The sequence below is a fragment of the Strix uralensis genome, chromosome Z (genome assembly GCF_047716275.1).
Source record: "Strix uralensis isolate ZFMK-TIS-50842 chromosome Z, bStrUra1, whole genome shotgun sequence".
In the NCBI taxonomy this organism is placed as follows: domain Eukaryota; kingdom Metazoa; phylum Chordata; class Aves; order Strigiformes; family Strigidae; genus Strix; species Strix uralensis.
Window position 1 is genome coordinate 23,981,572 of NC_134012.1, and position 72,089 is coordinate 24,053,660.

Below are 72,089 nucleotides of genomic sequence, written 5' to 3' on the forward strand. Positions count from 1 at the left end.
CAGAGGGCAACTGAGCACCATGCAGCCGCTTGCTCACACCTCCCCTCAGTGGGATGGGGAGGAGAAAATACAACAAAAGGCTCAGGGACTGAGACAAGGACGGGAAGTGCTCACTCACCAATTGTAGTCACAGGCAAAAGACAGACTCGACAGGAAGAAAGAACATCAATTTAATTTCACTACCACCACCACTAATTTACCAATCAAAACAGAGGAGGACAGTGAGAAATACAACCACATCTTTAAAACACCTTCCCCCACCCCTCCCTTCTTCCTGGACTCAGCTTTGCTCCTGATTTCTCTACATCCTCCCCCCCAGCAGTACAAGGGGGCAGGGAATGGGGGGTACAGTCAGTCCATCGCCCGTTGTCTCTGTCGCTCCTTGCTCCTCAGGGGGAGGACTCCTCACACTCTTCCCCTGCTCCAGCATGATTCCCCTCTCACAAGAGACATTCCTCCATGAACTTCTGAGACATGAGTCCTTCCCATGGGCTGCAGCTCTTCCCAAACTGCTCCAGCGTGGGTCCCTGCCATGGGCTGCAATCCTCTCAGCAACAGAGTGCCCCAGCACAGGCTTCCCCCAGAGTCCCGGCCTTCTTCAGGCACTGCCATCTGCTCCAGCATGGGCTCCTCCATGGGCTGCAGGTCCGCATCTGCTCCACCAGTGACCTCCATGGGCTGCAGGGCACAGCCTGCCCTCTCACCATGGGATACAGAGGAGTCTCCTCTCTAGCGCACCTTCCCCTCCTCTTCCTTTTCTTCAACTGACCTCGGTGTTTGCAGAGGTATTTCCCTCACTACTCCTCCTCCTTTTCTTAGGTTCCGCTTCTTAAATGGGTTATTGCAGAGGTGCAGCCACTGTCACTAATTGGCTCAGCCTCTGCCAGAGGTGGGTCCAACTTGGAGCCAGGGGAGCTTCAAGAAGTTCCTCACAGGAGCCACCTCTGTAGCTCCTCCCCTGCTACCAACGCCCCACCACACACAAACCCAACACAACAACTCATCCTGATATGTGAAAAAAACATATTTACAGTTCTTGTTACATTAGTCTTTGCACTGGCTCCGTATGATATATCTGTGGAGAAACTGTTGAAACAGATTTTCCACACAAATCCAAATAATCCATCAGTTTCTTAATATTGTTCTCATCTCTTTTCCAAAGAAGCATGATATTCTCTGGCAGCAAAAGCTTGAGAGATATGGCTCATGCTCTTCCAACAGACACACAAGATAATGATAGGGCTTAAATAAAAACAAACAAAAGGTATGTATTTTGATCCTCTCTTGAGCAAAAATATCAAGCATTCAATACATTTTTCTTCCCACTATTTAAAAAACCCAAAGAAATTCAAAGCAAAGGAGAGATGAGAACTGAAAAATTCAGGACAGCTGTGACAACGTTGTCAACTCGACATGATTGACTCTAATGAATCACATAGCAATAGTAGGTATTTGGGTTATATTGTCATATAATGACTCTTTGTCATGCAAAGCCGTGTCAGCTAGCAGTGCCATTACACTCACCACATTGGACAATTAGTACAAGCTCAGAAATACCAACTATCACAATTTCTGAGAGACTGGCATTGAAATGCTGTGAAGGTCTAGGCAGCCTTTAAAATTTAAATGAGGGAGATTTTGACACCTAATCTGCAACACAGTTTGGAGGACTCGGGCTGCCAGGTCTCCTCAGTTTTAAAATCACCACCTTCATGCCCCTGTTGCCCAGGAACAGTCCTTTCAGATGTACTGGTTTTCTCACACTTGTACTGTGCCAACCATAAAAGTGTCTAGGATTACTATTGCTCCAAACTATCAAAGATCTGCAGATACTGATATTGCTATTTGTCTTATGGAAGGGAAGATAGAACACTAACTTCCAAGGTTAGCAAATCTGACATGAAATATTAGTTACACTTATAATTTCAGAAGAAAGAAAGGAATGACTTTTCCTTATTCTCAAAAAAAATCTTCAGTTAGAGCTGCCTGTGACAGTTCTGCCCGCAAAGCGTGGGAGTATCTGTCAGAAAATCAGCTTCCAAGATTCAAGTGATATGTCCTCATCAATGGTAACCCTTTATGTTTATTTCTCCACTGTACCCATTAGTGTTTGTCACCTTTTGTGCTACTGGCAGCTAGGGAAGTTTAAGGCACCCCAATGGGTTCATTTGGCAACACAGATCTTGTACTTGTACTGGGCATCTGCAAGTGCTCAGACTGCCTGATGCAATGTGAAAGAACAGGCTAAAAAAAGTCTGCTGATAGAAATACTGGCAAAGGCAACGTGCAACTTCACTAGTTCAGTCTTAAAATAGGTCCTCAGAGCAGAAAGCAATTATCAACAGGAGTTGATAAACTTTTGAAAGTAAAACTCTGCATGAAAAATTTAATGCAGTTTTGTTTCATGACATATATCAATCAGCCACAAAGCTGTCCAGACATTCTTTACAATGAAAGATTTGAGATCTCTTAGTTGGTGATATCATGCACTAGACTCCATGCATGTTCATAGCAAGACAATTTCAGGATGCTAGAAGCTATTTTGCTCTTGAAGTTATTGAGCTTCTTCCTCAATGGGAAGAAGAGTTTTGAGTGAGAGAACATTAAAAATGTTCTTTGAACAGAGTCGAAACCAAAACAGATGTGTGGAAATAGCTCAGGTTTGGGTATACAGGAATTGTCACGGTGTCCAGAAGTGGAAGTGCTGCCTTTCAGCAGCCAGAGGCAGCAACAGGAGAGGAGCCTGAGCTGTGTCTGAGCTTTATAGTGGGTAACCACAAAAAAAGTTTCTGTTGGAAAAATTATTCCTAACCCCATCCACCAGAGATCTGCTTAACTTGCAACAGAAAAGGGGGGTGGCTTTTTGTTTTCCATTCAAATATTTGGGGGGTTCTTGTTAGAAGGGTTCTTTGCTTCTTTCTTTTTTTGGGATTTTTTTTGTTCACTTTAATACTCCCTATGCAATGATGTTCTCTCCTGCCATGAAATTCAGCCCATTATACTGCTTGCCATATATGTCAAGCTGCTTTTCTGTTTTTCATTGAGTCACCCTCACAAATGAGTTACATGGCATAGCACATTCACCTAAGATCTACTGTTGCCACAATGAACAAGATCTGAATTTTCCATCAAGAAATATAAGGTTTTTCACAGTAGATTTATTATTTTCAAATGGCCAAATACAAGACCAAATGAGTTTTTCTTCCAGCTAAGTGTCCTCAGAAAACTGTCAGTTTACAATAATTAATCTGGAAGACAATTCATAGGTCACAAACAAATCTTCAAAATAACCACCAGGATTATATGCTTAAATTAGCCCTGTCTTAGACACTCTATAAAGAAACTAAATTAAAAACCAGTCAAGTCGTGATTACTCATTTAGAGGCAATAATAAACTATTCTTTTGTCAGGCCAGCAAAGAGATTCCTTGGATTAAGTGGGTGAATTAGTAAATAGATAGAAACAAATTAAAGACCAAAAAGTCAGCATGGTTCTCTTCTTGGAAAGGAAAATTAAAAGAGTTTATTCACTGAGAGAGGAGGAAGTAAGTGACCAATATTCTTCCTCTTAGAGACCCATGTCATCCTCTGGCATCAAAGTCTGAAGCCCACCTGGAGCAGGAAGCTAACACTAAGCAACTGCTTTCCTACACCTGCTGTTGATAACTGTCACGCAGGTATCTAGCCACAAAAGGAAAAAAAAATGTTAATCTTCTTCACTGAAGTGCCTCCTGCCGGTGTAACAGGAGAGAAACTGCCCCCTCTGATTCAGGAAGAAGGTCAGTAGGTTATGCACTCTGAGGTGTTTTTTGGGGACTCCAGATATGCCCTCCAGCAAAAACAGACTAAAGTGTTGGAGAGTCACTCCCAACTAAGCTACTTCTGACTGGGAAGGTAAAAAAGGAGACATCCTTCCTCTGGGAGAAATCAAGTGGTCAAACAGTTTCCTTCAACATCTCTTGAGAGAGCTGTAGGCTTTTTGTGTCTCATGCCTGGGTTACACAAGGATAGGTATAAACGCTCACACCCATATGCCTACATGGAGCCCAGGCTAGAGAAGCTCTCTGAAGGTCAGGATTCAGGCACAAAACCAAATCATAGCGTCTGATAAAGAAGAGAGACAAGATATGTCCTTCGATGTCTGAACCCCTGGAGTGCAATTGAGTCATGCTCACAAGCTCTGTGTTGATCCAGCTACCCAAGGGTGGGCCTGTTTCCCTGTTGCCCTGTATTACCCCAAATCTCCATCTCCAGTTGGCAGGCACAAGATCCACATCATTTTGGAGCAGCAGCTGGAGGCCAGCGGTCCCTGGTTGAGTTGTCTCAGTGGCATGGCACACCTAAGTCAAGCCCCCAGCAGTGCCATTTTTCCCCTGCTACTGAAAGTTGAGATTCATTTCAAATTCCAGTGCTCCATGATCCTCAACAAAGCAACTCTGTCTTGCTGAGAGACAGACAAGAGCATGTCAGAGCTGACTGCAGTGAGGAAAAGATGAATATGTCACTGTGTGACAGACAGTCTTAAGTCAGCTGAGATCTGGGAAAGCAGGAATGATGGCTGAATAGGGGAGGAATCTGGAGAGAGTGATTGATTTTGAGGAAGGTTATAATCAATATTCAGTTATATACTTGTGAACTCAATGGCTTTGGTGGAAGGGCAGGGTGAAGTAGTGGTGGGAATCCTGTGCTTTACATGAGGGTCACCACAGACTACTCCAGCACAAAGAAAAGGTGCTATTAAGGCAATGCCACATCACAGGGGAAGGAATAATTCAGGAGAGCAAGGGACAACAACTACTAAATTTGGAGTGAGTTAGTTGCCTGATAACTTGATGGACCACGCATGTGGCATGTTTGTTCTGTGCTGTCATACAGAGACATACTGAACTATTAGAAACATGAAAATATTTCATGCATCTTGAAGTGTCGTATCACATCAAGCTATGCATAGCACGGTAATTCAGCTGGCAAAGGCACAATAAATGTGTCCTCATTCTAAGTCACATAAAAGAAGCAGAACAGCATGCTAGTTAAAAGAGCTGGTCAGTGAGTTAGTAGACTGTATCTGCCACTAAGGTTGGGAATTAAATATTTGACAAAAGAGATTCCCTTCCAATTTACATCGATATAACAGACCTGAGACAAAACCAAGAACATTTTGACCTGTCATTTTTATGCCTCCAGATTTACATTCTTTATTTACACATCTGTAAAAGAAAACCAACCAATATTTTTCCAAAAGAAAAGTGTCTCCTCTTGAGAGTAGAGCAAACTGGAAGGGCAGAGGAGCTGCTTTGTCTGAAAGCCATGTAGGACTTCAGTCACGCAGAGATCCTAAGCACAGAGTTCATTTGCTATTCCCAGTGGAAATGGATAAAATACAAGGTTTTTCAGATTTCAAAGCACAGGGAAGGGAGCTTTGCAGTTTGGTTGATAGGACAGGATCAAGTAACTGAGGAGAGAGGCAAAGGTGGTCACCTTTGGGCAATGGACATTTTCTCACTGACGCATTTTGGAAGACTGAGAAATTTCCAGTTGGGTACTAACAAAAAATGCTGTGGCTTCACACTGGAAGGGCAGCTTTAACGCAAAGGCTGCACAACATCAGGAGAGAATCAGAGTTTTGATTAAACAATTTTAAAGTGAAATCCCCCCTAGAGAAGTGACATAGAGAAGAAAGCAAGACAAATCTGAGAACAATTTAAACCATCTAGTGGGATGGTTGTCACCAGTGACAGCATTATTAGAGAGCAGCAGAGTGCAAGTAAGGACACAGCTGAAGGTTACATTTCTTGGAAGGGTTTTCCTCCTCTCCCTCTTCCACTTTGCCCTATACTTCTCTGTGGAATGAAAATACAACATTTTCAATCTCTTTTCAGGCAGTACCTGTTCCAGCTATTACAGAATGTTGCTCCCACCATAAACAAGCAAACAGACAACTAATTCTACTTCTTCTGAGCAAACACCTAAGCTATATGTATAATTTATTCCATACAACATGCCTCAAAATGTGTAATAATTTTTGTTCTGACATGACACAAAGCTAATAAGAATTTGGGAGCAGGAAAAAACAGAAATCAATGAGAAGAATAATCTGGATACAAACCCAACTTTTTAATGAAGGTTGAAAGCATTTAAAAATAAAGTCCTTCTGAAGAAAGAAAAGTCATTTATCAGGGCACAGAAAAGGTAAAAAGAAAATCAGTAAGACAGAAAAGTCACAAGAAAGATAAAACCTGAAAATAAAAGCTATCAACATGTGTGGAAACATTAGCAATAACTCCTTTTTGACTGTCTGTGGAGCTATAACACACTGCAAATTTTGAACTATGTGTCCAGAAGGTATGATTTTTCCTCTAAATGATCTGTTATTCACGTGCTAAAAATGCTAGTCTATTTGTTTCAAACACAGAAAAATATTATCTGGACAAAATCCTTTTCTTGCTCTTGACCAGAATAAATTCAGTAGCTATCACTGGAAAAGTGAAGAAGGGCAATTCAGCAGAGATTGAGCAGATGCTCATCAAAGTAAGTGGGACCACACATGGTAATTTGATGGGCACTGAACCAGGCTGTAGTGGCTGAGGCCAGAAGCATTTGTCTGCACAGAAGTTACAGTCAGACTCTGTCAGCAGACTCATTTTTGTAGTGCACATGGGAGTAAAACTATTTCTGCAGTATCAAGAGTGAAAACTGTGTGTATTTTACCAACGCAATTATTGCCTGGGGAGGGAGACAAAGGGGAAAGAGAATGGGAAGAACTCACCCAGACCAAAAGCTCAAGTGTCTGCCCTCAAGTACATCATGCAAGTGCCTAAAATCACTGTGTCATAGAGCTTGTGGGGAGAAAAAGGTCTGCACCTCCATGGAGTACTCCCATGTGGGTGAAGATACAACTCTCTGGTCCCCAGCATGTTCCTGAAAGGAAGCAGAGGAGAATCACATCCCAACCTAGCCCACAGGACAGCTTCAAATTCAGACTGAATATCCTACTGCTGAACACAGGACCATTTTGCAGCAAGCTAACCAAGCTGGCAGCAAATTTGTTGTGGGAACCACACCATACCTCATGTGCTTCACATGGCAGTCACATCCTGAGGTGGATATCAACTAGCTTGTGCTTTGGGCTGAGGCTGACTCACCTGCAGAAGCTGTAGCAGGCTACAAGCTTGGGTTTGAAGCAAAATACCCTGCTTTTCTGTGTGCAGAAGCTGTGTGGCCTCAACTCTACCATGGCCTGCTGGACACATGGTTGGATGTTAAGGACAACCTGATAGAAAGGAAGAACAGCAAGAGTCAGAGAAAGCCCTGCTTTGCTGGCGAGGAGGACTCAGACACTGACTTGCCTCCGAAAGCAGTGGCTTCTTTTCAGCAGCAGCAAGCAGAGAAATGCTCTGTCCTGTATGTCATGACCACTTTGGAGAGGGCTCACGCACCTCACTGCACTGTAACCCGTGTTACTGGCTGCTCAGTGACACGCCTCCCTCATCAGGCAGACACCATCATTAGAAAAATGCTACCGTGTTCAGTAGCAGAAACTGAGAGGAAACTTGTGAGAATAAGCACATCCAGAGCTGGCATTCAGAAAAAAAATGCCTTGATAGGAAAAGGAAAAACAAGCCTGTGGTTACCCAGAGTTGACTACTCTCCTTGGCCTGAAAATTTCACACCCTCTAGAGTAAGGGCATACTCAGGCTCAAAAAAAAAGAATTTTAAAATGGTTCTGCACTATATCAGGGGGCACTTCTGAGGGGGCACAAATCAAGAAGGCAATGTCAGCAATCAGAAGGGGAGGATGCACGCCACACTCTTATCTGTTCCAGGTTTCTCTGAAACATAGCACACTGGCTGGGAGATGAAAATAGTGAGAAAGGAAGGAGTCACCCACCCACTGTGTTTGCTTTCTTCCTCAACCCCTTTGTTTGGTCTTCTCTAAGGTACAGTCTGAGCATTTATCATTGCAGTCATGGCAGTCTTTGCTCCGGCTAACCACCCACATTTCTGTGTTTGGGGTGTTTTTTATTCAAAGAGCAGCAAATGAATCTTGTGAAACCTTTGATATTCCCTCACTGTACTTTAAATAGCTATCATTTAATCTGTTATACATACACATTGCAGGATGGATGCTTTCATATGCGTACTGAATTAATTGTGCACTCTGCATCTCAGTGGGGAGCCAATGCCGAGCAGTGGCTGCTAGAAAACAAGTCCCATCTGAAAATTACAAGATTTTTCTCTACAAAACACACCAACACAGTTCTAGCCTTTTCTCAGTTATCATGTTACTTTCCTGACTTCACAAAAATCTTGATTTAAGTCCTTTAAAATATAAATGCTTGAGAATATTTGATTACAATAAGAAAATATAATTTTCAGGTAAGTTTGTCAGCTTAGCACACTACCTGTTTTATTTTCCATGGCACACTAGTGAACTTGTTCACTGGCAAAAGTTTTCAAATAAGCAGGATCCTTTTAAAAAAATCACAAAACAAATTCTGAATGTGCAAATGCAGGACTTTATACAATCAAAGGACAGAAGCATAAAGCAGGACATAGGCCACAGGCATTCAATTAAACTGATCCAATGAATATGAATATTAAAGACTGAGAATGAGCTGTCCATAAACCCTGTACAGAAATAATTCATTCTATAGTTTTGAATAATTAAATATTGGATAACCAGGACCTTCTTGAAGCAATTTGCAAATAACAGCACTCAGAATTTCTAAATGCATTATTTTTAAAAACCCATCAAGCAAATTAACTGAGCACAAATGCAAGCATTTTTAAAATATCTCAGTATTCCAGCCTTTTCTCTGGTAAAGAACACGCTCATCTAGAGAGCAGGAATTCTTCCCAAGTCAAAACTTAGCTGAATGTATTTCTATTTACCTAGATATTTACCACTGCAAACTTGTGGCAGCCTGTAACCCTTTCCCAGGAGCCAGCGCCCTGGCCCGTCTCTGGAGGTGGCCAGTCCCTGAGGTGCCTGGCATAGGCAGGGTGTGGGAGGGAGGCACATCCTCCGCACAAGCCCAAGTGGCTCTTCCAGCACACTCCAGGCCTGTGGGTCTCATGGTATCTGCAGCTGCACTGCAAACCGTGTAGCAGCTGAAGACCCAGAAAATTCTGTGCCATGGGGTCCTGAATGTCACCTAATTTAACTGTTTAAGCCAGTGGTTCTCAATCTGTGGTCCGTGGACCCCTGGGGGGCCATGATGTCATCAGAGGGGGTCCACAAAGGCTTAAAGCAGGGGTGGGGAATGTCCAGCCTGGGAACATTTGGTCTGGCCCACAGCAAGCACTGCACCTCCTTTTCCCATTAACAGATAACTTATTTCCCCTTCTCTCCAAATTTGAAGACTCTTTATGAGAAAATGGAAACAAATATTTGATGCAGTCTAGTGTTTTAAATCTTGAATTAAGTCTTGGTGGTCTGCAGCCACAAAAGGTATTTAAAGGGGGTCCATGGTGAAGGAAAGGTTGAGAACCCCTGGTTTAAACAATGACTTTAAGACGTGGTGGTTACTGGTTGTACTCAGTCGTCCTGTCTCATGGCACTCAAACAACCCCAGAAATTTTCTCGTTTCTTTTGCTTTCATCCCAGTATAGGTTGCTGTCAATATGCTGCGCTGAAACACTTGAACTGCTAGTCACTGTCCACAAAGTGATGAGTGGCTCACTATTATTTATTCAGAATCACCAGGGGTGACCAGCTTTATCAGACTAACACATGAGCTGGGAAGGAGTTAGCCAGCACACAACCACATAACCAAGAGTTTACTGGGAGTGGGAAAGACATTGGGTTTTCTGGAGGATGACTGTGTATCAGACAGAAGTACTCAGTCCTGATCTCTTAGTTTCCCATGATGAACAAGGCTGAGGGGAAGGTAGATGTTTCCAGTCTTTTGTTAAGTCCAGATTTCCCTCTCTCCATCCAACAAAGGAAAAAAATCATGACTAACTAATGAAGAATGAGCTAACATGATAGAAATGTGCATCAGACAGGCACAGAAATGGAAATAGGCTTTGCAGATACTTAACACTGAAGATAAGACTTTGCAAAATACATCACAATTAAACTGGACAGAGCTGTTATGCAATTGCCCTCCAGTTTTACTGACCAGGTTATAAAACAACTGGGAAGATGGGGACAGATCTTCTGGTGGTATTTTACTACATTATTCCAGGGAAGTCAATAAAAAATCCCAATTTGCACTGACCAGAAGCCCAGCCTGCAGACAATAAGCTAGAGAATGATGGCTTCTCCAGGGCAATCACTGCTCACTGGCACTTCCCACGACAGAAAGAAGGTGCCTGCAAATGACAACCACACGATACCTTTAACTTCACATCTCCAGTCATCTTCAGCAGAATGGACCCTTTCCTGAAAATTTGTGGGCCTGTTCTGCCCCAAGAAAGACCACTGCTGAACTCAGAAAATGCAAATAAAAACAGGGCTCTATCCATTGCTTCCCTTTCCTTCAGATTAAGATTCCCCTGACTGAATGGGAGAGGGCTGAATGGGAGCTTTCCCAGGCAAAAGTCAGGTGGTGTTGCTCTTGGCTGCCAGTGGTGCTGCGGGTGCCATGCTCCCTCAGTGCTCATGGCGACCAGGCAGCAAATCTGAGCTAGGTATTGGGATATTGATCATGCCAGTCCTCCGTGCATGGAACACCTGCACAGTTCACAGAGGAAAGTCTGCTCTTTGAGGGAGAGGTGTCCACCTACACCTGCACAAGTAGACAGGCATCTCTCCACTGACTGGCCATGGTACTGGCTTTTTGCATGCCAGTTATACTTCCTCCAGAGTATAACATTTATACCTTGGTGCAGTAGTTGACTACTCCACTCTTTGAGGATGGTAAGCAAAGTCCACAGCTGCAGAAAACCCACAGACCTGTGCTGCTCTTGGCAAACCAGCCCTCACCAGCAGAAGACTTTGCTTCCAATGAACAAGGTTTGGAGTAGCTGAGGATCCATTAAAAAACTCTTAGCAAATTCTGCAAGAGTTTGGGCCTTAGTCCTGGTGCCCACAGCTCTGACACCCTAGAATTCTGTATTTTCTTATTCTGTTCCTGTCCTGTATGTTACTCATAGTCTCTGCTAAACTGGACATAGTAGTACAAATGTTAGTTTTGTGCCATCCTACCAACACAGGATTCCTGGTGCTTCTGGAGGGTGTAATGTATTTCAAAATTCAAGATTGCAGCCAAATCTTCAGTTGCCATGTATTACACAGAACCTCTGGCACCAAAAGAAAAAACATACCCCGAATATGACAGTTTATATTTATTACATGTGGTTTTTAAACTTTTGTTTATAACCGCATGGTTGGTGTACTGTTTTCATGAAGTTATTCATTTTATTCTGGTCCCTATTTTAGGACATGCTTTGACTTCCCATGTGAAGAGTTTTAAAAGCAGAAGTTTAATATTTAAAAAAAAGCAATACAGAGGGGATTTGATTCTATTTTCCTTTTCACTTGACTTTGTTGAACATAGATGAATTTAAGGATCTGAAAAATGGAAGTGTGATATATAAACCCTTAACTAGTTCTAAATCTAGAATTCAGCAGGATGACCAGTATTCTTTACCACAATGATGTGCTCTTATGCAAATTAAACTTAAGTGCAAATTACGACATTATTTGCCAAACATGAAACCAACTCCTTAAAAAATACTAGAAGAAGTTTTCAAGAAGCTACACAAATACTGGACAATAAACTTTTTCTTGCCCAGTCCCAGTTACTGTTCAACTTAGACACAGAGCATGATTTTTACACTCTATTGGCATTCTATATTCATGCTCAGAGCCTTAATGCCTCTGTAAATACAACACACTTTTATGTACGTTAATATTACTGCCTTCAAATGATAACAAAATTCACAGCTCATTAAGAATTTCATAGAAAAAACAGTATGTGCTTTTATATATATCCTTGCACTTTTCACTGGATGTAGGTATCCATGTCCAATTAATGTTACAGGACATGGGTCCATTTTCCACCAGCCGGTCTTAGTCAGAGACGTGATTTTGCATGGGCTGTGATGCTTGCACAATGTTCAGCCAGTAGGAAGAGACAAGAGCTAAGCTCAACACACACACATCCCTCCCCGGAAAAAAAAAAAAAAAAAAAGAATCAAACAAGCTGGATCAACTTTCTGAACCAGCTCACTGCATGACTCTTAAGGAAGCAAAAGACTCAGTGCAGTTAAGAGTTGGGGGGGCCAGTAGAGGCATTGGAGAAGGGAGGCCCCTTGGCAAATCCTTGGTGAGGAGACCCATCACCTGGCCATCATGTCATGACTGCTGCTGACCAAGGGGAGTGGGAGCCACCTATGTGCCACCTCCCTCTTTCATACAGTCACAAATGCTTGTGAGATGGGTGATGGATCAGCTCAGGAGAATGGTCTAGCTGACAACTAACACTATTTGGAGGGGGTGTGAGGGGTGAAGACAACTTCACACAGTGAAGCCAGGGTGAGAAGAAGACAGCACAGGTTAAATGGGCCACACAAAAGGTCCAGAGTCACCTCTGTCCCTGGGGATTGCTCCTAGTTGGTAGTAATGTATCCCATCCTTAAAATCTCTGCTGATTTTTGGGATAGGATACAGTGTTGTCCTACAGATCCTACAGATAGAATACAGTAGTGTCTTAAAAAACATATGCACACCAAGCAACATAACATAAAGTCAACAGCTTTGAACTGGAACAGATATGAATACTGTAATAAAAATAAATCCCAAGCTTCCAGGGGCTGTATGCAGGCAATGGCCTGCCATCCACAGGAATACAACAGCAGAAGCAGGTGGAAATCATTGTCAGAGTTGTCATTGACCCATAACTAATGCTGATCAAAACATTTTATCTGCTTTCCTACATATACCCAGGTGAAATTAGATCACCGCCTGAAATATTCATGAGTACACTGCTCATGCCCAAAGTGAACTATGTGGTTTCCTAACCAGTCACAGTGGTCCTTCATTTCTGAAAGTACCATCATGTTTGTTGTGCTAAAGATAAGCACATATTACTAGAAGGGAATGAAAAGGAAAATGTCTTTTCACTGGATTATAAAGGGTAACATCTTTGTGACTGGGATATCAGTCTGGCATAAATAACAAAGAGAAAGTGATGCTATTGTGAACAAGTAGAAACAAAGTGTAGTTAAATTTACCTACGATAAATCAACTACCCATGAGAAACCCTATGTAAACATGCTGTAGTTAAAAAATCCAGAGCTTTGTCTCTATGAAGAATGCTCAAGAGGATCATGAATTTACAGGAGTTACCTCTCATTTTTTTGGGCAATAGAAATGACCTGAAAAATATGCCCAAAGCCATAGAGGACATTTGCAGCTGAATAATCACATGTTTTCCATGTGCCCATAAAGCACTCTAAACTTGAGTTGTTATTTCTGTGATGAAAGTAGTAGTAAAAAAATCCATTTTAGCCATATCTAGTTATTAAGTGCATTTGACTGCTTCCACACCACCTTTCAGTGGAAATCCTTACTTCAAATTTAGTAAACTTCAAAGTTTATTTGGGTACGAAAAATAGGATTTAGTCATATTTTACTGAAATATTTTTATCCTTTTATTAGTTTTAACACTTTGACAAAATACTTCGCAAATTCCATTCTTTATAGGAGCTTTTAGTAGAGTAGTGTGCAATTTAATTTGATAATTATATCCTGTTTTTTAACTACCGTATAGGGTAGAAAACTCACTGCCATGCTCATGATGATTTAGTTAGTGTTAAATTAGTTTACTACAATAATATCTAAATGTGGCAATGTACAATAACTTTTACAATTGGGCCAGGCCATTTGAATGAAATGAAAGGATATGCATGTGCATACAGTACAGCAAACATTTGCAAACTGCTTGTTTGAAGTCACCAATGCACTTGCGCTCTCTATCGATTTAGTAAGCATTCTTGGTGTTGCTGTTGTCCACAGAACCGTGAGTACATCCTACTCTCAGTGCTTTGCTTATAAATGGGTATATGCAGCTGAAATGTAGGGATGAAACAGGGTTGTCCTTAATAAGATCGTACCTCTTTATTTCACTGTGTCCTGCGTCTTTGCATTTTTGCGTTCTTCATGTAACTTACTAATGTGTTTTCTTTCACCTGCAACAGTAATTCCAGAGACACAAATTTCAGAGGTGTTCACTTTTAAATGCACCTTCTGTCCTGCAAAAATTGAGAACTGTCTCTAGTTTGTTTTTCTTTCTTCAAAATGGTATTAAAAGTAATGCCATTTGTTGGCCGCCTGGGCCCTAACCAGATGATTCACAATTCGTAGTTGGCATGCTTTGAGGATGTATTTTACTCAACAGCACTATGTTCTGCCGCTTCCAGGGGTTCAGTGTATGAATATTGCCACAATCTGGTATCCATGTGAATCTTTCACATAAATTTAGGAGAACTATATTGTAAATTAAGAGTGAATGAACATCAATTTCTGGTAACTGCTAAGGTAAGTTCAGCAGACTGGCTATGAGATGTTGAAGAGGACAAAAAAAAATACCAGTATACATTGTTTGGAAATAAGCAAATCTCACAACCTTGTGTTGTGCTATGCCACATGCGACGCTGGCCAGAGACTCATCTGTACCATGAAAAACAGATCTCCCTTTGTTCAATGAGAGCATTTAACTAAGCAGCAGAAGAGCCTGGAGACAATCCCTGGAAAAACAGAATCTGGAGTCATAACTTTAGTACCATTTCATGCAACGTAATTTGAAATCATACAGAAGACTCAGCTGTTTCAGCTAACCTTCCTGTGAGAATAATATTCACTCCTTTCCCACAGAACAGGAGACCTTTATATTCCATCCTGACAGCTGGACAATCTCGTTAGCACACTGTATGCACCACAGGTACTGACTCCCAGCAGTTCTTTTTCCACCGTCACTAATAAAACTCTACAATAACATCTTGAGCTGCTTATCCCACAGTGGTTTATCCCCAATACAACCAACTCAATCCCTGGTTAGATGTCATACTCCAAGATCCTTGCTGCAGCTGAGCCTGCCTTTGTACAGCCAGTGGTTCAAAATTCCCCCTTATCTCCCTCAGAAACACTCAATTCCAATATGGAGAGAACGAAACATTTAAGAACAGTTGCATAGATTGCTTTCTTCTCAGCCACAATTCCAGTCATTCTGTCCACAGAGGGAGTGATGAAATTTTCTGACATCAGTGATAACTGAAATGAGTTTGTCAGGAGAATTTCTGGCCTTGATGCATTGAGTGTTAAAACTTCCACGAAAATAAGGACACAGTTATACCCTGGGTTTTTCAGAACACATTTATTTTCTGCTTGTGCCAAGCCTGTATAATTCCTGTAAGAGGAAGTTTAGTCTACATGGAGACTGACTTCCATAGGCTACAGCTGTTCGTGACTTTTTCTCCAGAATTTCAGTCCCCTCCCTGTGTTCTGCCAACACTGTGGTTTAGTGCACTGAAGATGAACAGAGAATGGGCATAAATAACCAAAAGCAAGTGAGGCTCATTCACAATTTACCTTTTCTTCTCAGACATCCTACTCCATGCTTCAGCTAAACAGAACTGGAAAACACCTGGTGGCTTAGAAACTCATTCCCTGTCTGATTGAAAATCCCTCCTTTTTATCTGCTGGCAAAAGGAAGAAATGTCTCTGGTACTCTCAAACTGTCAATAGCACACTCACAATCATGACATTTGATGATGTGAATGAGTCTTCACTGAGCTATTTGATTTATAAATCTGATTTATGCCATAGAATCATGGAATGGTTTGGGTTGGAAGGGAGCTTAAAGATCATCTAGTTCCAAGCCCCCTGCCATGGGCAGGGACACCTTCCACTAGACCAGCTTGCTCAAAGCCCCGGCCAAGCTGGCCGTGATCCTGATGCCCAAGCCACCAGGTATATGTTCATTAATATTCCAATGAACAAAAACACATACACAGCTGCAAACGATGAGTGTTTTCAGTAATGCTTCTTGGATTTACTGCATTTACCAAACATTACAAAAAGGATAAAATCAGGAAAAAAGTGATAGGCAGTACACAACAGACTTTATGAAAAATCATGAACATTTTGTACATTTCATTAAAACTCTGCCTGAGGCATTTCCCACCAGTATTTACACAAAAATTAAATGAAGAAAAAGATTCTGTCAAATGAGGGAGGCAGCTCTCACGACATGTGCTTTTGCAAAATAGTTTGTAATATCGAAGAAGCATATTTCAGCACAGCTTTAGTTCATCAAGCTTCAGATGTGTTTGTTGCCTGAAACGACCTATGAACCTCAAGCTTCAGTATGTTAATGTGTATAATACATGTATTTGTCAGGTGTTTACAACCAGGGGAGGAAATCAGCACAGCAGCTATCACCAGGCTCAAATCTGCTTCCACTCCTTTGGTATAACTTAGGAAAAACTCCAGGAAAAAGACTCATGTGCTTTTACCTTATAAAATTGATCTGAGTGGAGACCTGAAGACTGAGGTACAATACTGCCTGCCAGAAAGCATAAAGTTATTGCCCGTGCCAAACACGCTGGGCATGAGGAGGGAATTCCCTTGCCCTAAGGTACGTTGGCCCCTTCTGTCTGTTCAATAGTGTAAATTTCAAACAAACGTCAGAATGCATCATCTGAAGGTATCTCAACAATAACTATTTCTAAGGAGTTTGGCAACATATTCTGCAAACAAAAGGCATTTTTAAAAAATGCTGGAAACTTCTGCTGATAATTTCTCTTTATTCCCTTCCTAAATAGCAAGTGTTTTATTCCCATCTTCTGCTCTTATTTTCTCTTTCTGCTCTTGGGTGAAAAATATGAAGTATGTTTAGGATTTAGATTATCAGAGAGTACTACTGTCTTCTTGTTCTCTCTTCCTTTTCCTTTTTTTTTTTCCTATTCCTTTATGTGGGGGGAGGGGGAACTCTGTTATTTCTAGGGCAGAAGCAAAAATTTTGAAACAACACGTTTTCTGAAAAGCGTTTCACTGGGAAAGAAGAGGAGGACAGAAAGTTGTATCTTCAAAAAAGAAGTTCCCATTTTTGAATTTTTGAAAATGCAAATGAAAAATATTTCAGGTAGCAATGAAACTAGATGTGAAGGTTGGGTTGAGAAGAAGTGGTGAGAAATGTTCACTTACAAAATTCACTCAAATAAACAAGTCTCTGTGGTGGGTTATTGTACATCCCTTACAAGATGAACTTGAGGGTTTTCATGAATCTTTCTTTTTGCAGGTGACAGGAGAGAAGATATTTAGCTCCACACTAGAAAACAGGAATGTTTTGTCATGAGATTCCCAGCCTAATCTTCAGTTCTTTGATGGGGACCTGTAAACAAATCTTCAGAATTCCCCTGAAAAGCTTCTTTGTCAGATCAGGAGCTGAACACTTGAGACAAAGAAGGAGCATGTTGTTTGTGCAAGTTAGAGGGAAATCTGATACTCATCACAAAATTGCCAAGTAAATCCCACCTAAACTGAGATTAAAGGGTTTTTGCCTTTTGTCTTCTGATCTAGGATTCTTGTTTCTTCCTGGGTGATTTTCATTAAAAATTGTAGCCAGGCAGTGGAGAACTCAGAGTCACTGATGTTAGAAATGAACCTTGATCTACAGTAGAGGCAGAACAGAGACTTCAGCTCTGATCTAAAACATGCAAATACCAAGGAAGCCTGGAGAGAAAGTATCTGCCATTTGGCTTCCTAGACAGATGCAAACATCTTCAGGATGTATATCAGCTCTGAGGACTTTGACATCTTGTGAAGCCCCCTAGCTATTTGGAAGGTTTGCAGAACTTGCAAGAGGCCCTTCTGCCTTTCCCAAAATCCACTGCAACACCTCTAAAAACCTCCTAGTGTGTGATCTCCTCCTGCTTCTGCTTCCTCCAGTTGTGCCACACCTCCCAGAGGAGGGAGGGTCCAGCTGAGGACATGCATTCTCCCTGATCAAACTCATTTGTCTATACAGCTTGTCAACCTCGTCAAGTGCTGGACCCTCTGCAGTCACCCTGGTGGGCACTGTGCTTCGCAGTACACAGCTATTTGCAGGGACCCTCCTTCAACTCTTCAGCAGTAACAATAGTGGACAGACTTTTCCTCCCAAGTGGGCTGGTCCTTCAGGGTTTCTGCTATCTAGAGCTATGACCTTGGCCATGAGATTGTGATGTTCTCGTATGTTTTCAGTGAACATCTTTAATGTGTATACTTGCAATTTCTCCTCAGCCACCCTGTGCTGCATAGCACAGCTACAGATCTCTTGAACAAACACAGCCTGCCCTCCGTTTTAAAGATGTCAGGATGGCTGTGCTCTGAGACCAGTCCATGCTGTGATTTAATCTACCACAAATCTCTGCAGCCACTGACTCTAGTCCTTTTCCACCAGCTCTCATGTGCTAGCAGTGGGATTCCTACAGACCATATCAGGGAACTAATCTTGTTGCAAGCTATTCTTGTCTACACTTTTGGGGTTAGTTTGAAAATGGATCATTTCCCTGCTATAAATTTAGATGTAGCTTCTCAAAAGTCTGTGCTAGCTCCATAGAGTCAACGGCAATGTGGTGGTTTAGCCCCTGCCGGGGTCTGAGACCACGCGGCCGCTGCCCCTCCCCCACAAAGGGAGTGAAATACAAAGCCCCAAGACTGAAATAAGGAAAGGTTTAATACAACAGTGCAACAGCAACACAACCAACAACAACAATAACAATAACAGTAATAGTGATAGCAATGAACAGAGCAAAATAGCTACCAAATCCAGCAGTTTGAAGCACGATGTACAAAACCACGAGTGCACCGCGCTCTGCGCCAGGAAAATGTGACCTGCCAGGATGTGACGTCCGCATGGTATCTGAATAACCCGGCTAGAGCTCCCCCCACTGCTGGGGAAACTTAACCCTATCCTGGTTAAACCAGGACAGGCAACTGGAGAGTAGCAGGCAAGACAACTTTCTGCAGCAGCCCAGATTTACCTAATTGCAATGACTGTGCAGGCAACATCTTAATTACCCTAGTTTAATACGGCAGAATCAGGACTAAAGCTAGCAAGTGGACTGCACGTTGCACTTGTGTATTCTCCAAGAGTGCTTTGCACCTGTCTGTCTTGTAAGCTCCAGCCCTGATCCTGTTTCTCCATATGTTTATGCATGGATTTTTTAAAATGTGCACAGTTCTACAGAGTAACTCAAGTCTGAGAAAGATTACCCACAAAGAAGGGAGACGTCTGAGCAAAGCATCCAGTGGAAACCAGCCACATAGTCTCATCACGGCAGAGAAGGGTACTGACATGCACTGGGTTGTGGTGGGGGGAAAGGGAACAGTGGAAGGAATATGAAGTTAGTAATTTGGGGCCAGAAGGGAAAAAAAAAAATCAACAACTCCACTGCTCCAAGGAGAAAAGTTTGAGAATGTGATCAAGGACCTCAAACTCGGGTGAGACAACATCAGTCCTCAGCCAAGAAAAACTTAATATCCCCATTGCAGGAATGTGATGCACAAAGCTGCCGATGAGATGTTGGAACTTGGGTTCCGGAGAAGGACTCTTGTGCCTTTAGAGGAACATCAGTAACCTCCAGGGGTGTCTGGTTGACCCAGCTTCAGCCAAAGATTCAACATGAATGTAGTGTCACATATTCTTATTTACCTATCTGCCTCAGTTTGATGGTATTGACAATTGTGTGAGATCACAGGATGATTCAGTTGTGCCTAGTTCATTTGTGCATCCTGTTCTCTCAGCACTGAACTTTCATTCATCGAGCCTTCTGGGAAACAGTACTTTTAGGTCAAAAGCCTGATTCTTTGACAAAAATACTATTAGAACCATAATTGGGTCAGACTCATAAGAAATGGTATTTTTTGCAAGTGTTTCCTTCCCCAGGAGTGTTGATTTCAACCAAGATTTTTCAGAACTCACTCATGGTTTGGTTCCTAGACAATGTACGTTTTCAGGAGGTATGCTAAGTCACTTCCTCCAGCAGTCCTGAACCCTGCATGAGAGCAGCCATACATGTATTCATCATCGTATTTATTTCATCCTATACATTTATCTGAAATTAAATGCAGTTGAGTTGAACATCTGAGCATGATGGTGAGGCAGCAGTTTTACAATTCATTTACTGATGTCTTCAGTGGCAATGTTGGACTAAGAAGTTCCTGCATGCACCAGCATCTGCTCACGGGTAGTTGGTGTTTCACACTAGGCTTTGCCCTGTACCACCAGTTGTGTCAAGAGAACTGACTATCAGGCCATACTCTAACCAAGGTCACTCAAATGGTTTGGCCTGAAAAGAGCACCAACTCTTTTTTCGCAGAGTCACAGAATGGTTGAGGTTGGAAGGGACCTCTGGAGATCACCTAGTCCAATCCCCCTGCTCAAGCAAGGACACCTAGACCCAGCTGCCCAGGACTATGTCTGGATGGCTTTTCAATATCTCCAAGGATGGAGACTCCAGAACTTCTCTGGGCAACTTCTTCCAGCACTAACTTTTCAAAGTTAGTAGCCAGTCTGATAGCATTAGAATAATTCTATCAGTTTATCTTTTGGGGAAGAAAATGGCAGTATGGAGGCAAAATGCGTCACTACAAACACTTGAGATTGGCTTTGCCTCCAAGCTGTCATGTTGTGGAGCCATACTAGGTTTAACCAGCACTCTTTTTTTCAGAGTTCTTATGTTTGGATGGAGAAGGAGGAAAAACAGATAGCAAGAAACATCCACTTAAATCTAACGTCTGACCAGCTACATTTCATGGCCCTTCAAAGTAATTTGCTTATCCACCTCAGTTCAGATAGACTCTGCAAGGAATTAATCACAAAGGCCTCATATTTTCAGTAGGTGTACTTTACCCATTCATTTTCAAAAGAGAAATAATTCACAGTCTGGCTTCCTACTGTGTGCAATTTGAGTTTTCTTTGCACTGAGGGGAAAAAAAAAAATGAAGACAATGCTATTAACTATTCAGTAATATAGAAAACCATGCTGCAAAATGGTGAAGAAGTCATTTATATGCAGAGAAACAGCCAATATATGAAATGATGCTTCTATCTCTGTATAAGTGAAGGGCATCACTCACAGCAGAGCTTCATTTCTATGTAGGCAGTGAAATAAGAGACCAGCTTTTGAAAAAAAATCAAGATATTGACTTCCCATGAGTGGGAGCTTCTCTGGCAGAGGGATACCTATTCAGGTTTTGAAGCAGATGAGAAATACTTTGATATCTCTGAGGACCTGGGCTAGTCTGGCCATAAGTTCTTCTGCCTAGGGTATGTGAACTTCAAAATATCCTGCTCTTTTTAGGTTCTGAAGAGGAACTAATCTTCTGGGAAAACGTGGCTTGCATCTGAGTCAATTAGAAAATAATTTCAGATTCCAATTAGAACATAAAAACTGTAAGATGAACTTCTAGCATGTTCTATTTAATGCACAGCTTGTCAAATACAGAGGAATTTATTTACAATATACCATCTTGCCCTTTTCTTTTTCTTCCCAAAACGGGAGAAGATGTCACAGAAGATGCAAATGCATAAAGTCCCTTACAGTCTAACAAGCAGGCACATATGCATTATATAAATCTACTTACATATGCATACAGGATTCTTAGATAAGAACCACAGCCACCTGAACATATGGCAAAGCCGTGGGCAAGTTTGCATTCAAAAGAAATGGAGGTCAGTAGAAAATAGAGTAATGCTCAGGGGAATTTTACAGCCTAGACAGCTTGTCAACACCAAAGACAGCCTGCGCCCACAGGAGAATCAAAGGTATCTACTACCAGTCATGACAATGAAGTTCTAGATAACTGGCTAACCTGGGAGTCAGTAGCTTGTGCAGGGGCACAGTGCGGCTCCGCACTTAAGCATGTGTTGGTTGTAGTAAATCTTGAAGGCAGTAAGGCCACTCATTAACATTGAGTCAGATGCGTTTATGCTCCTGGCTCACCCAAAGCCTGGAGAGTATCAGCTGGTGTGAAATGCTACTGTGCTCTTTCAAACCAGATGGGCAGATCACCAACACAGTTATTGGATCAAAGATACAAAGAAAGCCGAGTGCCTTACGATTTACCCTCCACCTTCCTATCAGATAAGGACGCACCAGAGGACCCAGCTACCAACGCTGCCCCTTCTCACTCCACCAGTGACAGAAGCATATGGCAGAGTACAGCCAAATGAAGCGAGAAGTTATGACAGGAAAGTTTTCAGTGTTAAAATTCTTGGAGAAGTAAGAAACGCCTGGGAAATGGCAATCCCACTGCTCAGGTTTTTCCTGCAGAGCTGAATTTTTTTATTTCAGCATCTTAAAATAAAAATGTTTATTCTCTTTCAGGAGTTTGTCAGCCGCCCCAGCAGCAGTAGTAGAAAGCTGCTTTAGAGCCTGGATACCTACTAAGGAATCTGTATAAACCCATCAGAGGCTAAGCTTTGCTCAGAAATGACAGTTCAGTGGAGTGGATGTGATAGGAGTCACAGAAGTATGAGCTCAGTCCTCCCCCCAGAGAGCCGTGCCTGAGATTATAGACCCCGGGGAAAAAAACCTTTGTCATTGCCTTGCGTATTTTCTTGGAAGGTGTGTGTCCAATAAATAGAAAACAGATGCTGCTGAATATTTGATTACTTTACTCACCCCTCAGCATCCACAAATGTTTTACATTTAATGGGCCCAGAAAAAAAAATCATTCTATCCCTGTGCTTTTGAAACAGCAAGAGATGGGTCTGTTTAACACCCTGTGACAGAGGACTTTTATATGTACAGTTCCTTTTCTTGAAACGGAAAAAAAAATAATTATCTGACTGAGAGTTCACTGAAGAAAAGGCTAGATAGGGAAAAATTCGAGCTTGACGTTAATCATAACATGATTTTACAGGCTTGGAACTTAAAAAACAGGAGTAAAATGACTAAATGAATAGAATGAAAAGTAGTTAGAAAAACCTCTACAAGAAAATGCTAATAAGTTTTCAAATAAAATTTGAATTTTTTTTTTTTTTTAAGAAATTATTTGTTTCTTTCAGTCTCTTTCTTCATGAAGTCCTTCTGAGCCTCTTTCTGACATTGTCATGGATCAAGTACACTGTCTTTCACAAACAGCACTCAATGCTACACTCTCCAAGCCCAGAAGAAAAAAAGACTTCCTAGTTTTGTTGAGAACATACAGAGCTAGACTGTCATGAGCTTGCACTGCGCAGCAGAAACGTTCCTGAGAGTCCAGCCCTCACTGCCTGTGGACAGGCTGATCTCTCTCAAAAGTAAATTATTAAGGAAATACTTTCCAAAAGCTTCTTCTGAACCTCATCCTCTCTGTACTGCTGAATGGAACACAACATAAACAAAGACAATACAATTAAGCATTTTGCGATGAAGATACAAAGTTTCTTTGAACTGTTCTTACCAACACAGTTAAATGGGCAGAATTCACTGCCCAGACTATTAGAAAGCCTTGGGTCTAGGCAATTAGTCTTCTGCAAACATCACTCACAACTGTAGTTTATCCGTTCATTGATCCAGAGGGATGTACTTTGAACTGAGTTTTAGCTTATCCGTTCAGCTGCACTGCCAGGAGTATGGCACCGTACCACCGAATAAGGCTGTGCAAATAGAAAACTTTACACTTTGCATAGTCATTGGATGCTAAACTGATGAATGCCACAGAAATATAGAACATGAAAACAAAAAATTATATTTTCTTTTTCCTCCTGTAATGTTGTTGATATGGACTCTGCTGATGACCATCTCAAACTTGGTTCTTCTCTCAGGATTAGGGTAAAATCACAGAATGGATGTGGGTGGAGTGGACGTTGGGGCAGTTTATGGTCCGGCCTCCTGACCAAAGCAGGGTCAACCCTGGGGTCGGACCAGATGCTCAGGGTTTGTCCAGTTGGGGATTGAAACCCCCAAGCACAGAGATGGCAAGTGTCTTTCTGGGAAACCTGCCCCACTGCCAGACTGTCCTCATGGAGGAAAGGTGGCCATCGGTCATGGGCCTGAAATCCCCAGCTACAGCTGATGCTGAGTGCCTGCAGGGGGGGGACGCCCACTGTGACATCGGCGACGGGCAGAGGCTGACATCACCAAGCAGTGGGCTGTGATGTCAGCGAGCGATGGACTGTGGCGTCACATCCCTCACTGCTTATATTCGGGCGCCAGCAGAGTCTGGCCCAGTCTGGCTCGTGCCTGGACTCCTGCCGAGCGTGCCTGCGAGGTCTGGAGGGTCGAGCGAGGCTGCTCCCGGTGCTGGGTGGTGCTTTGGGGGCTGCCGTCGGCAGCTCTCGGTGCCCGTCCCAGAGCCATCCCCTGGGTTTCCCCGGCCCTGCCTGGGTCAGGCAGCCGGGCACCGCCGGGTGCTTGCGGAAGCGGAGGTGAGCTGTGCGGGGAAGCGTCCCCCCAGGGTGGGCGAAGGCGCTCAGGGAGCCGGAGGGTGTCCTTCGTGAGGGGCCTGGGCATTTCTTCCTCCCTTCCCCTCCCCTCGCTGGGACAGTGACATGGGCCTTTCTCCATTTTGCAGTGTGTGATGTCAGCAAGGGGGACCAGGTCCTCATCCTCAGCTCTCCCCAACCTGCTGCAGAGCATGAACATGGCCATGGAGACAGAGCAGATCTGCCCCATCTGCCATGATGCCCCACAAGATGCTTATGGGTTGCCCTGTTGCCACTGGTTCTGCCTGGACTGCATCCTGCCAAGGGTACATGTGAAGCCAGAGTGCCCACTCTGCAAAGAACGGGTAGAGAAGGTCCGGTTTCCTGTGGAGGGAGAAAATGACTGGCTACAATTAGTCATAGATGCCGAAGTGTTGCCAGACACCAGCAGCCAGGCAGGCACAGCTCCCAGCTGCCCGGCCGAAAACAGCCCCCATCAGCCCATGGCATCCCCTGCACCTTCTCCACAGGGGACACTGTCCCCAGATGAGCAGGGGACTGCAGGGCCAGAGGCACAGGCAGTGGGTGGCATCCTGCCCGAGGTCTGGGCAGAACTTTTCCAAACAGATCATCATCTCCTGAATCCCTTGCTGCCCTGGCTGCGCCTGGAGCTGTGGTCAATATGTGGGCCCTGGTGGTGGCAGGTACGTCGTGCAGAGGCCAACATCCTGCACACCCTGTGCGTCAGCGGCCCGGTTGCGGAGGCCATGGTCCAGTTGCTGCAGCCTGACCTTGGGGAACAGGCAGCACCTCTGGTCCATGGTGTCATCAATATCATTGCGGAGCGGTGCAGCCAGGATGCCCGGGGGCTGCTGCTCTCCTGTGCTGTGCGGGAGAAGGACGACAGCTCTGGGGCTGGCTCCAGCTCCACCAGCCCCATCCCCACCAGCTCCCGGTGGGGGACTCCCCGCTCCATCTCCACTGGCTCCAGCCCCACCAGCTCCCGGTGGGGATCTCCCCCCTCCCACCCATCCTCCTCCAGCAGCTCTGCAGGCTCCAACGGGGAGGAGGAAGCTGGCACCTCGCAGGCTGCCCTCCGCGGGGGTCCCAGCCGCCCCCCATCTGCTCCTGTCCCGGCAGAGCAGGAGCAGCCCCAGGAGGAGCCAGGGCAGGCGGCGGTGGCAGGTCCCTCTGCCCAGGGCTGCAGCCACAGCCCCTCTGCTCCCAGCCGTGGCAGGGACCGCTCAACTGGGAGGTCCCGGCGCCCCCCGAAGAGGAGGGCCCCCAGCCCCCAGGACTCTGCCCAGCCCTGCAAGAGGCCGCCCCGCCGGCAGCACTAGCAGGGCTGTAGCAAGCCTTTTTTCAAGGAAAAGACAATAAATTGCTATTTCTCTGACCCCGTCTCTGGGTGCTGCTTTCTACCCCTTCTCCCGGTGTCTTTCCCTCTCCCCCATGCCCCACCGTGGTGGCCCCGCTGGCTGGTGGGCATGGCCATGGGCTCCCGGAGCCCCAGACCCATGTTGGCCCTGGTCAGGAAACTGTTTTTGCTGCAGGTCCAATGCCCTCAGCCTGCCTCTATTCCCTCTCTCTGCCCACCTACTGACACTACTGCTCTGCTCTGGGTTCTCTTGTTGTCTGACATCAGCCAGGGCAATTTCACTACTGGCAGGGCTGTCAAGGTGACACGGACAATGAGCAGAGATATCTGAGACAGAGGCAAGCATTGGGGTAACAGTATTTGGCAGGTAACTCATGATTTCTACCAGTCCCAGCCTTTAATTCCTCCAGCTTTCACCTCATGCAGGCTGGCATTTCACTTCTCATTTGGCCAACAGAGACATTTTGCACAACATCTCTACTCCAGGACAAAGGTGGAGCAAGAGAAGAAATGTAGAAATATCACCAGAGGAGAACAGTTAAGGAGAATGAGCTTGGGGAGGCAAGAGGCACGTTCTCAAATGTACCTCTTTGCATATACCCTGTGCGCTCACATTCTCCTAAAAATGCACAGTTACCGTACCAGGAGAACTTTGGTAAGGGAAGTGTTGTCTTCTAAGCTGAATCCTATCAGCACTAGTTCTGAGAGAAAGTACAATGATGGTTCAGTTGGGTTGGGTTTAGCTGGTTTTTGACCTCAGGGTGCACAGCTGTAGAAACCACAATGCCATTAACCCAGCTGTTGTCTCTCCAGAGCCTTTCCAAGCTCATTTGTCGGGGTACTTTTGGGGAGAGATCTGCTGGGTTTTTACCTCTGTTGTTTGCTTTTCAAAACCAATGTGAGCAGCCAGGAAGTACTTTCTCTTTGTAACACCATAGGATTTGTCACCTTCCGGGGACTAAACATAACCCTCTTCACTCCTGTTGCTTTCCCACCAGACTTTCTATATTCTGTAACTCTTTTGAGAGGTCTGCTGCAGCTGAGAACAACCTCTACCATGCTTCCCACTCTCACCTAACAGCCGGTTGCCACTGCACAGCAGGGCTGAGCCACGTCTCTCACACAGCATCTTCCAGCAGTAACTCAGTCCCTGTCACACTACCCAGGAACACAAGAACCACCAGGCTTTTTCCACCATTACTACCCTTGGAAGGAGCAGGAAAATCTACTGCAAGTGCCAGGTCTAGGACCAGCCTGATTCCAAGCTGGATGAGACACAAATGCAACCTGCAGTGTGACTAACCCTGCCAAGCATGTTCACCTCAAAATCTCTGCTAGTCTAACGAGATTGGTTATCATCACTTCTGGCCTCAAACAAGACTCCACTATTTCCATTCCTTTTTCCTTGTGGGTTTCAGACTATACAGTCATACAAAGTACAAATACTGCACACAACAATATTTGTCCAACTCAGGGGGAGTGCTTACCACAATATAGTTTAATCATTAGACTATAGTTCAGTTAAGTAGCGGGACCACTAACTAGTTTGCTTACCTCTAGACAGAAGAAGGCTCTATCCAGCTGTGTCCAGGGAAGAGCAGTGTCTCTAGGCTGGGCAGAGTAATTCAATAATCCTTTAAAAGGAACATTTAAATTGTTCACTTAATGAAGTGATGAGTCACGGCAATAACTGGGAGGAAGGAAGCTTTTTAATCTTGGGTATGAGCTAGGCATTTAAGGCTGCAATTGTGTTTAAGACAGGATCTTCTTCACTAAACTCTGAACTCAACGTTTTTTACTCAGAGGCTGGACCCCAGCCACAGACTGCTGAAAAGACAGGCTGTTAGGTGGGTGACAGAGTGAGAGACCTCTCCAGTGTCTCAGGAGCTGCTGGGAAGCATGCACAGACAGAAGCAGGGCTTTTAATTCCATGTGGCTGTTTCTGATCTAGTTTCTTTGGTGTCTGGTTTAATTCTTGCTAGTAAAATTTGTATTTCTACCTTTAGCTATGCCTGGTGTCATGAGAAGTGTCACGGTAACTAGCAGACAGCACGAACGTCTTCAGGTATGTGAGAGGTGGAGGAGTGTCCCTCTCTGCTTACAGAGGTGGGTTTTGCACGAGGTGGTTATGTACAGCACTCAGGGACTTTGAAGTGGGATGGTGTACATGGTAAATGTGGCTGTGAACTGGAGACATCTCAGCATGCAGCAGGACGCAGGGCACGAGGCACATCACGCTCACAGGCCTTGCCTGCAAACATGCAGCACCAGCAGCTCCGTCCCTGCCAGGGGCACTGTTGTGTGCTTCAGAGGAAGGCGCTGGACCTCGTCCCACCCTCCCTGCTCAGAAAATACAGCATCAGCCTGATTTCTGCATAAAAGCAGATTGAATCAAAGGGCCAGACTTGAGCTTAACACCTGAAGGTCAGAGTTTAACAAACCATGAAAAATTACTTAGGGAAAGAAAATTATTCCAAAAGCAGTCCAAAAGTATTATGTGCGAAACAGGAGAATATAGGACTAGGAGTATGAGAAACAGGGCTTCTGGCTGAACTTACGCATACCACCAGATACTAGATGACAGTAAACCTTAATAAACATATCTAGTGACAATGTCTTAACTCTTGCCTACTCTTTTTTCTAAAGCATTAAAAATCCGTGCTACAAATATAGGGCTGGAGAGATGAAAGGTAGACTTCAGAGGCATTGGTGTTACCTAGGAATCACACTTCTATGGATTTTCATAAAATGTGAGTACCTATTCTGTTCTTGGTCCCCCTTAGTGAATAACGATCATGCCTCAAAACAGACACTCACAGAAATAAAGGCCTATACAGAATACTTGGCCCAGTTTTCTCCCAGGATATTTTTGAGCCTCAAGCAATAGCGTCACTTCATCAAATGCTCTGTTCGTCTCCTCTAATTTAATTTCTGATGCAGCTGTCCATCTAGTTCACATGCTGTTCATTATAGCTTTTAAATTTTAACAATGCTCTTGGGCTGGATGCATGAAAAAGAGAATGGGTAGGCATTTGTCATTATAGTGGTAATGAAAGACTGTCCTGGCTATCCATTTTTAATTAATTTTTAAACATGAATGCTTTTGAAAAGAACAACTTAGCCATGGTTTATCTTCCCAGGTGCCAGGCTAGACAATCATATCACATCTTGAAAAAGACTTACTTTGCTTCTACAGCATATGCACAACTTCAAGATTTGCAAGCATATGCTAGCAAAAAAGGCCTGGGAAGATGCATTTGCACATAAGTACAGAGTTATCCACTGGTTTGCCTCTCAGAATTAAATGTTTTGAGAGAATGAATTACTAACCAGGGCCTATATCCTCTGAAGATAATTAGGAACCCCATGCTCAATGGGAGTCAGCTATCCAAGAACTTTTAAAGCGTAAGCAATGATAATAGCATTGCAAGATAGCACCAGAAATGACTTGCATTTAATGCAGTTTGGCTTTGATCTATGCTTTCTGCGGAAAGCCGTAGGCATGCCACGGTCTACCTATGGGAATAATCATCTAGTGCTGTTGTGCTTCAGCTGGTTGAATCTGCCGGCTGAGAGGCAAGAGACAACTCCTGAGATAATGTGATGCAGGTGAGTAATTCACTGAACTGCTGAAGGGGATTCAGGAAATGGGTCAGGTGGGTGAAAAATGAAAGAAAGAAGGATCATGTGAAAAATCACAGTAATTTCAACGAAAGCCAAGAAAATAGCTAACACTGACTCATACTCATCAACTTTCATGAACTCTCCAAAAGCAGGTATGTTATCAGAGAAACAACAAAGCTGCCGTTTGATTTCCAAACAGCAATCAGAAGTCCACTTTCAGCACACTACTGAGATATTCAGCATAAGAATAAAAATTTAGGAAATTCTGCATTCTATTATTATCTTCTTCCTGAAACATAAGAAGTCACTCTCACGGACAGAAGGGATTTTAAATTGTTGTGAAGGGACCTCAACAGCTCTTTGCAAATTGATGCAAAATTTTCTTCCTTCATTGTTAAATAAAAGCGACATCACATATGTTTCCTTAAGTTTGATAGGAATTAATAGGATCTGTTCAGGTTATATAGACACTCTTATCAGTACAACAGAATCAGACAATACAAAATAATTTCATTAAAATTTACCATATAAAAACAACACAAAAAATGCTAACCATAGGATGGAGGAAACAGAGAACTGTCCTATTAGCCATGAAAACAGGGTCAGAGTCAGAATATATTTAAAGCTTCATAATGGATTATTTGGTAAGTGTTCAAAACTGCCGACAAATTTAATGACAGAAGCATACACAAACATTATATCACCAGATAACCTCAAATGCTGCAATGGTACGATAGAGACCTTAAAATGTACTGCAGAGCCTGGACTGCAACAGAGTACTCTACCTGTAGAGCTCATACGAAGCAAGGTTTATATATTTTTAAGGGGTTTTTTGGGGTTTTTTAAGTGTTATCTACCACTGTACAATACTCAAAAGTAGCATAATACATTACTGATACGCTTTAAGAATTATAAAGATTAGTTTATCGGGAAATGAGCAGAATGCCTTTCATTAGCATCTGTCAAGAAAAGAAACTAGAACTATGGGAAATAACTCTTCTAATGAGAAATATGTTTCATATCTAAAGCAGAAATTCCTGGAAAAACCCAAAGCTTCAATCCAGAGCCCAAAGCCTGAAAGGGCAAGAACCATGTACACTTCTAGTCTGCCAAAAAGCGACTGAACTAACACCTTACTTTAATGGCAACTGAGTATCCTGGCAGGAAAGGTATTGATTTCACTTTAAAAATCCCTCCAGCCTTTTATCACAAGATGAAAAAAGTCATTCCTTGTTGACTCCTAGAATTATTAGTGACACAAAGTGTTATTTCGAGTTTTTGCAAGCAAGAAGAGGAAGAAAAGTCCTGAAGGGCCCCACTGAAGCAGCATGATCTTAAAGAAACCTTCACAGAACTGGTCAAGCAAAATAAGCCTGCTTTTGCCTACTCCATGAGGAATGCACTGCAGCAATGCAGAACAGTCAGCTAAGTGACACAGCTCCAAAGCAGAAATTCTCAGGATGAGGAAAAATAGATTCACCTGTGGGTAAAGGATTTGTGTTGCCCTGAACATTACTGGGTCAAGAGCTGGCTGCTGGAACAGGTTTTTACAGAGATCAGTCCTGCAGATATCATGAGGCTCCAAGAAAACACTTTCAGAAAATGAACATTATTTCCAAATATCCTCGCTTGACCTACTCCCCACTTCAAGGTAGTTTAATTTTTTTTGATCTTCCAGGCCTTGATGTAGTCACAGCCATTCCCCCATGTCTCAGCCTACTGTAAGATTCAGAAAAAGAGAAAGAGAACAGGGACTGGGATGATGCATGGGACAGGTAAGGTTGTGTGGGACAGGGTTCAATTTCTGCTCGCTAGGACCTCTGCTGCGTAACTCGGCAGTATGGATTTTCACCTTGCTGCTGCAGGACATGCAGCTTTCTGGTGTGGAGCAGCTGGTGGTGTAGCATCAATGTGGATGGCAGTGGCAAGGAGTGGAGGAGCAGGAGCACTCAGACAGACCCCTGACTTAGGTGGAAAACATATATTAACAGCCAACAGGCAGCCTAGGAGGCTGCTCCTGCCCTGCTCATGGCTCTTCAACACAGCCTCTCAAATGAGGCGTGTTCATGAGGAACAGCCTCGCAGCAACCATCAGGTGAACTCAGACAGGGCCAAACACACCACCTAGGGCACAGTATCACCAGGTAGGTGGAAAAGACAAGAACTGAGAAGCAGATCTGTTATCACACCTGCTCCAGACAGTCACCAGGCCCTGCAGCAATATTGATAATTTTGCAGAAATGACACCTGATAAGAGGGCAGTAACAGACACTTGCATTTCCTGCAAGTGTCTCAGTCATTTAGACAGCTTTGACACTTTGAGGCCATATGATTTAGCATGTGACAGGGAAAGCTGTCAAGCTGATGATTTCCATTTTTTCTTGAACAAGAAGCTAAACACACTTTCAGGGCTAAGGTTGTGCCAGCAAGGGGTGGTCTTAAATACTTCAAAGACTAAAGATTAATTTGCCTTAAAGAACAAAAAAATCAGGCTTATCTCTGGTTTCCCAAAGAACCTTTTATCCAGCATTGCCTGTATATTTCTTCCACCTTGGTGTCTCTCTACATTTTCAAACTTTTGCAGTCATGCATACTTCATTCCTATTACAGAAGAACAAAACATGATGAAACCTGCCACTGTTAGGAACAGAAGGGCTAAGAGCTAAATGAAATAGCTACACAGAGTCTTACTCAAAAACATTTAAAAAATCCAGACCAACAATTGTTTTAAGTAAAAAATGAGGCAACCCTTCTTTGCTGTGCTTTTCATTTCTTTATTTTAAGTGTCACACAGGTGACATCTTTATTTTGCAAGGCATTCCAAATCTATCTGAAAAAGGTAAATCTCCAAGCCTGGTTGATCTCTCAGATTTCCACTAAAACTTGTTTAAGGTAGAAGGGTTCAGACACAGGCCCACCTTTGCTCCTCTGTTTTGCTTGTCATATGAATACAGTTTACTCAGTTTCAGGACCTATGAACTTTTCCAGACTGGAACAGAACTTTGCTCTCCACCTATCTGGAGAGAAAGACTGACTGTAGAAGGAATGCAGGATCACATCGGGTGATCTGCAGTAATTCAAGTGACTGCTCTATTAGATTCCTCCTCTACCTATGCACCTGTACAGCCCAATGCAAGCAAAACACTAGAAATGACCAACTGTGAACACAGCCAAACACACGGCAGGAGGAACAACTTAGCTCCAGTATCACTCAACTAATTTGGACACAGGGCTATTCAAGGCACCTCTTTAGCATACCACAACCTGTGCTTCCAGCCCTCAAGTGAGACAGCACAGTCTTGACACTGAAAGCTTTCAGTGAAAGGAAGACAGAGCGGAGGAAGACAGAATGAAACACATAATTTTTCTGCCATTCCCATCAAAAGAAAACTCAAGGTCACACTTGAGCAGTACAACAGGAGTGATGTTTTTCCAATTAACCGTTAAAAGGCACAGTGCTACCTACATCTGTGATGCACAAACACCACTCTGAGGTTTCTGGCCCTCTCAGCCAGCAAGTGGAGACCCAGCTGGCAGCCCCTTCTTGTCCTTGAATACCACCTATACCAGTCCACCTGGGTTTCTAAATTTGAAAACAAGGATAGACAAAGCAATTTACATCCTGACTGTGGGTCACTCAAGCAGAAACAATGCACCCAGATTTTGGAAAGTTGCATAATGCACACCACAACAAGGACAGAGCCACCCTGTGGGAAGTAGCAGACCTACCAATGTGCTTTAAATGAAGCAGGAACGGGATGTGTATGCTCTAAAACTGCTGCATAAAAGGATGGTTGCTGTGAAATCAAGGTCTGACCTGTTTCTTAATTGACATCATTTTAATGTATTTCAGATTATACAATAAAAGAAAACAGCATTTTCAGTATTTCCACCAGAGCTGAGGCATTTTCTTGTGCCTCTTGTTGAGGAGTTGAAAATTCCTCAGCTTTCACTGTTTTTTAGTAGCTGGGTCTCCATCCACAGTGATGTTGCACATTAGACAAAGGGATGGATGAAGACAGCATGCAGCATGCTCTACCTGGAGGCAGTGTGAGATCTGCAAACCATGTGTCAAGGGGCATTTAGTCTTCTGAAAGATTGGAATGGAATAGGCTGGTCCCATTAAATCTGACAACTGGTCATTGTTTCCCAGCAGGAACTGACTCCAAAAGATTTGTCAGAAAACAGTTTAGTGGGGAAATCCTACTTTATATTCTAGACAGAACTGCTTAAAATTCTCTTTTACCCAATAATTTTTTACTTGAACTCCTTTATGTGTATAACCTGCATGTCACTTCTTATACATTTACTGTGTTAAAGGTGATCATGCATTCTCCTATTGACTTCCATCAATATGTCCATTACTTTCTCTCATGTAAAACTGCACATAAACACCCCTTCTGTCAAAGCTCAAAATCTTAAAAGTGGCTGTAGCTTTCAACTGATGAGGTTTTTTACAAACCTTCCACTGAAACTTGTTTTATCTTTTAATTTTTAAGAGGAGAAATGCACCCCACCAAAGCTATTTGTGCTTCCACCCTTTCAGATTCAAATGTCCCTTGAATGAAAGCACAAAGCCCCTGTTAAGATGCCACCTTGAAACCTCCACAATCTATATTTGGTCCCCAACTTTTCCCTGGGACAAGGCTCTGTGTCTCATTTCCAGCGCTTCAAAGGGGGAATATCATCGCTGCCTGACATTGGGCAGTGATCGGGAGGATGAGTAGGTAGGAGACTGCCAAGGGGTCAGGGCACAAAGGTCCCATGCAGTGCTGCACTAGAAACATCAGTGCCCAGTGGCACTATAACAGCCCGGTGCCACCTTTAATGGCAAATCACGCCAGGCACAGAGCTACACTGCTTCCCATTTTTAAACCCATCTGGTAATTCTGAACAGCTGTTGTCATGTTCAGCATGGGATATTTAGTATTGTGAACACCAGATGCACGTGTCGGTGTCTCATCTTTAAAAAAACACTCCTTGGCATTATACTATACTGTGCTCTGAAAAAAAAAAACCTGAATGTTTTCTCATGAGTTTCTGCAGGCTCTGGGCAGCATGCATGGGTTAAATGCAGGCAGTCCAGATACAGGCTGCAGATGACCACAGTGAGTTTCCAGCACAAGAAAGCTGTAAATAGCTCTTTACCACTTACATATCTCTTTCTGGAATACTGTTTAACTTTCTGTTTGAAGGCAAAGCCTATTTTCTCAACATGTTGTGGCAGAGGATGCACTTGGGGATAAATGAAGTCAAATGGTTCTCGAGTTTGTGTTTGTAATGTTTAGTGACAAAATTCAATTAGGAGCTGTATATGTAAATGCTAAGTCACTCGGCTATGTTTAAGCTTGTGTGAATATATAATCCTCTTACAGTCTAGATGATTTAATAGTCGCTCTCCTGAATACTGTGCTTCTTTCCCCACAGGTAACGCAGCTGAATGCTGCAGCCCACAGACACAGGATTTAACTGGTTTGGAGGCCTTAAACTGAAACATAGTTGGAATGATGCCACTTGAAAGAAGTTATCTTTTATGCACAAAATATTTATCATTTGAAGCTCACCAGACACTCATGCAGGGAGAGCTCTCTGAGAAAAGAGTTCTGTGCACAGAACTAACACAAATCCAATTAGTGCACTGAAGCTAAAGAGGACACGTTTAATCTCATCTCTCAGAAGTTCTTCAAGAAGTCATTAAAAAGAAGTTTTACTTTTTTTTTTTTTTTTTTTTTTTTAATATATCTCCCTAGGAATGACTAGGAAAATACAGCACTGGATTCCCAAGGGTAGAAGTCATGGAGCTCCATTCATAGACAGGAAACAGATCACCTCCCATCAGAATTATCTTTTTGAAATTCACCAGCTCTTTGAAAAGAAAAAGAAAAGATGGAAAAACTAGAGAGTACATAAATGTTATTTTGATTGAAAATCCTGTCAATGCCCTACATGATTCCAGTCACATACTATCCAATGTCATTCACTTGGAAACAGACACCAATGAAGCTGCTAGCTACTTCAAGAAGCAGTGCACAGGTTATTGCATAGCAGTAAGAAATCTAAGTATTGTTATTTTAAATATAAACTGGGATTTAAAAAATATTTTCCAGAGAAACTGTGTTTCTACAGACTTTTGTATAGACCAAGTCATCTTTTTCCCTCCAAAAAGCACTGGACAATTTTAATCCTATCTTATTCTATCACAGTGCTCATTGATGCATACAGAGGTGTCCATAATGCAGCACTACTCAGGAACTTTTCCCTCAACTACCAATGCACTTTTATAGCTCAAAAGATGGATTTATGATTTGAAACTAACAGTAGTCTAAACCTCCTAAACTTAGCTTTTGTCAGCATTTTCTTGGAGGAAAACACCAGCAGAGCTAAGAGGCCAACATGTTCAGCCTATGCAGCATATGGGGAGTAACCTGCAGCAAAGAGATATATCAGCAACGTAGGGAAAAGGGAGGGTGACCACTCATAACAAATCAATACTGTATCAGTGCCTTGCAATACTTTTCATGATGGAATTCCCTAATTTCCTTGTCCAATTCTTTTCCACTTAAACCTAAATGAAATCTTCTGAAGGAAAAAAAAAAAAAGAAAAAAAAAAAAAAGAAAGAGTAAGAACTTTTGCCTTGGAAGATTTCCTAAACACTGCCTTTTTTGTTTTTTCAGGTTTCTGTTCAAATGCAAAGGTGTTCTAGAATAGTTATAATGGAAAAAGTTATGTTTTATGCAAAAAATATTTGTCATTTAAAGCTGACAAGGCTCTTACGTGGAGACAGTTCCCTCAGAAAAGAGTTCTATGCACAGAACTGACTCTATATACTCTGGATGCCAATATTTTCTTTTCCTTTCCAAATAGAAATATTGTTTTCTACTTTTCCATTTCAAACAGTAGCGCACAATTAAAGTTGTGTGTTTCCAACTCTTACATCTAATTAATATTTAAATATTTTTTTCTCAACATTGCAGCAGCTGGCACTGTTTTACACTCTCAGCTTTCCTCCAGAGAAGTGATAAGTTTATAGCATTCACAACTCTAGGTAAAATTCAATATATCAACAACACCAGCTTGAAACCCTGGAGGCATGCAGGAACAGATTCCTTATTTTTAAAGTCATAATTTTGAGTTTCTAGTTCACTATGGTTAATAACTTGGGATTGGCAGTCTTTAGAAAACTGAATTAGAAGTGATCAGCTCAAGTGAGATTTTTTTAAAAGATAAGTCTATGAAGTGAATTATTAAAAAAGCAGGCTCCATTATTGCGTTAAATAACAGCTCAGGTTTCTGAGCAGACATCTAGATAGCTGTTTCATTGGTTATGTGAAAGAGGCATGGATAAATGAACAGCAATTTAACTTAAAAATGACCAAGGAATTCCAAACCAATTAGGGTTGGAAGATGCTCCATCAGTGGAAGCTTTTACTGAAGGCACTTTCCCAAGTTTCCCATGGCATTTTGGTTTAAAATAATGACACTTTTTAGAGTTTTCCCACTGTAAATATTTAGCTCAGTTAAGCAGAAGAAGCAGTACTACTGTCTGACATCACGAGTGTTTGTCCAAACAGCAGTGAATAATCAAATGCAGAAAAAATACACACCATGAACACAGCTGAGCTTAACGGTTCATAATTTGCTCCCAGCTCTATATTTCTGGTGGTGTTAGGAGGCTTTAATGTATATTTGGGTGTTCACAGGTTCCGTCTGGTATAGCATGCAGCCCTTCTCAGTGGCCCATGAGGGCCTGCAAGTGCTTTGGTCCCCATTTCACAGGCACAGAATAAAAGGCTTAGGGAAGCCAGGTGACTTGCACAGAGTCAGACAGTGTCTGCACAGCCATGCTTCCGGCTTGCACCCGTGACAAAGAGCTTTTCCCTGCAAGGGAGCCAGGAGGGCTGCTTGAGACCCCCTAGGCATTGGGAGGTGTCCTCCTGCTCCTGCAGATGGAAGATGGGATCGTTAAAGTACAAGCAGTGCCTACTTCCCAGCTGTTGCATCCTCCAAGCACAGGAGAACCTTTAACCCCAGCCACCTTTCCAGTTAGCACCTCTTAGCAGCCTCTTTACACGTACCATTGAGGGTGGAGGCCTGCAACTCTAGCTAAGACCTCTGGGAATTGCTTAGAGACCAGTCCTTGAGACCATACTTGTTTGAAGGATTAGACTGAAGTGGTTTGGTCTATGTTTTGTAGCATTGCTTCCCATTTTAATAACTGCCTTTGTTACCCCAGCAGTAGAATTAAAACTGTTTATCTTCCTTTGATTGCTGCCTTTTCCATCCCCAGGGAACTCAACAGAAGCAACCTCTGCTCCGTTTAAACCATCTGAGCAAGATGATCCCCAGACTTGTTCTCCTGTTGCCCATGACAATTTTCTGGTCTTGTGGCATAAAATTCTTTTTAAAAACCCCTGGCAGTTTTACTTGGACATCAGAGAGAGCAGAAGAATAGTAACAACAATAATAACAATAAGGAAAATATTTTTCTTTTGATTTTGTGGCACTCAGCTGTAGGACTGCTTCTTCCAAATGGAGCTATCACTATTAGGCATGCAGAGGAAGATGAGCTGGTTGGCAGCACAGTCACACTGCAAAGAAGTGACAGGAGGTAGAGAAGTTGCAAAAAAAGAGGGTACTTGGACAGGGGTATTAGACTCTTTTGCTAAACTTTTGATTAAATATCCATAGCAACCACACAATATGTTGTCCTCTATATAAAATGGAAGGTATAGAAGAGAAATGGATTGCGTGAATTTGTTTAATAAGAGTTTGTCTGCAATGCATTGAACATTTGTTGCCATGTTCATAATCCCTTGCAGTAGTATGTTTAGTAAAACTTCCTTATCTAATGTCTGTAGTTTGCAGTTTATGCTTGTAATGTGATCATTAATACATCTTGGTAGCCTTTTACTGTGAGTTTAAAATTAGCAACACGTTTTTTTTTGTAAACTCTGAGCAGATCAACTCTTTCCATTTTCATTGTTCCTCAGAAATAAAGATTGATGATAAAAACCTACTAAAAAACTTGTGGTACAAACTGGTAGAAGAGGAAGGCGTAGTCTTCTTAGCACTATGGGCATGCTCCCAGTAAGTACAGACTGGTTTTGTAGAGGGGCCAGATCTGAGCTGAATGCAGATGGAAATAGGCTGTCCTTGCAACTTTGGCAGAGAGAGCCTGAGGAGAGGCATGGTGGACAGCAAGAAGGAATCACCCATCAGTACAGAGTACTGCAGGGACAGTATGTTAGAGCAGGTATCTCTGTAGCAAATTCAAAAGGAAAGTATTATTATTAAAAGGTTACTTGCCCCGGGGGAGACTTATTAGGAATGTTTGCCAAATGGAAATGGACGGTTGAACCATATCCAAGCGCAGTGATGGAGGTTGCCATCACATCTGTTGGCAGCTTCATCCCTGCAATGGCCAGATGCCCAAGCAAAACATCGCTCAGGGACATCATTCTTGCAGCAATGCTGTCACTTAATATTGCAGAGTGACCAGTGGTCTCATAAAGACAGGCAAAAAGTGCTGACTTTTAGAAAGGCCATTGATTCTTCCAGCAGCCATTTCTTCACAGATCTGCATAAAATGTTAATGCCATGACATTTGTCGGAAGCTTAAATCATCCTAATGAAATAGAAACAGTTACTGAACTAATTTATCTTAGCATGTTCCACTGCAGATCTTTCATCAGTAGTTTTAAGATAATGAAATTATAGTAAGAAAAATGTGTCATTTTATGGTGAGATTTAACCATATGCAGTTTTATCTGTTTATTTAAGAACTTGTATAGCCCCCATCACATATTGACACAGAAATTAGTTGTACTTCTTTCACAGATCATTTTTACCTTTGCATGTAGGTGAAATATTTCAGAATTATCTCAGTGGGGGGAGAGTCAATGATAACAGGATTATCCCTAACTATTCAGAGAACTCCCCAAACCACTAAAAAACTATAGAGGGCTGGAATAGGACATTCTGGCATGATTCAGGATAACTTTACTTTCATGCGCTGTATGATGAAGCAGAGCCCAGCGCATCTGAGTAAATAAAGGAACAAAGCCTGAAAGAAGAAGAGCTAATAAGGTGAAGTTTTTCTCAGTCTCTCTGAACTTGCACAAAATGTCTGAGAAGTGAATGCATTCACACGGACAAGTTAAACCAGATGCATTTCTGCTACTGCTTCAATGAAGTGTAATGTAATAGAAACTCCTGCATTATGTGCAAAAAGATGCACCTGAATTTCTCCTTTTGAGTGGGTAAGAGGTGAACAGACACCTATTCCAAGATTTTTCATGCAAAATTACGCTATTAGTAGGGTTTGGATGTTTCTCTTTTTTTTTCTTTTCTATGCAAAAATACACTTCAGAAATTCTTCAGGGCACTGCTGAGATGAAAACATGGGAACCCCTATTATAAAGGTCGCTATTTAGCAAATAACAGCAACTGTTACAGCAAAGGTTTTACTGAAGTCTTTGGTATAACAAATTCTTAACTGAAACCATAAAAATCTGCAGCATGAGAACAGATCAAGGCCTCTCCAAAATAAGGTCATCACAGTCTTACTTGCAGCCATCTATGATCTTCTTCGTGAGTCTGCACACTTCCTATCTGTGAAGCTCAATGTTGAATAAAATGCACCAAGAAAAGCCAGCAGCCCATAAATGTGTGTGTTCATAAACGGGAGTCCCCAGGCTAGTTCTACACCCAGAGGGGGGCTGTAGTGGTGTGTGTGTGTATACACACATGAATGTATATATACATGTATGTATAAATATGTGTTTACATATGCATACAAAAGGCTGTGTGTGTAAGTAAAGTTACAGTTGTACATACTGCTGTATGTCATTATGAATATCAAATCTTACAGACATTTGCTGTAAGGGCTGGGAGATGTGAGGAAACAACCACACAATTGCTACAGACTCTCAAAGGTGAATGTTCAGTGAAACTGTCCCAGCAACAGTTATTGGAAGCACACTAGGCTACAGTAAGAGACAAGGGAGAACCTGACATACTAAATCAGTGTCCACATCATGCCCCTATGCCATTCAATGGGCACTAGTTTCTGTTGGTGCCACTACTGCTGTAGGCATTGCCTTAGTGGGAAGGGATTCCTTCTACAGTAAACATGGAGTCAGTTAAAGGAATTGCTGGGGAAACAGATGCTCTGCTTGTCACTTACAGAACGCTGGAATTCAGCTTTCCATCAGGCAAATACAGCAGTAATGCCAGTGACCTGTTTGAGATGAGCCCTTCCGGCTGCCTGCTGAACAGGTCAGTGGCATCACCTCAGGCACACCGGCTGAGCTGCACATCAGCACGTGGCAGAATCAGCAGAGGAAACAGAGAAGGAAAGCAGACCACAGCACTGCATTTAAATCAGCTTGACCCTCCAACACACAGCTGACAATCCGGGTCACTCTTTTTCATTCTGCCAGGCACGTTTCTTAAAAAAACATAGGTGTCTCTCCATCCATCTTCCCACAGTTCCCACTGTTGATCTCCCTCTCACTTCCCGCTGGCAAACCCTAAATCTTACCTAGAAGATGCGATCTTTAATCTTGGACCAAGTGAAGCATCTTTTATGATCTAAGACTTAACAGTGGAAGAATTGAATTAAATCCCTGCCTGCCCTGACCTAGCTCCTAAATCTTACAAATTGCAAATGTTCCCTCTTGATTTACTTCCACTGTGTTTCTTGGATTATTTTATTTCTACAAGCTTAATATAACTACAAGCTTACACTGAAGGGGCAGGTTGAGCTCCCAAGTAACACTGGTATTATGTCAATGAAAGACCATAGTCGAATGATGAACTATGAAGCAAATCTTTACCCTTACCCACTGTCTAAGTGAGAATATATACAATTTCTTGCTATTCTGCACAACTTCGGTATCTAAGAAGTGCTGCTCTCCTGAGTTTTAACAACTTGTTTTAATTTGCATAAGGATCACTGCTACCCCACAGCCTCATAAGAATTTCAAAGGCTTTGGCAGAGTAAATGCCCACATTTGCCCAAAGGCATCAAAGTCCTCACTCAGGGAATCCATGCACCAGCCAAGCCAGCTCTGGAGCAAAGGGTTTCCTGCTAGTGTGAACTTGATGCATACCTACACTCATTCAGCAGCTGTTGATCCCACATGACTCTGCCCAGGAGGGAGCCCTGCGGAGGTAAACGGCGGCTACGTGGACACTATTCGTGCCGTCAGGTTTTCTGTTCTCTGACAGCACGCTGACAACTGAGTTTTGCGAAGCCTAAGGCTGGGAATAGCTAGTTGCTAAACGATGCAGAGAGGTTAAGATGGTTATGCAGATGAAGAACTAAATTAAAATATTTTAATGACACCTTTTCTATGCTTTTGATATTGGAGATGGATCTCTTGAGAGTGTAGTGCAACACTCAGGTGCTATGAACTCAAGTAGCTGGAAGTTTGTAGGCTTGGAAACGCACTTTTAGTCAGACTGAATTTAAATTTAGCACACTTCAGAAGGCTGTGTCTGGCCAGTCAAATTAAGCCTTGTACAAATAAGAGAGTCTACAGGCTGCAACCTCACTTCTGAAGCAGCATGCTAAATGCAGATAGGTACTGCTAACACAGATTGATTCATAACAGAACAAAGGGTCTAGACAGGAGGATAAATCATCATAGCTTTTGAACAGGAACCAAGTTTTTATTGTTGTTTTTAAAAAAATCATTCCTATGCACCATAAACCACAGCCAGTGTAACCTTGTGTCGAGATGAGAGTGTCAAAGCCTGCGAAGAAGTCTGAGCAAGCAAACCAGGGACAGGAAGGCATGGGGGGAAACCCTCCTGTCACAGCCACATGGGAAGCTGCACTCCCAGCCTTGCGGCAGGTTCGTCGAGCCCTGGTTTGGCACTCCCTCCAGACTTGGCAAAGCAATTCAGCATCGGCTAAAAAGCAACTTAATCCCACATGATTCAAAGCAGAGTTAGGCAGTGCAGAATTGAATTTTCCTAGCAGAGGCCACAGTTGCCTATGGCACCCTGCACCCTGCACACAGAGGACGTTAGCTTGCTCAAGCCAGAGGTTTTAACAAGACAACCTTAACTTCTGACCCTCCCTAACCATCTTCTCCTAGGAGACAATTCCCTTGAGATATGCAGTGAGGAAATACCCTTCTAAAGACTGGTGATACCTCTCCTCCCACATTTTTTTTTACTGTAACTTATAAAGCATCACTCTTTAAAATAAATAGAATAATAATAATAAACATAATAAAAATAATAAGGACAATTGGAGGGGGAAGGAACAGAGATGCTATATCCTAGTTGCTAAATGATGCACAGAGGTTAAGCAGGTTATGTAGGTGAAGAATGAAATAAAAATATTTTAATGACACCTTTTCTATGCTTTTGATATTGGAGATGGATCTCTAATACCAATATTTTTTGCTTGCAGAAGTAGTAGATGAAGTGAATATCTAGAAAAAGAAAATTGTTCACATACACATACAAAACTTGGGTTGAACTGTGAACAATCAAGTGCCAGAGCAACACCCACATGTGGGTTCTGGAAGAGATGATTGCCATTTCAGCAGAATTCAGTCACTCCTAGTCACATCTCAGTGTTGCCTAACATGCAAGACACAAAAAAGCCTCGAGGATAGCTACCCTTGTCTTATCTTGGTGGCAGAAACCAAAGTGAATACAATCAAGATTAATCCAGTTGAAAAGGAAATGAATCAGTCAGAGGCTGGGTCTTCTCATCACCCTGGAGCCTGTGTACCTGCATGGCATACAGAATGCATGGACACACTGCAAGTACACAGTAACTCTGATGCATCACAGAGTACAACACATCAGAAGAGCTGCCTTACCTTTGAACATCCCTTCTGTTAGAGGCAACCCCTTACTGAAATTCAGATTTGTGCCCGTAACTGTCAGAAACCACAGAGTTCTCCCACCCAAAGACTTCATTCTTTCTACCACACAACTCTGCTAAACAAAAAAAAAAAAAGGTCTATGTATCAAGCTTCGGGGACACGTTAGACCCGAAATTGTGATTTGTCCTATTTTAGTAGTTTCCTAACACTGGCTTTTCCATCCAAAGTCTCCAGTGATTCAACAATAAATGCAGAAAGTATTTTAAGGCTCCTCTACCCTTTCCCTTTGTATTTTAATTTTGTAGGCTGGGACATAATGGCCCATAAATAATTACATGTGACATACCAAAGAATAGCTGCCAGCTCTTTCACAGGCCCCCTACTGAACTAAAATGATGAATAACACAAAGTAATAAAAATAAAACAACTGCAGGGGGAGGCTGTAGCTAAACTGTATAATTCAGAAGTGCAGCCCTGCTCCTGTGTGGGGGTGCGATTCTGACCATTTCAAACCATTTTGGGTTGCAAAGCCTCTTGCCTCTGCATCAGCACAAGCGCTGTTTCAGGTGGGAAGGAAACCCATCTCTGCTTGCCCTGGAGTGAAGCCTTGCAGAACTGGGGAACAGGACATCAATTGCTCCATAGAAACAAGCTGCAGTGCAGGCACAACATAACTGCTTTAGGTTAGAAAATACTGGCAAGTGTGTCGCATATCTGTGGCATACTTGTCATTCTGTCTGTGTGCAGCATTTGTAAATAAACATGGAAACACATTTGCAAATGAGTGTATGCTGAAAGTAAAGGAAAAAGGGGTGGGCAAACCTCAGCTTCCTGAAGCTGAACAGCTCCAGTGGAGTCATAGCTAACAGGCCAGAAAACAGGCCAAATGTGTGCAATTTATTACCTTCCTCAGACTCAGCTAAGCCTGAGCAACTGTTCTGCATTCATGGCTAGGGAAATGAACGGCCCATGGCTGACAAGAAAGCCAGCCATTAGGAAAAGAGCCAATGTGTTCCAGTATGCAAGTGTTTATGCTAGAATAGAACTTTTACAAGAGAAATGTTTTCTGAAATACCATTTGGGCCCCTTGCATGGATAGGGAATAGAATATTGTTCACTGTAATACAAAATATTACATCTATGAGCTCAGCATTTCCAGTTTGAAGGTACTACTCCCTACAACCGAACATTACAAAATCTGCATTTCAACAAAAGCACAGTTGCTTGTATGGGGCTGTTGGAAAGTACAGGTTTCTCTAACACTGTTTAGATCACTTGTCATTTTCTGCCTCAGTCATGGGAGTTATTTAATGGGACAAGTTATCACCAACAAGAATAGCTGCTGAACTGCCATATATTCTGCTGGACCTGTGTGCAGGGTGGATACACCAGCTAGAAATGAAACCAACAGTCATATCCAGAGCCCCAGGCCTCAATCAACTTGAAGCCTGGACTGGAGTCTTGCTGCACTGCACTCTTTTACATTTTAAAAAGGGGGTCAGTCTGACTCCTGGCACAGGCAGAAACTTAAGAGAGAACAAAGTCATCGTAGGTAGAAACGAGTATGCTGGTTCAGAGCTGGCATTCCCAACACCCTGGGAGATGTGTGGCACTCTCTTCAGGAAAGCTGAATGGCTAAGAAGGTCCAACATCCTCCCTATAAACGGATAGAGATATAGCCTGGTCAACTTCAGCCCTCCTCTAGTGGGGAAAAAGTGGTGTTAATAGCAATGAGCTTAAAGTCAAAGCAGAAGAAAAGCCCTAACTTTAAATATGGACCACCAACTAGAAAAGTCAAGAGGAAGCACAAGACTAAAAAAAGATCTGTCCTCCTTGGATTTGCATACCAGTTTTGCAAATTTGCAAGGTAATTCTTGTAGTCTAAGGCTTTTTAAGAGACCTGAGCTTTACCAAAAAACTGTGGATCAAATTATTCTCTGGTTTGATATTTCTATAACAATAGTAAGTTCATAAAACAATACTATCTTGTTTATAAAACAACAGTAAGTCTGTTAACATTAAATTAACTCCCAGGTAATTCTTGTGTAATGACGGAATTATCCATTCTTTGAAATGAAGACAAACAGGCAAAATATTTCATTTTATCATGCACTGTTGTCAAATCAATGTCATCAAAACATTCTGTGACTTCAGGGACCACTGAAGCTCCTCACCTTCATGGAACACAGCAAGCAGTATACTTTTAAGTCTGAGTAAGTTACAGGCTAAGTTGCATGGTGCTTATATCCAAAAGAAAGTAAAGGCAGCTCAGAACATCTACTGATTGCAAGGCAAGAAAGAGCATCAGAGGCAGCACTTGACAACCATGGCTGATTTACACAGCAGGCTTAAGAAGTGACAACAACAGGAACTAACAGTCTATCAGCACATTCTTTTCTGGCAACATTAATGATGTCCAGTTAAAATAAGGAACTTTTTGCAGTCACTAGCTCAGCCCATAACTTTACATGCCTTGACTGTCATGAAGTGGAGAGATACAGATTTGATGGATGGACTGTTCAGTGAATGAGGAATTGGTTGGCTGGTCACATCTAGAGGGTAATGATCAATGGCTCAATGTCTGGATGGAAAGCACAGATGAGGGGTCTGTACTGGGACCAGTACTGTTTAATATCTTCATCAGTGACATAGACAGTGGGATCAAGTGCACCCTCAGTAAGTTCGCAGATGACACCAAGCTGAGTGGTGTGGCTGACACGCCTGAGGGTTGGGATGCCATCCAGAGGAATGTGGACAAACTCGAGAGGTGGGACCATGTGAACCCCATGGAGTTCAACAAAGCCAACTGCAAGGTCCTGCACATGGGTCAGGGCAACCCCCAGTATCAATACAGGCTGAGGGATTAAGGGGTCATTCATTGGCCCTGCTTCCTTTTACTTCAGCAGCAAATGAGGAGATAAACTAAATACAACTTCTTATGGTCTTGACTTTCCTCAGCTTACTATCCCTATCATTTATTTAATCCTGCCTGTAATTTAGCACCAGAAATCTCATGCATGGGAATCATGGAAGAATAAATGCTTCTTTCTGTTTGCAAGTTGCATTTTCGGAGTCTAGAAAGTATTTGTTCCTACTTCACTTTAAATTCCAAGTTTTCTTGAGGAAAATCATGCTTAGCTGTAATCCCACCTTGAATTTAGCAAGGGCTCATGGAACTTTTCTTGATATTTTGATCAAAAACCTCTGGCTCAATGTTTTCCAGCAAGATGGGGTGTAATGAAAAGTCTGATTTTAAAAGGGCATTCAAATAATCCTTGTAAGACAACATAGCTGGCCAAGGACGGCATGGCAAAACAGCTGCTCCAGAAGGACTACATGATTTTTGCCGGGGTTGGTACAACTTACAGCATGAGATTGGTTCCTGGTCAAACTCGCCGATCCTTGGGGCTGTGGAGGCTCAGCAAGTATCTCATCCCTTGGAGACCATGCAGGTGTCAGTTCATAGCTACTCTCTTTTTAATTCCTACACTGTTTCCACCTATACAGTACAAAACACTGTGTGATAGTTAATTAGAATGTCATTAATACAGTGGTATTTGGATGCTAAAGCTCTTTTTTAATTGACTTGGTGTCTAGTGACCTTTAACTGGTTTTTTAAGTCCTGAGTTGCATCTCATTACCAGAAGACAGAAGGAAATGGAGGGGAAACCATTAGAGGAATCTGAAGAAGGGCTTGGGGAAGAGATTAACAATACGCACATGAATTTGATGTTCTTAAAACACTCACTGGAAAAACACCTGAGACATTTTATTCATTGCTGACTGTTAATACTGTTGCTATTGCAGCTGGACTCAAGAACCACTGGAAACTATTGAGGGTTTTGAGAAGCCACGGTAAGCATTTTTTCTTCAAAGACAATCCCACTCAATTTATCCTGAAGAATGAATGGAGTGGGCTTGCTGAGTGTTGTGCAATTTGGCCTTTTGATTATGTGCTTGAAAAAAAGTAGTACTTTAAAAATAGGTATGCCGAGGTTGGCAATTTTTCCCTACATGGAACATGTCTGAGTCTCAAATAGCACACTGAAGGAAATCTAACGATATTGTTTGACCCAAAGCTTATGCATCTCTGATGCATTTTGTTCGCCATACAGAGAGATACTACTCCAATCTCCTCTCCATCTGTACATTTTCCATGTCAGGGAGCAGCTTTCACTTAGCAATTAGAGCAGGGGTGTTTGTGTTTCATTCTCAGCTCTGTTACTGCCTCATTAATAAGTTGTTTCCACAACATGCACATATCTGTGTTGCAAAGGGTGAGTATCTTCATCTTCTCTAAAATGTTAAGAAATACACAATTGGACTGAGCTACATCAGAATTCTGCATATCTCACTTTAAAAGTCAGCTTATCATTGACTTCAGAGAAATGTTGAACTACACAGAATAGGATTTATCACAGTCTTTAGGAGATCAGGATTCAGAAAATCCTAGCTTTTACTGCTAGCACTTCAAGAAAATGCAACAGACAGCATCAATCAGCTATTAAAAGTTGGACAGTGAATTTAACCAAGGCATAAAGTAATGTTTAAATTTTTGTCTGGCAATTTTCAGAAACTGCCGGGTGGCTTACTAAAGAGTAGTAGTTTTATCTAATGGATTGAGGAATAGTTTTATCTATTGGATAGAAGAGCTTCAATTTTCTTGCCAGAAGAACCTACGTACTTCTAGTATGCATTATTACAGTTCAAGAATCCTGTTGTCTAAGTGTATGCATTTCACAAATCAAAACTTCAGGGAAGAATAAAAATAGCCAGCCTTCATGAGCAGAGCTAGAACAACACAGTCATTGAAGGAATGCACTGTTATATATAGTGACATTTCTGATGACATTTGTTCCAAAATCCCCAAATAATTTACCCACTACTACCAAAAGAAAAGAACAAGATTTCTATATGTCCTCCTCCGAGTTTCTTTTATCTTGCTCAGGAGAATTCCACATTGGCTATTAATTTTTGCCTGCAACATACACATTTTACATTTTTTAATTAATTACAGCTGTAATTTATGCACTGCTTTTGGAATACTTCTCTATACTGCTCTCTCAGTTCTTTTACAGTCAAAACAATGGGGGGGACATTTATACTCTGTAGGCACGTGTGCCTCTCTACTAATATTTACTCACAAATGTAACGTGATTTATACAAGACTGATAATCTCATATATTCCAGGTCAATTATAGTAGAGTGTCAGAAAATGGCATACAAGTCTTTTTTGTGCATAAGATCACACACAAAGAGTCACACCGATGTCATGTGAAAAGCTTGTCTAAAGAGCCTTCCTGTCATCCAAAAATAGCCTAGCACTTATCATCCATGTACACAGCCAGCTCTCAGATCCAAGAAAAAAAATCCCCAATACGTGATTAGAGAACCATCTTTCATTTGGCATGAGGTTTAGGAATACATTCGGCGAACAAAACTTGAATGAAAATCTTGCACAGCTCTTGACATAAGTAGGCCAGCTTTAATAAAATGATAGAGTGAACATGAGGCCCTGTGCCAAAATCTCAACTTGAAAAGGCTAAAAATGTCAACTTCTTCTTCTTCATCAGGGAGTTATAATTTCACAGCTGCACTTTCAGTTTTTAAACCAGGGAGTCACTTTCTCCCAACCTTTTCTGAATTTGATTAATAGACTAACAAAGTTTAAAAGGTAGGAGTGGAGATACACAGCTCATGGGCAGCACAGTATTTAAAAATAGCTGTAGCTCGGGGAAGCTTTTGGAGATACAAGAGAAGAAGAATAAGGTCTGATCCTGCATCCAGAAAATAAATGGGAATATTATCATTTGCTAGTTAAAATACAAGATCAAAACACTACATGACACTTCAAAAAGAGTGTCAGTGTATTCACAACAAAATATATTTATCTTAACAACAACAGCAGAAACATAAAGGTAATTAGAACTGTGATTTGTTTCAAGTTTGGCTTGTGTAGCCACCTCACTAAAGCCATATTCGTCGCAAATTCATATGCACCCCAGTACGCAGACGAAGTTCATCAGACAGTAGAAAATTATCTGTCCCTATGTTCAGTGAATCTCAGGTCAAAGAGCTCATGGTATGAAGCTTGCAGGCTCAAGCCCCTCTCAGAAGCAGTTTTGGAAAAGGCATGCTCACTTTTATAAAGCTAAGCAGTTACACGTGAGCATTGTGCCCCAGGCTCAAGAAAGAGTTGGTTCCTAGAAAAATCAGGAAGTTCTTTTCATCTGCAAGAGCAACTACAAAAACTAACTGTTGGCATCCCAGTTTGATGTATGGGTCACATTCAGATTTGTCTCCACATTAGAAAAGCACTAAAGACATGTCTTCCCCACCTCTGGAGCTTGAAACACTGAGCAAATGCTCTGAGCTCATCATGCCTTGAACAGAAATCCTCTTGGAATAAAAACACATCCTCTCTCATCATAAATCAATAAAACAGAGATCACAAGAGCTAACACTGTGTCCACATTTTAGGACGAGACTAAAACTGGTCTGGTAGCAACGATCAAGCATTTCGTGTATCGGTATTGACAGCCTGTTCGAAGAAAAAGGCTCCTGAAGCTGGTTGACTTGTTTCTTTCTTTTTCTTTGCGGTCACTCCATATTTCCAGAACTATTTGTATCAGCATCCAAGAGAAGTGAAATACACTATGTTTCTTTAGTTCCAGTCTCTTCACTGAACTTATAGAAGAAAATCAATTATTTTCTTCAAATGCTGAAAAACATCTGTGTCATAAAAGCTAATGCAATCATGGGTACAATTGCAACTGATGACAACAATTCTTCACCTTCTCCATCCTCATTAAGACCACTGGAAGGCAAGAACAGCTGGACTTTATGTAACTCTCATTTGCAGATGAGTAGCGTGGGTGGCACAACCCCATTTTGAAACTATTGAAAATAGGAATGTTTCAGAACAGATTAAAGGATCGGCACAAACTTCCTAAATGTGGTCCTCTGAAGACAGATTCACAGATTGCTTCAAATCATCAAACAACCTCACACAGGATTATATGAAACCACCTTTTTCCAGTCCATATCGAGTTACATTTAATATCATGATAAGTGGACTGTAAAACCATTATCTACTTCTGGTATAATCTAATTAAGGGTAAAGGTTTGTGTGCAGCATCTGCAAACCTAGCTGTAAACTCACCATGTACTTTAGTCAGTGACTGAATTAGTCAAATCATCTCTGCCTTTGGGAAATTTTATTCTTATATACTCAGAAAATCTGTCAATAAAAGAAGCTTAAACTCTTCTTTTTGTTTAATAAGTGAAATTAGCAAGAAGGACTAGTTAACAACACTTAGCTGTGTACCTTGATGCTCCTTACCGTTCTATCAACTCCAGATTATACTATCTTTAAACTATGTAATTATAAAAGATTCTTTTAGAATTATTAAGAACAGAATTGAAAACAAAAATTCTAGAGTAAATTAATTTCCTGTTTGATGGCTTTGATTTTTTTTTTTTTTTATTGTGCACAAGCTACATTGCTTTTTTTGCTATGGTTCTTCAAAAGAGAACAGACATTCTTGAACAATCAGTTCATACAGTTACCACTGGTATTGTAATTTAACAACTTTAGGGCACTGTAACTTTGTAATGCTTTTAGTATCCACTTGTTGAGCTTAGTTTCATACAGTGTATATGTGACATTTCAGATCATTTATTTCTGTAGGGATACATGTAATAAGTTGTCCTTTATTCATGAAAATACAAGACCAGTCTAAGACCATTCCTGGGTCCAGAAACACACTGCTTTCCCCACAGATGATCAGAAAGCTGGAGCACCTCCCTTATGGGGACAGGCTGAGAGAGCTGGGGTTGTTCAGCCTGGAGGAGAGAAGACTCGGGGGAGACCTTAAAGGGGGCTACAGGAAAGCTGGGGAGAAACACCTGATCAGGTGGTGTAGGGATAGGACAAGGGGTAATGGTTTTAAACTGAAAGAGAGTAGAGTTAGATTAGAAATAAGGAAGAAATTCTTCACTGTGAGGGTGGTAAGACACTGGCACAGGTTGCCCAGAGAGGTTGTGGCTGCCCCCTCCCTGGAAGGCTTCAAGGCCAGGTTGGATGGGGCTTTGAGAAACCTGGTCTAGTGGAAGGTGTCCCTGTCCGTGGCAGCGGAGTTGTAACTGGGTGATCTTTAAGGTCTCTTCCAACCCAAACCGTTCTGTGATTCTGTGATTGTGGAATTTTTTTTTATCCTCTGAAGATGAAAGATTTCAACCACTAAGTAGCAGTTCAGAGTACCTGCCACAACTTCAATCGTGGCTTGACTAGTTCTCTTCCTATCTAGTCTAAACAACAAGAGGAGAAGCCAGATCTAACTCAGTGTGATGGATGTATGTTTGAACTGTTGTATCTCACAATTTGAGTTGCATGTTATAGAAGGCAATATAGCACAAACCACCCAATCCAACAGATGACAAGCCTCGCACGAAACTGGGTAAGTACAGTGGTATCCCAAGCTGAGCTGGCTTTGGAGCCCAACAACTCAACACAACCTGCTGCCTCTCCTGTCCTGAGTGACCATCATAACAGATGGAGCCCAAGCCATGACCAAAATGAAGCCAGTGGACATTTATGGACGTATGATGAGGGTGGTCCATAAAGCAAGGGAAGGATATAGGCATGTATAACAAACGATGGGAAAGAAGGTGCTGGTTGATGAGGATCTGTTGGATAGTGGAGGACCTAAGCATGATGCAAATAATATGGAATATGAGGTGGACATTGCACTGCCTCTGGCTGAGACAGTTAATTTTCTTCACAGCAGTCTGTAAGGTGCTGTGTTTTGGATTTGTTACTAAAACAGCCTTGACAGCAGCTAACATTTTGACTATTGCCAAGTAGTGCTTGCACAGTGTCAAGGCTTTCTCTGCTCCTCATGCTGCCACCTTGTCCTCCTGTGGGCAAGAAGTTGCCAGGGGACACAGCTGGGACAGCTGACGTGAATTGACCACAGAGATATTCCATACCATTTAATGTCATGGTCTGCAATAAAGGCTCGAAGAAAGGATGAAGCAGCAGCAACACTCATGGTTATGGCCTTCGTCCTCCACTTGCCAAGCAGCCATCACATGTGCTGAGGCCCTGCTTTCCAGCAGGTGGCTAAACATCTCCCTGCCGATAGGAAGTAGTGAATAAATCCCTTATTTGCTTTCCCGGTGTACACAGCTTTTGCTGCACCTGTTAAACTGCCTTTATTGCAATAATGCATGAGTGTTTTTTGCCTTCCTTCTATTTTCTCCCCATCCTGTGGGAGAGGACTGAGTGAGTGAGTGGCTATGGCTTAGCTGCTGGCCGGGTTCAAACAACAGCATCCAGAAAATTCAGAATCCCAACCAACCATGCATTGCCATGGCACCAGCCAGGTCCTGAGGGAATGAAATCCAGGTGAACCACCTCAGAAACACTCACCATTTATTCTGTGCTCTAATGATTTTTGCTGGGCTGCCCAGTAAGGCCTTCAGATGTACTGACATCTCCAGATCAGTGGGAATTCCTGCTTCTGGATTTTTCAGGTCATGTTTTCTCTCTTACTTCTCTGGCTGCCAAGATACTATTCTCGAAATATGGCCTCTTCTAAAGACTCCTCGACCTGTTATTTTCTGTGCTTGAACCCACATCTGTCAACAAGACAGATGAGCACTGAAAGAGCAGTGTTTTGGAGGGAAAACAAATAAGTCTGGGAAAGAAATGTAGCCTGTGGTTAGTTTATGCAATTATTCCAGTGCTTTAATTAGCTTTCTTCCTTAAGGAAAAAAAAAAAAAAAAAAAAAGGTAGCACATGCAGGCAAGCACAGATACAACTAACTCTTCTTTGAAGCCACCTGCAATGTCGAAAGTGCTCTTGAAAGAGCTGCAAGAGGGATGTGGGTGTTCACAGAACTGGAATTGGACAGTTTTGCCCTTACTTGGAGAAAAGAATGTCATCTGCCTCAAGGAAATTCTCTCTTGGGGCTCCTTTTCTATCTTGGGGCTTAGCTTTCAGGGTTTACAATTTCACAGCACAGAACAAAATAAAAGCCTTACAATGCATGGTATGGCATAACTTGCTTAAGCAATGAGACATGACAAGCCATGAATTTTTGTGAGATTATTATCACACCATGGATGGTGTGATAGCATGAAGGGCCAAAGGTCAAAAGCAGAGTCACTTTAGTCACCCAGAAAGTATCCTAATTGCCCTAACGTGCATTTCCTGGTCTGTCTCATACTGCTGTGAAGCAGAATGGTTTCAGGTAAATACAGTTCAAGATGAGCATTTACTGGGCATTCAGAGTGCTGCACCTGACCTCCCCAGCTGTCAGTGAGTAATCACTCACTTGTTACCATACTCCTAAACTAAATCACAGCTTATGACATAAACACAACTTACCCCACAAAATGTTCACATTCTTACAGACAAGGTTATGTGTATAGTTGGGTATCTGTTTTCCTTCCTTTACCAGCACAAAGTATTCCAAAGTAGCCTCTTCTGGTGCTAGATGTAAAATCCCTTTGTTGTAGCTTCATATAGGAGAAAAAACATGAAACCCTACATCCAACAGACTGTATGACTGATAATTAGTCATAAGACCATGTCCTGGTTTAGCCAGAATAGGGTTAAGTTTCCCCAGCAGTAAGGGGGAAGCTCTAGCCGGGTTATTCATATATCATGCTGACGTCACGTCCGGGCATCAGAGCGCGGGAAGAATCGGTGATCACGTGGTTGGCGCAGCCGGTCCTCTCACTGCTGTATCGGTATATACCTTGCTCTGTTCATTGTTATTACTGTTATCGTTATTGTTATTGTTGTTGTTTGCTGCGTTGCTGTTGCACTGTTGTATTAAACCACCACAGACCACTATAACATACATCTTTGAAGAATTAATTCAGTATTTAGCTGGAGCATCTTATACAATATGCCAACAAAAATCCATAAACAACTTCCAATGTCAGTATTACACCTCACCATATGCTACGACCATTTGGACCTCCACTGCAGCATCAGTTCTAGGACACAATTCTGTTGCTAATTACAGAACAGGAATCTCTGCTTTCTCCCAAGAATTGAGAGTGGCATCAAATAAGAATGTGGGAATACAGTCAGATACAATCCTGTAGAAGCAGTGGGGCTTGGTCACTAGCTTGGTAGAATGCATCAGAATTTTAAATGCACGAGTCTGAACTTTGTAAGTGGTTATCTTAAGATTTCATACTTTGCTGCCTCCATGTATTTACCCAAACCAAATACCTAATTCTTCTGACAGCTATTTATAGTACCATTATATACAGAAACTTACATTTTAGAGATGGTTGGACGGCACCTGTAAAGCAAGACAGTAGAAGAACTTTCATTTCTTGTATTTGAGAAGGCTGTTACACGTTTTGAAGGTTTCTAAAAATGTGTCTTTAAAATTTTAAAAATGTGCTTTGCCCAAAGGCTGCATCTAGTCAAAGCAGGTTTTGAACAGGTATGCTTAACTGGTAGATGTAATCCAAAACATGTCTCATGATAGCAGAGTGCGTATGTAACTCTTAGAGAAGGCACAGACTCCTCTGGCCCAAAACCACACAGAGCAACTCTCACTTCTTCTGAGATCAGCAGAGTGCAAGAACAGTGTAAAATAACTGCTAATTAATTTACTGTAGAAATCTTAGATAAAAACCACCTCATTGCCAATTTGTTAAACTTGGCAGTCTGATGTGTCAAAACAGAAGCCAGCTGTGCCTCCTCCTTGCAAGCTGGAAATTACCAATATACTCTCCACATCCTTTGTGGCTGCAAATGAATAATATGTTCTCAGGGTACACTTCTGTGGGTGAAAATTGCCAGGTACTGTTTACAGCTTACCATGCTGTTTTTTCTTGTTCAGTGGTTTTATTTCACTCACAACTTGATTCTCACGCTACTCATCTAAATACCACACTGTGTAGATTCCTAATGCAGCTTTGAGCAGGAAAGAAAAAAATGAGCTTGATAAGCAAAGAAACTAAAGCTTTCTTAGGAAACCTCCCCCAGCAGGTTACCCACCAGCATACACTGCATGGTTTGGCCAAGGCTTGGCAGTAGCAGGGACATGTGCAGCTGGCAAACTGGCAAACTCTGACTGAGGAATCAAACCTGGACAGTTACCAACACTGTTGCCCAGTTTAAGCCAGGCTGAGTAACTGAACTCCACTGCATCACACTGCATTACTCAATCTCAGCTGCCTTTGAACACCCTTACTTGGCTAAACCACTTAGGTGCCATGTCAAAGCCTGTGGCTGTCCTGGACCTGGGAATGTGAGTTACAGTCCTGCTACACCAGCCAGCCCATCCGTGTCTGAAAGGACACTGGTCACCACTGGGATGTTTGCCCTTGGAGAGAGGTTTGCACAAATGATGTAAAGCAGCTAAAGCATCGCCTCAGTTCTCCAAACCTCATGAGTGATTCAGCACTGGATGAAAAGTGACCAGCTATCCTGTTTCCTGAAGAATAGTCTTTATGTACCTGGCACAGTGAAGCTACACCACTGACAACTTGCTTTTAAGAGAAAGGATTGTTCTCTGCTTGGTGGCACGTTGAGGCAGCAAGCTTTGTTTTGCCAAGCTAGCAGGACCTGGAGGAATCCCCCCATTTTGAACGATGCAACAGAACGGGTCCCAGGGAAGGTTAGTTAGGTGCCTGTTGAGGTCAGGTAGAGTTTTGCCCAAGCAGAGCTTATGCTGGGTACCACTGTACCGAGCACTTTGCATGTAACTGATGGGCTAGTGTCAAATGTCATGTGGTTCAGACACACACCCTCTCAAAAAAAACCTGCTTTTCCTTTTCTCACTAACTTAATTGGATTCTAGTTATTCTAAGATATGAAAATACTGTTAGAATCTGCCCATTAAGATTTCCCAGGAGTGAATGAACCTCTCATTTAAACCTGCAGTGCAATACATCTGTGCACAGAAACCAAGACAGACTTCAGAAATCTATGCAGAAACAGCAGAAGGTAAGAGAAATGACACTCAGGAAATAAAGCCCACCCACTTTAGACACTGCAGATCCAGAAAAGTGCCAAATTTAAAGGAACTGGCATCCTCCATGCAGGTTTTTTCGCATGTTGTAGGATGGGCAGTTCAAGAACACGAGAGTGACATGTATTACTTTGAACTTCACTATTTTACACTAGTTCCAAACTTTCTCCCCCTCCCAGACTAAAGTGGGATAACTGTTGCTAGTTTTGGAGATGATTAGGAGGAGTGATGCCATTAATTGCATGATTAGCTAGAAAGAAGAAAGGTTCCCTCTCTCTTCTACTTCCAAGAAGGAGCAGGTGCCTCTAACAACTAGCAAGAGCATGTGTGACTCACCATTGCTGGATTACAGAGACAGTGTTGGCCTCAGGCTGGCGACAGCCAAGCACTGGCCTGCAAGACCTTACCTGCTATAGCTGGTGAAAGGATGATTGCTCCCCGTGGATAAATGTCTGTGTCCCAGAAGCTAGCACGTGAGTGGTAGCATATCTGCACTGCACTGGACCGCCACCAATTCTTCATTTGGGTCACGGCCGCATGCTGTTAGGATTTTCAAGATGGAGGCTTTCCTCTTCTGTCTGTCTGTGCCATTTTGTAAGTGCTTTCCATTGCTTAAACGGCAAGGGTCCTTCTGGTGTCTCCTAAGAAGAAGATTAGAAAAAACAAAGTGAAACCATCTTCTGTACCTGGACTTGGAAGGGCAATAGATATTCAGTTGTGGGCCACATCAGCAGTGCTGGGCTACAGCCATTTCAAACCTCCACACAGCAACCATGTCCTTTCCTCCCTAGCAGCCCGTGTGCCTGCACAAACGGCCTGTACAGTGGCATTCTGATAGTAAACTCTTTTGCCTGGCAGGCACTCCTCACATAATGAAATACCTGTCCTGAGGCATTCAGGGGACCTGGAAACCCTTGCAAACTACAGGAAAGTGAGGAAGACATCAGGAGATACTTTGCACCCAATCACAAAAGTTTTGCAAACTTGCCCTTTTCAAGCTGTCTGCTAAAAATCAGCAAGGATCACCCAGACAAGGGTATTTCAGAGATTTTCACTGAAACCCAGGAAACAAGGCTAGTCTTCTGAAATGCCACAACTGTGCATGACTACTTCCTCCTCTAAGAGAATTACTTATTCTGGGAACCACATGATAAGGCATGAAAGAGTTTTGACAGTTTATTCTTCAGTTCTACTAACAAAACAAAATAATCTTTCACAAAAAGACAACACTCATTTCTCTTAGAATCTGTTTTTCTCCACTGACTTGCTCAGATTAAACAAATCCTCTTTATTCTTCTTCACTAGCTACCAGATACCTGAAATTGTGTCAGAACAGTTACATATCCAAATATTAAGACATACTGTTCACTATTTAGAAAGGAAAAAAGGAAAGTGTTAAACCTATGACAGGACCTTAGAAATCTAATAACCAGTAAAACCACATTACAGAGAATGTAAACTAGAGGCCACACACAGCTCAGGGAATAGATAAAACCCAAATACACAAGTGTGTTTAGAGCTGTGAAATTTAAAAAGTATACAATATGTGTATTTCACACCAAGCTGTGGCATTCATGTGTTAATGGAAATTACCAGACCTTGACGACAACATCAGTCCTTCCTAAGAAAAAGAAAGCAAGTTCATAATTGTTTGACAAGGATTTGTTTGAATTTCAACAAACTATTTCCAACAGAAAATGTCATTTAGGGGGAAGAAAGCCCTGACTTTAGAAGACATTCAAAATGCACTCATTTCAGTTAGAACTTGTTTTTCACAGCTTGTGAAATCTTGGTTCCTCGATGTATGAAGTACAAAGACGGCAGGGACTGGATTGCTCAAAGGAGGAACTATTCTTTAAAATCAGCACAGGGACCAAACAGAAAGAAGGTGGGGCTTCTGGGTGTGGATTTGCTGAAACCTGGTACTTCTTGGCTGTGGTCACACACTCATGTCTTTGGTGTCACTGCTGATTTAGGCAGCCTCTCTCTTACAGACTTTTTTTTTTCTTTTATGCTGCTGTACTTCAGATGGATTAATGCTCCAGTACAGCTGGAATGAGAAGATGAACTGTCATTTCTCAAAAATGGTAAATCATGTCCTGCTTAGCCAGAGGAACTGAAACACTACATTTAGTCTAAGAGCCCCATGGCATGAGCTATTCCCAGGACCTTGTATAAGTCCTGAAAAGCAACCAGCCAAGCCTTTGAAGGCAGGAGCCCATTTCTGGCTCAAACGTGATTCAATTTAAGGTGATGAAGCTACATGACCAAGATAAAGCTAATGAAAGAACTAAATTTACCTCTCTCTTTAGGATTGCTACTAGAAGCAGAAAAGACCAAACAGCTTCCCACTAACCAGTGCTGTTACCATCCTAATGAGACCACTACTGTTGATGTTGCAGAGATAGCTTGCAAGGCACCCACCACAAGGAAAATCATGAACTGCAGGATTATCTTCCCCAGATATTGTAGCAATCACTTTTTACATTACTCTTTAAAACATCCTTGTTTGCCAGTGGAAGCAGAGGAAAAGCTGTTTCAACAATCCCTCCTTGCTGCAGAGAAAACCACAGGCTGCTCTGTGTCACAGCTGAGATGAACAGTCGCTCCAATTTTCAAGTAGTTCAATTGTCAGTTGCCATGATCAGTACCAAAGAGTTGTTAGTGACACTATGGTATCTCCAGCGAGTAAACCGGGATTATAAACAATTTTTAACTGAAATGAGAGATTGTTCATAGCTCCTCTCTCACCTAAATCATCAAATGCTCCTTTTTCCCCTCACAATAGTTGATACTTCATTTTTTCTCCAAGCTGTACAAAAGTCAGTGTCCTACACAGCAGCTGGAAAAGGTTACTCCTTTTACAGGTGAGAAAAGCTTGTCTTTTCTCACGCCTAGCATGACATTTTGGCCGTGCTTTAGCTAACAGAATTTGGAAGACTGTCAAAAAAAATGCACTTAAAGATGAAGACTTTGAATATTTTACCATTAGTTTCACAAGATCAGAATCTTCAGATAAAGTTATCAGAAAATAGTTATTCTTCCCCCTTTAGACATGAGCAAAGATACAAATCCAAAGCCAGTGAAACAAAGGTATTCCAGTTCACAGTACAAACCTGTGATGATGATGATGATGAATCACAAATGCAGAAGATCTATTAATGGGAATAGTCATTCCAGTGACTTTGAACTTCTGCCTGCTGCCTCCAGGGGAGGTATGGAGCAGGCAGAGCCAGGCTCATCCCAGCTGGAGAAAAGTCAATCTCTGGCCACCACGAAGGTGGTCAAATCCCTGAGTGAGGGCCCCAGAGGGGTTGTGGAGTTTTCAGCCTTGCAGGTATTTGAACACAGCTGCCCAAGGCCCTGAGCAACCTGAATCAGATGGCCCTGCTCTGAGAAGGGAATTAGACCAGAGACCTCCAGAGGTCCTCTTCAACCCGAGTCGCTCGATCAATTCTACCTCTTACAGCCAATGAATTCATGCAGCCATCAAGCTGCAATGGAGTATAACTCCGTCATTGTTTTTTTGTCATAACATTCTGCTTTAAGCACAAGAATTTTGACTTTGCAACATTCAGTGAAACGTCAGGACCCTTCAATAAAAGACATAAATAAATAGCTCCCACAGGACGGGTCTGTTCCTCCTCCCTGCTGTCTTGTTACATGAAAAGATACAGTCCACCAGGAACCACTTCCAAGTGGCCCATAAAATAACAACCATCTTTTCAAAGATCTCTGCTCAGGTAAATGATGTGCTGGCAGATTTTGGGAGGGAATGGTAATTTTTCCATACATCTTCAGCTAATGAGCTGTTAGAACATAATCAACATTGCTGAAGACTTTAGTGGTGCTAAACTATTCTACCACCCATATCTATTATTCTCCCTCTTCAACAACACTGTTCCGCCACCTGAGTAAGCCAAAACCAAACTCCCTACTTATTCTGGTGCAAACCACAGGAGCTTTGGGCTACGCAGTTTTACATATGCCATGAAAATCATTAACACGTTATTTTTCCTGGACTGTGATGCTGGTATCACTAAGCATGCATTTCTACAAATAAAATGCTAGGACTACACAACAAGAGACATAACTCTATGTTCAATTATTGCGGATACATCATCTACTGTCATGGTATTCTGACTCTCCAAAACATTCCAAAGTAGGCCAAGACATCAATTTGTCCTAAAGAACAGCTTCTAACCACCTTTCATGAGAACATTTTTGGACTGATAGCTAGAACTGGTATAAATCCTGAATCACCAGAATTTGCTGTATGCAAAGTCTTTGGCGATACTTGGACACCAACTCTCTCCTCTCAGAAGCACGCTACTCCCTTAGCCTGGTGTAAGGAACTGAGGAAATAATGCCTCAAACATTCATTGACATAGAAAACCTCAAGGACAAGCTGTGGCCTTTGAATTAGTCTAAGGAATGTCATCCAAGGAAGAGGGAGTGTATCGAAGGATGCACCCCCCCACTTCTTGCAGTTGCATTGTCCAACTCCTTAGATGAGCCTCAAAGGGGGGAAACTGGACTGAGTGAAACCAAATGTTTCCCCTCAAGCACAAGTACCACTAATTACTGTCTCCATTGTGTAAACCCAATACTTTGCGGCTCTGTTGTGCAAGCCAGATACCATGCTTGCCTTGCTAATGACTTAGCGCCTTCGCCATTGAAGTGGTAACAAGAACAGATTAAGAGGTGATCATTTCTGGGATGACTGATAAGCATGAAGTCAGCAAAAATCTCTGGGAACAGAGGAAAAACCAAAGGTGGGCAGGGTGAGTACGACCACCAACTCAATTGGAACCCCTGCTCCACCTTTTTTCCTCATCTCTCATGGAAATGAGTTTGTGGAATACCTGCCCCTCCTCATCTAGTATGCTAATCAGCTAATAAGATGAACTTAAAAGGGGACAGAAACTTCGCTGTGTGGTGCACTCACCACCTGAGATTACCGGACCTGAGACAACGCTGGATCCAGGGGTGGTGATCCAGCTTTCTTTGACTCTCTTTCTCTCCATTCTTTTTCTTTCCTTTCCTTTTTCTTTTTTATAGATTTATAAGAGACCTCATTGCTTACTATCCTTTTCCAAGTTTAAATTGTTTTCTACCACAAGTAAAACATTTTAACCGGTCATTTGGTGTCGTTTCACCTTAATTTAACCCAAAGGGATCACAGAACCATTGCGACTCTCTGGGCTTCCAGTCAGGTCGTGACACCTGGCCTTCAGGTTACAGCCCTGCCACCCATTTACTGTGTGACCTAGAGGAAGAGTTTGCTTCCACCACTGTCTCTATCCTCACTCACCCAAGACCAAGACATGTTCCCTGCCCTGACAGTTTTGGGGCAGGCTGCTAGCAACCAGCAACCCATCTCTGTTAATCAGCTTTGGAGGTCTTCTGTAAACAGAGTCTATTTTGTCCTGCAGGATGCAATCTGCATGGTTTAACGGTGTGTTTTGGGAGTGGTTTTGGCAGGACACAGGCATTTCCACTCCTCTGGTATGGCCTCCCAAAGGAACCTCTCTGCTTTCAACCTTGACTTGGATTCTTTTGTCTTCTTTGGCTCATTAATAGCCTTCAACAAAAGTAATGCAAACCTTTCACTATATAGTTAACAGCATCTGAGGAAAAGGAAGTCAGGCTTCACTATAAATCAGTACCTCCCAAAGGAAAGTCAAGGCCCTCTTCAGATAAATTAATCAATCCACAACTTTTCTCAGCCTGTCTGCCTTTTGCTAGTGGTTTTCAAGATCATTTGAGGGCTTTGTAGCCAAATACTTCATTTTCTCTTGATGTTTTGAAGAACGAAGCAACATACGTGCAGAAAATACCACTGGCATACAAACCAAAAGTCACTGAATATAGTGAGATTGCTCCTGGTTTTAGACAAGTCTCAGGATCCCTGTTGATACCAACAGATGCTGCAGTATCAGTTATGTTCTCCAGGCTGTCCTGACAGCACGAGACAGACAGTCAGACAAAACACGGGGGAGGAGCTGAAGAACTTTCCTCCACCTATTGCCTCCTTTGCTGTCGAAAATGAGATAGGCAGCCCACCAAGGAAAAGCGGCTGCCAAACAGGGTTTGTAATGACAGTGTAATTGCTTTAGATTATGCAATTAAAAATCAGTAACACTCGTGTCCTTTGACAGAATTACTTTTTTGGTTGCTGCAAATGAACTGTTAATATTTCCACAAACTTCTGGGTGAAGAAAATGGAATTTAGTAGCTATTTGGGAACATTTCCTATGGACAGCATACTGCAACATACCATACTGCGACAGGATCAATTGTAGGCACAGCAAATTTTTGGATGACAGCATAAGATCCTACAGGCTCCAAACTTTTGCTCAGTCCCATAGTTTCAAATCTTCAGACTCTAATTCAGTCCTTGCTGACATCCTGAGGAAAATCATCTTGAGCAGTCCTTAGATAGATTGCCTTTCACTTAGCGCATCCCTGTGCTGGTGAAAGAGCTTTGAGATGGAGAGAAGCCAACCTCCTTTCTGCAAATGAGGAAAGACTTTGAGAGACATGCAAATACTTTCCCCAAGAGGCATGGCAGGAAACAGATACCTTTTCTTTGTTTTCTTATGGCTTCTTCATCAGTCCACAACAGGTCCAAAGAGGAGTTACATGTTCAGGGCCTGTCAATTCCAAAAGTGCATCTGATGGGTCACCCCAGTTTATTGTTTCATTTCCACTGTTGGCAAAAGCTTGGCATTTTGCTGAGATCAGCAAAGGGATTTTAAGGAAAAGTTTTCTCTTATGCTTCCCAGATGGGACGACAGTGGTCATGCTTTAAAGCATACGATTTTAGAGAAAAACACCTCTTTCACATGAAATATATATATATATATATACACACAGATGAGGACAGCAGTTGTATTAGTTTCAGCAATGGTAGTAATTTCTGCAGGCTCTGCCAGAAACATATTGTCTGAGAAGGTAAAAAAATTGGAAAACTATTTTTATTTCTGGGCGCCTTGCTGCATATTTGCTTAAAATGTGTTTGCTTCAGAAGAGTTCCTTCAACTAACAGCTCCAGATGGGAAGGCAATTTTCCATCCGTCATGGTTCACTGCCCTTTTTTCATCTGCCTACAGCACACAGCTTCTAGTGATTATCTCCCAGGAGATTGTCTTGCACTGGAGTGCAAGGTACTCCAAGTACATTGCCTTGGAAGAAAAGTAGTTGTTTTCTATTAATCAGGTTTTTAATTCTTGCTAATGTTCTACACTGCTGACATTAACAGAAACATTATTGCCCAGTAACGAGGTTTTGCCACATTTCACTGCACTGTGACATTACTACTGCTGTTGATTCGCTTAGTGCCTTAATCATCACCATCTTTCTCTGTAGATAGCAATTTCACGTGGAAGGATCTCATTCTTCTTTGACATTAAAATGTACCTCCACTTCTCCTAGCCCACACTGAAAGAGTCTAATTTAGTCAGACAATTTTTCTTTCGTATGCTTCTTTACAATTAAGTCAGGCTTTGTGAATGGAGAGCCTCACTACCACTGCCTTGCAGCTTGCACAGCTGCTGACACCCACCACAGAATAAGCAGAGTGAAGCTCTCCTGCCTTGTCTGCAGCAGTACAAATACGGCAAAAGCAGAGAGCAATAGCAAATTGCAAACTCGCTTTCTTAGCAGCAGCTTGTAGCCCTCACCTAACATCACTTGGTTTTGGCAAAGTTCTTGTAATGTGATCTCAGTTCTGACCTGATGGGAGTGACCGGCCTCCCAGACTTGAGAAATACCACGAGCTTCATGGGGACAGAGATGCAACACAGGGCAGGGGGCTCGTTCACCATCCCCTCCCTCCAGAGCAAGGAGGGAGAGAAAAGTCTGGGGCGGGCAGAGCAAGTGCTCGACACACACACTGCTCAACAGAGGAAGCACCACTGGAGGGAACACTTGAACTAATCTTTTTTGTCTCGGCCATGGTGTTCCCAGGACGGGAGAGAGATGTTGCTACTGCTTCCTTGCTGTGCTGCGATCTCACCACAGACAGCTCTCTCCAAAGCCCTGGGAGATGGTGGCCTAAGATAAAATGTGATACCCTGTACCGTTGGATTGAAGGTGTTAAAAGGTCACACAGTCAGAAGAGAGGGCTGGGCTCACCATTACCATTAAACACACTAGACAGATACAGTCAGTCTGCCAAGAAATGGGGGAAGCTGGGGCACATCCTGCAGATGGGCTCTGCACCAAGCTAGCTGCCACCAGTCCCCATAGCAATGGTGTCACATATACCACAGCCTGGAAACCCCTGAGCTGTGCTTCTGCAGGTTTCTGACAAAGACCAAGCATGTTGTCTGCAAGATATGCCTGAGCTACCTCACAATTTGCTAATGGAGATACCCATGGCCACGCAGATGCAACAGGAAGACAGCAGCAGGGGTGAATACTCCACATATAAACCAAGCTGCTCACCTGGATTTGAGATGTCACACCTACGCTGTTACAAGAAGATGGCTTAGCTGACTTTAGACCGTACTGGCCATGCCTGTGTGAGCTATGACCACATCCTGACTGTAACATAATCCTCTGCTGTATCCACGTTTGTTCTGTATTTTGGTGTACTGACACTTTATAGCTGATTGCAAAGAGCACCAACTAAAAAGTCTTGCAGCTGCATAATTTACTCAGAGGACAAATGCTCCCTGTAAAGTCTCACACACAGTGGATCTTTGACTGGACACAGTTCAATACTGTGTGAAGGGCACACAGCAGCTTGTGAAAGAGAAATTAATAGTTCCTCATAATATCAGGGGTGCCTCACAAGCATGAAAAATGGAACAGAGATAAATATGAAAGGTCAAGAAAAAATTCCAAATGCTTCACTTTCCAAGCAAAAACATGACAGATTCTGAAAATACAAAAGCCATCTACCCAGGTCCTGGAAACTTGCTTACAGACAAGGAAATGAACAATTTCTTTTAAAATCTGTATTTTTTCCATGTTTAGGCTTCTCCTGGGACCTCAAACGGTGTTAATAAAATCTACAGTGTTAATAAAATCTTTTGCTTTCTGGAAATGTCAGAAATGCATCTGTGCTCCAAAAGGCAGAAGTTTATGTTCACTAAACCAAGAGTTACCACCTTAGACAAAATCTGCATGCCTGAAAGTAAAAGGTTTCTCATTTACATTAAATTACCCATAAAAAGCCAAACATTATAACTCAGTGTAGGCCTGCTGAATTTTCAGTGTATCAAAATTAATGATATACTTCAGAGCAACTTCGCATGAGGCAGTCACTTTTCCCCTTAGCAGGTATATTTAAACATTTGGATGCACATTATTAAATGTGCTGCAGAGTATATTAAAAATGGACTGCTGCTGAAAGTTTGTTTTGCACAGCAATTCTCTTTCTGGCTCTTGCTAGTGATTGTTGCTATTACTTCAGTCTACACCAGTTAACCATCTGATTGGTGGGAAGGGGGAAGGAAAAAGAAAGAGGAAAGAAGAAATCTCACCAGGCTGAGCAATGCCTTCGGTCAACAGAGAACAGGGACTTCAACAGAAGTTGGCTGCCTCCTTGGGTTGTTGCTCTGAGATGGTACCGCTACCCACAAGAGGCTGCAAAAGAAACCCAGCCATCACATAACTACTGAGAGACCGTCAGAGGAGGCACAAAGCGCTGACATGAGAAGGTTCCCCCAACAGGAATAGCCCTTCCCTGCCCTCACCTCCCCATCAGCTGCAGAAGCAGCAAACTCACCGTCTCACAACTTCACTCGTCCAAGTGTCATCTCTCAATCCCATGCGTGCAGACATTTTCAACATTTTCTTTGCAAAGTATGTCAAGTTGTACCTCATTAACACCCTTGCAGTCAGTCCAAATTTAAAGGAGAGTAACAGAGCGATTATTTGTTAAAAAAAAAAAAAAACAAAAAAAACCCACATAAAACTCTCATCAATGCAGATATATAAGATTTCAAAGGCATCACTGCATCACTACCACTGATTCACAGCTGCATTTCTTCCTGTGGTGACACACTGTTACATACTTACCTTTGAGCTTGTCTGTTAATCAGGCTTTGCCTTCACCCAGGCCTTCTGCTGCAGCACACACTGTGACAGAGAACAAAAGAACAGCACCCCATGTCGTCCCTGGACTTCTGGCAGTCTCGCAGTTGGTGCGTCAAGACACTGGGACTTGGCAGGCTGTGGCTGAGGATCTATTGCCCCTCGGGCCGTGCCCCACCAGAGAGGTGACCAAACCACCGCCACCCCGTGCTGCGGGGACAGGCGGGTCCTTCAGGCACCCTGGGCCCAGTGGTGACCCAACGAAGCTGTTGCTACCACCAAAGCTGCGCTTCACCCTGGACCCTCTGTGGAGCGGGGCTGTTAAACCAGTAGCCACACCCCGAGCTCACGGGGCACACACAAACTCCCACAGCCCTCAGCAGAGGCAGCCGGCACCCTGGCCCTGAGGGGCCTGAGAGGTCTGAGGAGCCTGAAGGGCCTGAGAGGCCTGAGGGGTCTGAGGAGCCTGAAGGGTCCAGACCCAGTCACCGCTGCAGCCGGGGCTCCGGGGACCCTTCGCAGGAGAAGGGGGGACGTGACCAGCTCGGCTGCAGCTAATGGCCGCCTGCCCACAAGATGGCAACCCCGCGCTGAGGCGCAGGGGCCTGCGGTGGTACCTGTGTTGTGGTAGTTTTCCTGCTAGCATAACCTGTGAAAGAAGGCCAAGCAGGTGTTTAAAAAGATACCGCAGTTGTGAAATAGCTGACAGGGACTGTGACAGTCTTGCCCTGCCATTGAAACTGGCCTGTGCGGGAAGCCGTTGGCAAGCTGCATGGCAGAGTGATTCAGCACAACTCTCAGGTACTTTCTTTTGCCAGGCTCTTTGTCCACTCAGGTGCGTAATGGCTGCAGCAGCAGGACACATGACTTCCAAGATTGCTTGTCCAAGATGGGTGCTTCAGAGCAGTCCACACTGGAAATGCTGTTCAGCCTATATTCCTTGAAGTAGGAGGTACCTCCTCCTGAAGTAGGAAATGGGGAGAAAAAAAAGATGTTTCCACAAAAATAAACTAGGTTCCTGCAGAAATATCAGTAAATCTGTAAAACACATGAAATTTGTTGTGATAGAACTGTGAGAAAAATATTGGTGGTTTAAAAGTGATGTACTTCACTGCTCCTCCTAGCTCTCACACTTCTCCTTCCCATCCTCAGTGATCAGGCCTTCAGCAAAGTATATAGAACTTGAGAATTCCAGGATGCCATATGAACATCAAAATTGGCAGCAGCTGCCCATTCAAGACAGATTAGGATACGTCTTTCACAACTTTACACCTGAAATTCTGATGGTGTGAGTTCATGAGATGTTAACATCTCACCAGCATTTGCTAGAAGTTGTGGGCAAAAAATGCAAGACATAACTGTAACAAAAGTCTGATGGACTGTTCCCAGGCTGAGCATTATTAGTCTTTGTCCAGCTACTGCTGACCCACAGGAATGAATGTGAATTGTCTTCCTGATAGATACTTTCACCTTCCAGTGGATTAGACAGATTACAGGAGCCAGGTCCTGCATACTAGTGTGGGACATTTTGGAAAAACAGATGAAGTTAAAAGACTGTAGAGAGATCATGGTGAAGAAAAAACTTACTCCTATACTGATGCAGATCTCTAAGCCTTGTCTGTGCATTTAAATGTTTCCTCCTGCTGCTACCTACGTTCAACAGAAAAGAAGAAAAAAACACTCACTCTAACAAGACGGATACCAACAAGGCACTATGGAGCACCTCACCCCTCATTCATATGCCAGCCACTACCACCTGTGTGAAGAACATGCTCCCAACAATCTGGTTAGAGTCTCCTTTTAATTATGTAGTAATTTATTTTGCAACATAGCAGGCTGTGTTCCATTCAACAGTTGATTTTTGCTCTGCAATAATTTGGTTTTATGATAAAAGATCTTCAAGGTAAATATGGGTAAAAAATGTTAAAATGGTTTAAAATATGAATTTTAAAACGAAATGTACAAGCAAACAACAGGTTTCTCACAGCTTTGTCTTAGTACTCTGTGTAGATACACTTTTTGCCTTGACACTTGCAGGCTGACAGCATCTGTGTCTTATTTCCTCTGCAAGCAGCAAAAGGGGAGGCTGGAGTCAGTATTGTTTAGCTCTTTTTTTAAGCTAGCTTTAGATAGTACACACCCAACAGGCATGCACAAACTAAAATCTATAAAAACTTCGGTTTTCATCTCCTTTTGCAATGCAAATCCTGAATGTGTTTCCAGTTTGTCGTATTTAACATCAGGAGAGAGGAATGCTGTGCATGACACTGCTCTATCCCTCAGTGGCAAAGATAGCCAGCTTTAACCAGGGACAAAACAAGGAGGTTTTAGAGATGGGCTTTACTCTTGCACGAGCCTGATAAATATCAGATTGCATTGTCAAACACTTTAGCATTTTGTTTACCAACATTTTTTAGTAAACGTTGCTCATTTGTTGCCTCTCAGTTGTTTTCTAGGGCTAATCTTTTGGGATAGCAAGGACAGCTTCCTCCTCAGCTTATGTGTCTGGGTGTGAATGGGCTTCTCTGGCTTTGTAAAAGCTATTCTAGTTTTAACCTTCATGGGGAAAACTGATGCTATAGCTGGCTGTCTGTCTGTTCCTTACACTGGAAGGTGGGGAAGTGTCCAGCCATCATACTGCAGGGGACTTTATGTGTAAAGAATACACCTCCTCAAAGCTATGTTCAACAAAATCAGCAGTGTCATTTCCAGTTTAATCCCAACTGCTTCACAGTCATTTTGTTTGCTTTTTTTATGTTTGACTTTTCTATGTGATATGATTTATACCCACATTCTGATGTCCTGGCTCTAGCTGACCAGCCCTCAACCTCATGCATGGGTCTGTGCCATTTCTTGCAATAACACATACAAAGATTTCACATGATAGTTATTACTCCATAAGGACACCTTCCTTTCACCCTAACTCCTCTACGTAATCCCATGCAACTTCTCACTTTAACACCCTCGATTTGAACAACACTGAAACCATATTCTACTTCCAGGAAAACTTCGATCAAGGTCAAAGCAATGGTTTGTGATTCCTTACCCTCATCTGTGCAAGAGTAGCAGAGTTCAATACAGAGTAATTTATTTTGCTTCCTTCAGTTGCCTCTGCCTGATGAAAACATGGAAGATCCCTGGAGACCAGAAAGAAGAAGCTGAGAGCAACAAAAAATTCAAAACACAATTATAGCTCCCAGTTCAAATGTATTTATTTACCTCCTATGATTCCACTCTTCCTGCCCTAGGTAGGTTTCCTACAGAAAAAAAAAGGACTCTAGATGGTTCTCTGACCACCTCAGCATCTATTGGCATTTTCAGTTTGACAGGAGAGACATAAAGGTGATGATCCACTAGTTGGTGACTGTGCAGGAGTGAGAACACATACAGCCCCTGCTCAAAGGATGCTGACTGCAGGAAGAATGTGATAAAGCAAGCTGCAGGCGGTGAGGAAATTTTATAAACACTCTTAATTGCAAACAAAGCTTTCACCAGTATTTGCATCATCCTCCGTATCTATCTACATCCATCAGCTTGGAGAGAAATACTCAGGAAACCAAGTGCTCTTATTTCTGCTGTTTATTGAACTATATGTTTGTAGTGCACTGCCTGTACCTGCCTTAGACTGCAAACTCCTGGGGACAAGCCCCCACTTTGTTTTGCTTGCACAGCAATAAGCATGTGCAAAACCTCTGGCTAACTTTCTCTATCTGGGAGATCTGGCATGCAACCCAAACAACTCCTATTTGTTCTGATATGGCAAAATCAAGCTCCTTACCCCAGGGAAATTTAGACAGGCTTCAAACAAAGTAGCAGTGGCACAGAATACAACATCCTCCTGTAGCTGCTAAAGCACAGAGTAACTACAGAAGTCAGAGCTGTGGTTCAGAACTAAGGTTTTGCTTTCAGTCCTGTGTATCTTTCTAGACAGTAAAATGACCACAAAAAGCTGCAGAAATGGATGTAAACTTAATGCCTAGCCAAAGGATTAACTTGTTTATCAGGCATTTCCTGTGTGCCATGCTAATTCAAGCACTTAAAAGGCATCCTGCAAATTGATGCCTGTACAGTATGTGGTCTCTTAATTGGCTGTTAAGGTTAGAAGAATACTGATTAAAAAACAGGAAGGTGATTTGTTGCTGCCATGAGCAGCTTCAAGCTTCAGGCAGCTTCAGTGTAGACTCTAACTATACATTTATTTACAGTCTATTATGGAAAGCTTCCACAAGAAGGGGCCAGAAAGAAAAAAAAAAACAAAAAAAACCAAAAAAACCAAAACATCCTGTAAAGCAGCTTTTGTGCTAACACTGACAAACTGCTTAGCATTCCCCACTGCTGAGGTTAAGTGCTGGGGCATGTCAGAGCAGACCAAGAAACATTCTGAGGAGGCAGATCTTCATCAGGCTGCTTTGTTTTTCTAATTTTAGAAACCAAGCAGAGGGTATCAGAGAACAAATCACTACTTCAGATGGCCGGGTAGCCATGAGACACTGTATCTCAAGAGTGACTGTGTCCAGGGAGAATAATTCAGGTCTGTAGGCAGAATTCCCCATTCCTTGCCACTTGTGACTTCATACCAGTGCTGATGCAGTCAGAATGACAATCTCTCTCACCTGCTTTTTATAAACGTAAATTAAGACCAAACTGAAAAGGCAGTGGTCATTTAGGCCTGCTCCTTGAAGTGTTGCACACCTATTCCCAAGGTGTGGATGGTGTCAACAAAAACAAAGGAGTATGCTGATGTATACCTACATCAGTAGGATGCTTCTCTGTCAGATTGTCCTGGTTTGAGCCCAGAGGACAACTAAGCACCATGCAGCTGTTCATTCACCCCTTCCCCCCCAGTGTTGGGGAGGAGAAAATGAAGAAAAAGGCTCAGGAATGGAGATAAGGATAGGGAGGGGTGTCTCACCCATTATGGTCACAGGTAAAAAACAGGTTTGTTAGGGGAAGAAAAAGAACCATCACTTTAATTCAAAACCCTAACAACAGCACTTAACACACAGAATGGGACAGGGAGAAGTGTCACCACATCTTAAAAATATTGCCCCCACCCCTCCCTTCTTCCCTGGGCTCAGTTTTGTTCCAGATATCTCTACCTCCTCCCAGAGCAGCGCAGGGGCAAGGGATGGGGAATGCAGTCAGTTCGCCACTTCTTCCTGAAAGGGTGGGGAAGCACTCTTCTGCATTCTTCCCCCTGCTCCACGTGGCTCCCCTCTCATGGGAGACAGTCCTCTATGAACGTTCTCCAGAGTGAGTTCTTCCCACTGGCCACAGCCATTCGTGGGCTGCTCCAGCATGGGTCACCCCCACATCTTGCAGTCCTCCCAGTGTTGAACTACAACAGTGGGGGCTTCTTCCCATAGAGAGCTGGCCTTCTTTGGGCACAGCCGCCTGCTCTGCTGTGGGGTCCTTTACAGGCTGCAGGCAAATCTCTGCTCCACGGGTGACCTCCATGGGTGCAGGGGGGCGGCCCTGCCCTCTCACCACGGGATATGGGGGGGGGGGGGGTGTGTCCCTGCTCCAGCACACCTCCCCTGCTTCCTCTTTCTTCCTTCCACTGACTTCAGTGGTCACACAGGCGTCCTCCTTGTAACTCCTCCTCAAAAAATCCCTACCCCTCTCAGATTCCCCTTCTGAAATACGTTATCACAGAGGCGCAGCCACCATCGCTAGTTGGCTGGGCCTTGGCCAGAGGCGGGTCTGACTTGGAGCCCGGGGAGCTTAGAGAAGCTTCTCCCAGGGGGCCACTGCTGTAGCCCCCTCCCCTGCCACGAAAAAACGTGCCACACAAACCCAGCACACAGATCTTGTGGTGTATTTCTATCTCTGTCA